At 38.9% G+C, this 60,948-nt stretch overlaps 3 protein-coding genes and 1 pseudogene across 3 annotated transcripts in view; all 4 read left to right on the top strand.

Moving 5' to 3' along the window:
• The first annotated feature begins 6,183 nt into the window (after positions 1-6,183).
• LOC145486294 (uncharacterized) lies at positions 6,184-19,722 on the top strand (annotated as a pseudogene).
• A 16-nt stretch (positions 19,723-19,738) lies between these two features.
• Positions 19,739-32,866, top strand: LOC145486320 (pancreas transcription factor 1 subunit alpha-like). Its single transcript, XM_081464958.1, has 2 exons — positions 19,739-23,427; positions 23,749-32,866. The coding sequence occupies exons 1-2, from the start codon at positions 23,043-23,045 to the stop codon at positions 23,904-23,906; spliced, it is 543 nt and encodes a 180-aa protein (XP_081321084.1). The 5' UTR covers positions 19,739-23,042; the 3' UTR covers positions 23,907-32,866.
• A 3,077-nt stretch (positions 32,867-35,943) lies between these two features.
• LOC145486949 (dnaJ homolog subfamily C member 1-like) lies at positions 35,944-49,674 on the top strand. Its single transcript, XM_081465651.1, has 11 exons — positions 35,944-36,319; positions 37,486-37,587; positions 38,249-38,295; positions 39,802-39,973; positions 41,355-41,460; positions 42,550-42,741; positions 44,154-44,296; positions 44,721-44,840; positions 45,368-45,431; positions 45,562-45,938; positions 46,366-49,674. The coding sequence occupies exons 1-11, from the start codon at positions 36,164-36,166 to the stop codon at positions 46,435-46,437; spliced, it is 1,551 nt and encodes a 516-aa protein (XP_081321777.1). The 5' UTR covers positions 35,944-36,163; the 3' UTR covers positions 46,438-49,674.
• Positions 49,675-52,290: 2,616 nt separating this feature from the next.
• LOC145486280 (uncharacterized) overlaps positions 52,291-60,948 on the top strand; it is an 8,694-nt gene continuing 36 nt past the window's right edge. Inside the window, exons 1-5 of the mRNA XM_081464920.1 lie at positions 52,291-53,342; positions 56,267-56,443; positions 56,819-57,466; positions 57,745-57,934; positions 59,600-60,948. The exon at positions 59,600-60,948 is cut by the window's right edge and continues 36 nt beyond it. Coding sequence (XP_081321046.1) covers positions 52,970-53,342; positions 56,267-56,443; positions 56,819-57,466; positions 57,745-57,934; positions 59,600-59,978 — 1,767 coding nt within the window. The 5' untranslated portion in view covers positions 52,291-52,969 and the 3' untranslated portion in view covers positions 59,979-60,948. The remainder of the gene's footprint in view (positions 53,343-56,266; positions 56,444-56,818; positions 57,467-57,744; positions 57,935-59,599) is intronic.

Here is a 60,948-nt window from a genome sequence, read left to right as displayed (position 1 = left end):
AAAGGGTGTTAAGTTAGTCAGTCAGTCAGTCAGTCAGTCAGTCAGCCAGTCAGTCAGTCAGTCAGTCAGTCAGTCAGTCAGTACGCCAGTCAGTCAGTCAGTACGCCAGTCAGTCAGTCACTCAGTACGCCAGTCAGTCAGTCAGTCAGTCAGTCGGTCAGTCAGTCAGCCAGTCAGTCGGTCAGCCAGTCAGCCAGTCAGTAAGCCAGTCAGTCAGTCATGAGGGTTTTGATCAAGTGATGCTTGCTCTCCCTTACTCGTTCACCAACGAAACCAAATGGAACGAAGCTTGTGCTCTCCAAGATCTTCCGAGATGGTGTTACGGAATTTAGAGTGCTTACTTTTGAAGTTGCTCACATTACAAAACTTTAACTCAATTACGTCATCGATAGCTTGGGCGGGGTGTTGCATAAGGTAAGTTCACTTTGCTGACCCAGTTTAAGACAAGACTGGACAGCTTTTGTCAACTCGTCTATCAACGTATACCCTAAACTTCAGATCCCGTGTTTTGGACCATGTTTTAGCTGTTCAGTTTCGATATCTTCACTTTTACACAAAGCCAATTTCTGGCAATCATAAATGCGCAATAGCCGGTTTAAAAGACGCTAAATAATGTTCTTGCTGTTCAAGACAAAAAACCTTCAATACCGCACCTTGGTCAGGGGCAGATACTCAGTGGCAGTCTCTCTAAAAGCGGTCCAATGTATTTATGGTCGGAAAAAAGTTTTCCCTCAAACTTTCCTCAGTGAATTATCTTGGGTCATGAGTAAATGCAAAGACCTAAGTTTTTGCAAATACGTCAAAATAATTTTTTTAGAGCTCAAAACAATCATAGCCGGGAAACGCCTAAATTTGAGCATTCCAAGAACGGAAAATTGCCTAAATTGACGAGCTCGCTGCTCAAAGACCACCAAACGTAACAAAAAATTGTTACTATCCCTACATTGAGTGATCCTTCAAGGGTAAGAAATGCACGTTACTTTTGATATATTTTGTTTTGGAGAATCCTGAAGATTTATCTATTACCACCCCTTTTATCACTTTCTGAAAACCTGCGAAAGTAGCTTGTCTTGGCTGGCGTTTATTTCCCAAGTCCAGACCCGGCCGCTCAAAACTCTAACTGAATTCTGCTAAACAAGGGTTAGGAAGCATAGAGATATAAAAATACCTTGCGCTTTTTATCTTCCTTTCCCACAGTTCATTATGCAAATTAGGTTGTCACGCAAGTTCGCATTCAAAACGCTTTACCATTGTTACATTTCACCTTAAGTCTAAAATAAAAACGATCACAGAAAAATAAAAATTACTAACGGCTTAAGTAACTTAAAGTGGTGACTTATTTGTTCCCTTGTACCGTGCCGTGATGAAATCGTTGGGAAAAGGAAAACAACTTTGATTCAGACGTCGTGACAGAGTCGAACTGAACCAAATTCAGGATATACTGATGCCTTGTAACAATTCTCCTCCTAACTCCCCGTGGGAACGCAACCTCGTCAAAAGACATTAATATAATTTATGAATTTTGTTTAGCGCGGCAGAAGTACGACGTTTGAATCGCTGCCGCGCCAGAGTCCTGAAGCACAGCAAGGCTTGTCGAACTCAGTTGCTTGCCGAACTTAATTCAAAAGTTTGATTCAGACGCTGTGCTCCTGCCGTGCCTTTGTCGAACTTAATTCCTGAATTTAGCTCGGCACGGCAAAAGCACGACGTCTGAACTGGGCCTGAGGGTTCTAATACTTAAACATGTAAAATTCAGTTTTCAATACGTGTGAAAGGCTTCTACAATAAACTCTGAAATGGACAATTTGTGAACAATGCATTCAATTCAATGAGCTTCTATTCTGTTTATTATCTTCTATTCGGCAACTGACAGTTGAAAGGCGACATGGCTTAGCTTTGCAGGTTTTCGTGGATTAATATAACCGTATCATTTATGAGCGAATTTAAATATTTAGTAACTTGAAATAGTTTGCGCGGCAAGAATTAATATCAAAAAAAATCAATTTGGTTCTTTTTTATTACCCGTTGAAGCGACCGCCCAACAACAGGAATAGGCAATTTTATAACTAACTTTGGTGGCCTCGTTTAGCATCAGTTTTGTAAATTGATTTTAGGGGCTTTTTTGGCAAGAAATTTCAGTGCTAGTTGTGTAGTGTTAGTCTTGGCTAAAGCCTAGCTTACATGATTAAATTTTATCACCGTGTTTGACAAATCAGATTAAACGGATACCTATCTCGAAACAAAATGTCGTGCTTTTTACCACGCACGTGTACAGGCCTTTGTGAGGTTCAATAGGAACATCGGGTATCATTAGCTTACTTCAATGCAGTGACCCTATAGAAAGTCACCTTGCTTCCATCCATTTGTCACGAGAGACCATAACAGAGGGACAGCCTATCTTGGCGAGGGCTGGCCTTCTTGAGTTAGACGAGTCGCTTGTCGCGCAATTGTCCGTATGCGCCAAGCACAGGCACGCGTGTGGGAAGTTCTGGCGACCCAGAACAGCCTGTCAGTATCCAGCACATCGAGGGCGTCCTGGTAGGAGCCAGAAAAGGGCAAAGAGCCGATATTCAGTGAATCTTGAAATGGCTAAAGCCATCAAATGTATGGTGTACTTGTTCAAGTCGGTTCAGGTGCATACAACAAATTGTAACTTTCTTACATACCGTTTGTTACATAACACAGGCGTTAAAACATTCCATCGTTTTTCTTTGCAAAATAGTTTACCTCAGCTTTAGATTCTTATATGGGATAGTTTTTCTTCCAGACCTTGACTTCGCAAAGTGAAAGTTCAAGCGGAACAACAACGGCGGAGGCAGAATCCCTGAAAAGTACTTCGCCATTGCAAATGGGATGGGCACTTCAAAAGAAACAAGCAAGTGTGAGATTTTCTCAAAAGGTTAGGCAATATCTGATACAGAAGTTTAACATCGGGCAAGACACTGGTCAGACAGAAGATCCAGCCCAGGTTGCGAAGGATACACAGACTGCTTCCACAATGGATGGAGAGAGATTGTTTGATAGAATGGAGTGGTTCTCGAAGTGTTAAATTCAAGGTTTCTTTTCGAGATTGTCTGCAACCATAAAACAGGGAAGTCTGAAGCGAGTAGAGTTGATGAGTGGAGGTGAGCTAGATACAGACACAGAGGAGGACGACGATTTAGCAGAGGAGTACGCTTGCAAGTTATTTTAGACGGGGAGCATTTGAGAGAAACAAGGGAAGCTGTCCTGGTGAAAGTAGGCTTGACCCACCCAACCTTGTACGATATTTACGATCTGTGCACGTTTGCAAGAGAGGCGAAGCTTCCAACTTTCAAGGTGAAGATGCTTAGAGAGATCTGTACACATTTCGACCTCCCATTTCAATCTAGAGATACCAAGGCAGATCTTGTTACAAAAGTGAAGGAAATGGTTTCAGAATGTAGTTGTAACACCCAACAGTAATGACAGTGAAAGACACTGTTATTTAAAAGTGGTATGCAGCTGATCTGGGGACGCGACTAGGTATTAGTGGTACCTGTAAGCGTTTGGACCATATTCCCTGCCAGCAACGGCCCAGGAGCCTGTTTCTCGAAAGCACCGGAAACTTTTGGGGTCCGGAAAGCCATTTTTAGTTAATCAGTATTTAAAGACAGAGAGGTGTATACGCCTGAAACTTCTTGTATGAAGGGAACTTCTCCTCATATTAGGAATATGTGAAAAAAAAAAAAACAGCTCTGTAGTCGTAAGGTTTGAGATTTTGCTACGGCTTTTCGGGTGCGAAAACTTTTCGGGACCTTCGAGAAACGGGCCCCAGCCCCGGGGGCATCGGCCTGTCGGATCCAAATTTAAGGAGCTTGCGCAGCGATTTTGGTTACCTTGCCTATGTATAAAATTGTAACATGACAGAAAATTGTCCTGGTCACGCGCATGCTCCAAACTTGTGACTTCATATAAAATGTGCTATATGTTATATGTTGTGTTATATGTATATCATCAAAACGACATTTAACGTCATTTCTCAAGAAAGCGATTGAAATGGATTTTACGACAGCTAAGACCTTTTAGGGTCATTTGGTGTTTTATCCGGCTGTAATGTGTTGAAAGCAGTTTCAGAGGTAATAGGGGCACTGCTCCATAGAGAAAAGGTCAAATTAGCTACCCCTGAGAGGCATCTGAGTTCATATAGCTGTCAGGTCAGGACACCCTCACCACAACACAACCCATCCTCATCCTTGTGTTGACTTTTTGATCATCCTGATTCTCGCTCTTCTGGAGTATAGTAAAACATATGAGAGTCGTCTGAGTAATTTGGTTACGAAAACGTTATTAAATAAAGAAGTACTTACTTAGTGAGGAGAACAATAATTGTCAACAAGAAGATCTGTTAGATCTTATAACCGCGCTTTTAAAATTTAACTGTTTTCTTAGTACTACAGTCGCAACGCAGTGCATATTCCAAAGCAATCTTTGATCATTCATTGATTACTGTAGACATCACAGCACTTGATCAACATAAACTCTATTATCGCACCATCAGTCGTAGCCGTTGTGACATTTCCGATGACGTAATAGTCTTAATCTGGAACTTTCTTCGGGATATGTATGGGCATGAAGATACGAACAATATTACAAACCGCTTTCTTTCTTTAAAGTCACGATTAAATTTAATTGTTTTTTTCCCTTGAGTTAAGGGTTAGCAAAGAAGTCACACGAGTCACATAATTCAAGAATTGCGTTATCTACGGCTATCTTTAGTACGGTGGTTATTTCCCTATCAATGACGTAATCTTTGCACGTTCTGACACGTTCTTTGCTTGGCTTGCAAATATTTAATTTTCTTTCCGATCTATGAACTCGCTGCGATGAAACAGCCAAAGGATTTACTTCATTTGCCTAAAACCGCAAGAAATACTCGCAACATTACAAATAAATTAATGACCGTCGCTTCTGCCGAAATAAACTTGCAAAGTAAACACGATCTTATTTGTCGCGTAGCGAAAGTGAAAGCTGCAACGTCAGCGCATTCCATGGCTGACGTAATACCTTTTTTCAGCGTATTTATTATTCCCTTTAAATCCAACGCTTTGATAAAGCGAAAAGAAAATATATTTTACCCACAAAAAAGAAAACAATATCCGTAAAATTGTCCGTGTGTTTATGTTTTAACAGCTTCTGGCGGAAAAACATCACACGTTGCGTGACTCAAAGTTTGGCCGAGCGGAGGTCTGCGTCTGGTCACCGACAAAAAAAATATAAAAAAAAACAAGAAGATCTGTTAGATCTTATAACCGCGCTTTTAAAATTTAACTGTTTTCTTAGTACTACAGTCGCAACGCAGTGCATATTCCAAAGCAATCTTTGATCATTCATTGATTACTGTAGACATCACAGCACTTGATCAACACAAACTCTATTATCGCACCATCAGTCGTAGCCGTTGTGACATTTCCGATGACGTAATAGTCTTAATCTGGAACTTTCCTCGGGATATGTATGGGCATGAAGATACGAACACTATTACAAACCGCTTTCTTTCTTTAAAGTCACGATTAAATTTAATTGTTTTTTCCCTTGAGTTAAGGGTTAGCAAAGAAGTCACACGAGTCACATAATTCAAGAATTGCGTTATCTACGGCTATCTTTAGTACGGTGGTTATTTCCCTACCAATGACGTAATCTTTGCACGCTCTGACACGTTGCTTGGCTTGCAAATATTTAATTTTCTTTCCGATCTATGAACTGACTGTGATGAAACAGTCAAAGGATTTACTTCATTTGCGTAAAACCACAAGAAATACTCACAAAATTACAAACAAATTAATGACCGTCGCTTCTGCCGAAATAAACTTGCAAAGTAAACACGATCGTATTTGTCGCGTAGCGAAAGTGAAAGCTGCAACGTCAGCGCATTCCATGGCTGACGTAATACCTTTTTTCAGCGTATTTATTATTCCCTTTAAATCCAACGCTTTGATAAAACGAAAAGAAAATATATTTTACCCACAAAAAAGAAAACAATATCGGTAAAATTGTCCGTGTATTTATGTTTTAACAGCTTCTGGCGGAAAAAAATCACACGTTGCGTGACTCAAAGTTTGGCCGAGGGGAGGTCTGCGTCTGGTCACCGACAAAAAAAAAATTTTAAAAAATAAACCACGGGTAAACCTAGAACCGCGCTCGGCCCATGGCCGCGCGGTTAACAAGTCGATGCTCATTTTGAAGTGTTTTCCAAATGCATCGCAATTCCATTATAACCAAAGAGCAAGGAAGGTTTCAGTGTAAGATAATGAGTATTGCTAAAGCGAATACACACTGTACGAACCTGTACACATTGGTTGACTTTGCAGTGTTTGGAGCAGATTATAAAGAGGTAAAATCTTTGTGGCCTGTGCAACGCAGCTGAGATCACGAAGGTCACGATGTTGTCGATTTCAATTACAGTGTTCTGTAAAGATTTGATATCAATTTTCAAGTTTTAACATCGGCTAAATAGTACGTTTCACTTTAGAAACATCAGTGGAAAATGGAAAGAAAGATAAAAAACACTAGAAAAGTTTTGCAAACTGACCGGTCTATAAACAGGACTAGTAGAAGTAATGGACCGTGACTAAATTTGCAAATATTCCGGCCACGTTTTCTTGACTTTTCCACAAAGCGTCTGGGGATCACCGCTAATAATTCAGTAATGCTACCTATTTAAACCGTTTCTGAGTTTTAGTTTTTGTCGGATCCCTGTATCTTAAACGTGGCATGATTAATTAAAACAACATAAGAACGTTTTGAATGAAAGCAGTCTGAATTGGCGTGACAATAATTTGCATAGTGAAGTGTGCGATTCGCAGAAAGCACAGAAAGTTCGAAGTCGCTGTGGGAAAGGAAGATAAAAAGCGCGAGGTATTTTTATATTTATATGCTTCCTAACCCTTGTTTAGCAGAATTCAGTTAGAGTTTTGAGCGGCCGGGTCTAGACTTGGGGAAATACGCGCCAGCGAAGACAAGCTACTTTCGCAGGTTTTCAGAAAGTGATATAACGGGCGGTAAAAGATAAATTTTCAGGATCCCCTAAAACAAAATATATCAAAAGTAACGTGCATTTCTTACCCTTGAAGGATGACTTAATGTAGGGATAGTAACAATTTTTTGTTACGTTTGGTGGTCTTTGAGCAGCGAGCTCGTCAATTTAGGCAATTTTCCGTCCTTGGAACGCTCAAATTTAGGCGTTTCCCGGCTATGATTGTTTTGAGCCCTAAAAAAATATATATTTTGACGTATTTGCAAAAACTTAAGTCTGCATTTACTTATGACGCAAGATAGTTCACTGAGAAAAGTTTGAGGGAAAACTTTTTTTCCGACCAGAAATGGAGTGGACCGCTTTTAGAGAGACTGCCACCTAATTATTAATTAGGGAATTGGCTCAAACAGGTCAGATCATTATCCAGTTTCTAGATTCGTTCCAGGCCCCTAAATGCTTGTTCCTTTACATTGAGAGAGAGCTCTGGGAGTGAGAATGGAAATCGTTTCCTGTTTTCTGGTCTCTTCTTCCACGAATCGATCATGACTTTAAGACAAGCAAGGATGAATCAAAAACCATCAGATAGTTTTTGAAATGTCGTCGACAGTTTCCGAGCGATTTCCCGCTTTGCAACCACTTTTGGGTTCAACATTCAGTGAGTATGGTTCAGTTGAACTTCCTTTGTTAAATCGTGACACTCATGACAGCAGTGGAAACGAAACCGAAAGAGAACCTTCGAACGCTGATCTCTTGGAGAAAAGAACAACTGAAGTCTTCAAAGTGCTGCAGTTGATGGGTCTTGTTACTGGAGACAGATCTAGAAGGCTCGGCAACTTGTTGATGCTGTTAATTGCCGTGATAACCTGGATACCGCCGATGTATCGTTCAATTTGCGTGGCAAAAGACCCGATCATGTCTTCATCAAGCGGTTTACCTACAATATTGCTTTTCTCGGGTCGTGCTCTTTCGCATCATTTCGGGGCTCTTTACGGATACAGACATCGTGGACGCCTTCGAAAAAACGTTTACCTGGTGATCGAACGTGTCAACTTTTGCCGAACGTGTGTAATCGTGTTAACCTTGTTTGGCACTTTGACCATCATCGTATCTTGCTCTTCTTGTCTACTTGTATGTCACGCAGTCTATTCTTCCCGTGCCATGGCTTCAGATTTGCGTTATTTATTTCCTGGGTTACATTTACTGTGCTTCGGCAAGTGTAGCAATGAATTTGATTTTCAGTTCGGTTTGCTCGGTCATCAACTCCAGAATCGATGACTTCAAGAGCAAATTCAAATCCTGGTCAGAGGGGCTGCGTGAAGCCATCAACGAATACCAGGATCTCTGCGATTTCATGTACCGCGAAGTTGAGGCAATCAAATGGTGGCTTCTGGTTAATGTCATTAGCTTTATCGTCATATGGCTCGTCGATTTCCATTTATGGCAGATCCTGGCATCGGACGCGGGTGAAACGGACGTGGTGAGGTTGGTGTTCTATAACTGTTCGTGGACGGAGCCTCTTCCAGCGCCCAGACTGTCGCTTCCTGATGGATTCATCACCGGCTGTGAAATGCTCTTCTCCAGCCTGGTCTTCTTCTTCTTTATGTCCCCCCTTTATTGGGCTGCCATGGTAACGGTGCAATGTAACAGGTTCCGTGAATGGGTCAACTGCACACGGCTGCGGTCGGATGACAGGCCCCTGGGACAGTTCAGCATTACCTCCTTGGACTTCTTCATTAACCGGGTTCAGATGGCCAATTACTTTGCGTTCAGACTGTTCGGTGTTAATGTGACCAAAGTGTTGATTTCCGTGACAGGATTTATGACAACGGTGCAGTTTGTCCTGGGCATCGTGACCAAAAAGCTACTTCCTTCGTAGCATCCACGCACTATTAGACTGTTAAGCCCCAGCCAAACGGTATCACAATTAGACACAAGTTGGAAGCTTTTGCACGCATGCAAGGAAGTGCAAGTAAGACCTGGCCAAAAGACCTGGCTAATTGCGACTACATTTAGCTAGGTCTTAAGTGAACTTTCGTTGACTTGCGGTGAGTTACGCTTACTTTGGTCGAGATCAAACTTGCACGCAAGTCGACGCAAGTTTCTCATCGTTTGCCGTGGCCACCCATGGCCAACTCAAATTAATGTAAGTTGAGTGACGTCTTCATGCAAGGTCAACTTGCGGCTTCTTGCGACTACTTGCCAGTCCGTTTGGCCAGGGCTTTAGGTGTGTTATAAGCGCGCAAATCGAGACGATAAGGTTAGAGAAAACGACATTGACTCTGACTTTCTCAAAACTTAAGCTGCACATACTCGCTTAGTCGGCTATTTTACCTTTGTTCGCTTCAATTTGGCAAATAACTAGGCTTTCAACACAGACAGAGAAACTTGAAAAGTGGGACAAGGTGTCCTAGACCTTGAAAGACTGAAAAAGAAAAAATATTATTGAAAATATTCAACAACGAAAGACACGTTGAAGGTTTTTCTTGCTTAAATTTATTCATTTCGTAGTTTATTCTAACAACTTGTTTCAATAAAGCGCATTTAATTTAAAACAGGAGCAGGGAAACGCTGGCAAGTCCCTTTTAATTGAACGCCTGAAATAGCAAAGCATCTTATTTGAGTTAACAAAACCATAAGAAAAGTGTAGTTGGGTTTCCAGCTCATAATTACTGCATACAAAACTGTCTACACATAAAAGACTTCTTCCACATCATTTGCCATATAATAATAATAATAATAATAATAATAATAATAATAATAATAACAACAACAACAATAACAACAATAACAATGACAATGACAATGATAATGACGATGATGATGATGATAATGATAATAATAACAACAATATTTACAGAGGATATCACTGTAGTAGCTTCGCAAGAGAAGAAAACACAATATTGTAGGAAAACAACGATTCTATTGACAAGATGGCGGACTCGCTTTAGCACATGGTTTCCAATGTCACGTGACGTAAACGTCACTGTCACTACACTACAATCACCGCCTGGCGAGCTATCACCAAACGGATTCAACTAATTCAACACTATGATGTAAATCGGTTGTTATGCCTCTATATTGAGTCTTTGTCAAGAGTTTTCACACATAAAGACTACTAATCCCGTCTTATTTCTTGTATCGCTGAGCGTAAGAGAGGTAATGCCAAACACAAGAAGAAAAATAACCGCGCGAAATCTGGGGCAAAAAGTGTGTGACAAGGCGCGTTTCGCCCCCAGATCTCGCGCGGCCATTTTTCTTCTCCTGCCGGCTTCTTGCTATTATTTATGTTTTATTTTAATTCATTTTATCATTTTCCTCTCCCTGGAAAGACTAAGAAATAAAGATACGCTGGTGTATCACACTTTTAACTTTTAGTTACCTTCTTACTACCTCAAAATTTCGGTATACCTCGCAAAGTTGTCTTCTTCTCCAAAACTCCAAGGATTTTTTATCGAATGGAAGGCGCCCATTACGTGGAATTACACACCGAAATTTTCGGAAATTTCTAATAGAGAATTTCCGTTCCAGTTGACTTTCGTCGCGGAATTTTTCCGAATTTTTTCAGTTAAATGGTTCGCTTTGCGGAAATTCAACAATTTCCGGCTTTCTGAAAACCTTCCCAGGAAATTTCGATACCATTCATGGCCGTAGTCAGTGTGGGGCAAACCGAGGCTCTATTTTATTTTTATTTTTTTAGTTTTAGTTGTTAATTTTTTGAAGAGGAAAAGTAAATACTGCAAAATACCTTGCAAGAGAATTCAACCATGTGCATTGTCTTAGTCATATTTTCTTTTTGACTTGCTCCGTTTCGAAATTATTGGCTCAATGGAAAGCTCCGAAAGACTTAATTTGAAAGCTGTTTAACGGCATGGACAAGAAAGCCGACTGTCCGGCACCAAACTCGCAGCAAAATGTGAATTGAAGCCGCGCCGAAACGCTGCCGATATGATACTGTTCAGTAATATTCATTCAGTATGGGATGAAAACTAAACAACATCTGTACATTCGTGAGAGAAATTTCTTTGAGACATATCTATGTACTCAAATTAATCCTTGAAATTGAATAGTTGCTGAGTCTTAACACTGGAACCGACCAAACAGCACATGACATGATACATACACTGAAATGGCCGAATGAATAAATAGCCTAATTTAAGCATTAAAATTCTAAGTCGAACGTTTAACATGTTTCGATGACGTTTAATTAAACAAAACAACAATTTTGGGGAAACACATGGTTAAATGAAAACGAACATGTTAACAAAAACCAGTATTGGTACACAAAATCTGTAGCGACTAAAATAAGGATGTTTATCGCAAAGATAAATGGCGGCCTGCATAAAACTCGTTCTTGTATCACGATTCGTTTTAAGCGGGTTGCTGAGCTTATATCTCGAACATTTACTTAACTTATTTCACCTCTCTTTTTGATACCGATTATTAACTATTCGTCTTAACATGTAGTTAAGAAAGAGTTCCGACATTTTTCTTAATTAAAATGGTACGTGTAAGCTAACAAGACCGTAAGGTACAACACAATTGCTTTTATAACTATCATGTAGCGATGTGTATAAAAACTACACAAAACATTCTCTGAAAGCCATGCAAAAAACAGCGAAAGCAGTAAGTTTAATTTCTTTGCCGCCATTTTGTTTTTACCCTGCAAGTAACGAAGTAAGCGATCAACGCGGTTTGCGTATAATTCCCGCCAAAATGTGACGTCATCAGACTCAGGACAAATTTCGGTTGCAATCCTTTTCATGTTAACGTATTAGAAAATGTATTGCTCTCGAATGGGTTTCTGTTTACTCAAAGTAATCCTGTTGGCAAACTTAAACCTCTTGAAAGGCCACGTGAAAGGCAATTCTCACTCAAGTGTGACCAGAAATGTTTTACAACAAATACCAACGTTTTGTGAAGTGTTTGTGTATTGTTGTTGAAAGATTCTTCAGTTCGCAGTTAAACTGTGCACAAATTCTAGTATCTGAATAATGAAACTCTTCAATAGCAGACTTTCTTCTCGCCGAAATTGGACTGTGATTTCCAAACCTAATTCACATAATGGCGAGGAAAGTAAACAAATCAGGTGGCAGTTTTTGTAGTTGGAGATTGTTGTACTTACAAAACTGGTGAACATAATGTAGAAGAACGTTTACACTTATCTAATTTTCCCTTCACTAAAACTTTCTACATTCGCACTAGCATTTTTATTTCAGGTACAGCGTTTTAAGGAAATCACCGCTGTCTTTGAATAAATATCCAACTGGTTTAATTTTCTTGCTTGCTATTACTTGAATGCTTTAGCACCTGTGTGAGAATTTCATTTAAGCAGCAATTAATTTAAGAAAATTACACCTTAAGCTTACTCACACTTATTTATACAATCTACTCTCAAATAGGCAGTAAGAGGGAAGCTTTCCTCAGATCAAAAAATTAAAATTGCCACTAAATTATAAGTTCTAGAAATTATTGTCAAGTTTTTGCCGTTGGTTGAGCAGTTCACAGTTCCTATGAATATTTCTGTTCCCATTGCAGAAAATACGAAAGGTTAATTAATTAAGGTTAATCGCCGCTTTCTTTGGATACATATCCAACTGGTTTAATTTTCTTGCTTGCTATTACTTGACTGCCTTAGCACCTCTGTGAGAATTTCAATTCATTGAAGAAAATTACACCTTAAGTTTACTCACATTTATTTATACAATCTACTCTCAAATAGGCAGTAAGAGGGAAGCTTTCCTCAAATCAAAAAATTAAAATTGCCACTAAATTATACGTTCTAGAAATTATTGTCATGGTTTTGCCGTTAGTTGATCAGTTCACAGTTTCTATGAATATTTCTGTTCCCCATTGTAGAAAATACGAAAGGTTAATTAAGAGCCATTTTTTTTTATTTTCAAACTTCACTTTCCTTGTATTAGCTACCTTAATGACTGTTTTACAGCAATCTCAATAAGTCATTTGCTTTTGACATTAGTTTACAGCGAATTAGGTTTAAGCAGTAAGATCTGATTTGTTTCGCCGATTTTTGTATCTCGTGGATCTTTCTTGGTAACAGTAACTGTTCCTGTAAGACTCTCTAGAGTTTCAGTTTTTAATTTCAGGTTTTCTCCATGGTTTGAGAAAGTCTTAAACATCCATTCCCGTTAAAATCTTGTTTACCCTAAATATAAATTACTTAAGGAGCTTAGCACTAGAGTGGTAATCACATCGCCTTGAAGGCGTCGGGGCGTCTACATTGAGCCGAAAGATACAAAAAAAAAGTTTGTAGAGCATTTTGAACATTTTGCTATCAAACAAAAGAAATCAGTGTGGTCAAATCGAGTTTTAAGAATAAAAATAAATGTTCATGGTTTCAATTTGACACAGTCAAAGCATACATGCTTTTAAGGCCCCATCCAATTTATGCCGGAGAAATTTGAGGATGGCCTTTTCAATCTGAAAACGTATCAAATGTTTCCCGTCCACAATACACCGAAGAAATTTGAAAACGCAACAATCACCGGTCATTTTGGATTCGTGTTTGAGGAAACTTCGGTCAGGAAAATCACAAATCGTGACGTCATCGTTTTCGAAAAGCTCCGTTTTCAAATGTTTTCCGTCCACACTAAAACACAAAGCCGGCGGTTACAAATTCTTCCGGTTTGAAAAGCGTTTTCGAAAAGATCCGTTTTCGTGACGGATTAGTGTTGACGGTAGGCCTAACCGTAGAAATAAATCTGCGTTTTCTTTCCTTTTATAACTTTACATTTTTTACAGTTAAAATACACGGATGGTGACATGTGTTGTTACTAGAAACGTTTACTGTTTTTCCCCCTTCAGAACAATTTCTCTCCATGCAATTTTCATGCCAGGTCTTCTGGTCTCCAAAACCTGTAATAAATATTGCTTCAATGCCTAGATCGTTTCTACAATGTAAAATTATTCGAACAGAGAAGGGATACAGTCTTGATCAGGAATTAGCCTGTGGATACGCCGAGGCCATCTGTGCATAACTGTCCTAAATGCTAAAACTAATTGGGGAACAGAGATTGCGCGGTGGTGAGAGCGCTCCAGGTTCAATTCTTTGTGCAGCGCGCTATAACCACAAGCCACCACCAGGCCTGCAAAACTGGTCGGAAATAAAATCACGGGAAAAAAAGAAGATACTCAATCAGAATCTGCCAAACAACTCATTTACATCACTGGGGACACGTGGAAAGAAGGAAAAATCTTAATTTTCCGTCAAAGAAGAGAAGGGCTGCAAGAGCTAATCCCAGATAATTTGGAATTTTGTTCAGGCTGTGCATCTGCTTCAGCGCTGGGTTCCATATAAGTGCTCCCTTGATCGCTATGATCCTTAATTGCAACCGCTACCGCAAAAAATGAGCGATCTTTGAGAATGACCTTGAGTTTACATATGGTGGCCACAATAGCTATAGAATTTTAAAAAGTTCCCGAAATGATCTGGATCAAACAACGACCGTGCCGTATTGTGGGATATGCGATCGTTTTCTTTACGATCTATCGACCACGATCGCTGATGATTTGTTTCAATTAATGTGATCAGAACGCTCATGGAGCTTTTTCATCGATTATAGCGACCAATTTCGTTGAAAACGAGCTTTTAAGTCTTCGAAATAAAAACAAAGGAGTGGAATTCTACTGTAAATATATTTGCAATACACCTAGTAATTAGTGTAGAATTGTTCCCAAAATTAAATTGATTCTGCTTTTAGAATAGCTTTGTCTACATTGCTTAAGGTATTCTTATCGTAAAAATGTTGCGATCATTGTGTTAAGTTTAATTTCTTTAGATTTTCTTGACCATTTGGCAATTATAAAAAGCCGAATACCCAATACTTAAATTTAAAAGACAAAAGCTAAGCAAACTCTCAAAGAAGTCAATTGAAAAGAATGTTTAAAAGGGTTTTCTTATGTTTTAGAGTAAATTGTGCGATCATTATTTCTTTTGAAAAAAAGGATTGGATTTGAAACTTTTACAGACACCAAGTTTTTTTGTAGACACCACAAGTTTCAGATTTTTTTTCCTTCTTTTTGCACACACATTTCTATGCAAAATGCGAATCTTGTTGCTCTTTGTTTTGTTTCTTTTTAATTAACATTCTTGGGGAAAAGTGAAAATGTTGAGTCTTAAATATACTGTGGACAATGAACTCTTCACAGCCAAACACTCACTTGAAAATGACTTGCACTATGTGAAATCTATTATGATAAAGATCCAGAAGTTCTTATTCAATGTTAGATCATAGCAGTTGTAGGCCTAAATGTAAAATTTCTTCCCCAAAGTTGAATAAGGCTATCTAAATCGGTAGTTCTCTAGCATTCATTGTTTGAAACGAATCGCGGTTTCTATTGTTTTGTCCACGAAACTCGAACGTTTTGTAGATCCAAAAAAAGAAAATCTACGGCGATATTCTAAACTCCACGGCAACTGAAATCTTTAATGTGACGTCTTGTCTTACTAAATATAAAAATGCTGAAAATTCATTTTCCAGACTGTTTGAAACAATATTGCAGCGATTTGACGCTTCCCGCTTTCTTCACAAAGGACACAAGTCCTTTTAATTCGTGGGACACAGGGTTCATTATTTACAACCTTGTTTTTGTTTTGTAAGCGCTATTATCCTCTTACACTTTGCCCCAGTGTTAGCAGTGAGTGAGCTTTTATGCTTTCAATTACAAACACAAGCCACGCGGAAGGACTTGTCTCGCTTTTCACGTCTTTTGTCATGTAGATGCAAGTTTGAATTGTTTTGGAGCATTTTTTTGTGTAATTTCTGAATTTGAATGCTTCGTGCACGAAAAACTTTTCATTGCGGAACTATTTTGAGGATTTTTCGACCGAAGAAACTCTTCAACCTCGAGGAAAAACGACGGTTTCTCTGACACACATTGAAATAAACAATTAAGGTCAAAATCGGTCGAATGACGCACCATTAGGTTATTAAAAAGATTAACGAGTTTTGAGAGCTTTTAAATTGTCGCTAAAGTAAAACACGTTTCTTAATTATAAAAGCCTCGTCAACTGCAATTGAATGAATAAGAGGGAGTTTACAGGAACGAAACTAAGCTCTTATAAGCATGAATCCTGTTTAATTTCCGTGGGAAACGACAAAAACAAATGTGATAATGTTTGCGAACTTTTGTTCTAGCGCTTAGGAAATTAAAGCCATAGAAATGCTGCCTTGAAATGGCTTACAAGACGTGGAAAGTCACGCAGACCTCATTTAAAATTAAGAGCGTATTTAATTGACTCGATCATTCAAATGCAATGCAACCAAATACTTGAAAATTTACGAAATACCTCGAACAAACGAGTACGGCCGTACGTGTTAACCGGATCAGTAACGCCGCTACAGGTGTGATATGAGGTATTCTCTGGTATTATTTTGTAGACAATTAGCTAGCCCCGACCTATTGCATAATTTTGTGCCGAGAAATGAGCGATTTTTTACCAGCAAAACGGTCACGTTTTTAATTGAGTGAAATAGGTTAACTGTCTGTGCTTGCTCAAAAGGCTCACGAAAGCGTGAAAAAGAATTTCAACTTTTAAATTGTAAATTGGAAACAGTGCGTTGTGGAAATTCTTGTTAAACACGTGTAGTTAGCTACTCTCTTGAACGAATTAAGCCAGACAAAATAGATTTATTCCTTTATTTCTCCAATAATTATATAGGATTTCTTTGTTAGATTGATTTCCAGACCATGTTGGCAAAGTTGCCGGCGCGAATGATCCGGCTTTAGTGCTCTTTCAATGGTTGCCGTACCGCGAAGAAACTGGAGAGAGTCCTTGAACAAAAAAGGTACGCGCTTAACATTTCGGAGTGCGCCAGCCGAGATTCATTCAGTCGTCGCATATGTCGCGGCATTCCTTGCACAGAACTTAGAAACTACACATTGTGAGCCTGACAAAAGCTCAGCGCCGGCCGGACGAATTTCAACACAAAATTAACTGTTGACGCTACTTCATGGGCACATTATAATCGACTTCGATTTATATTCATGCAAATCCTTGCAAAGTGGCCATATTCTCATATAAATTAGCAGTGTAAATTTCAGCGGGCCTTATAACGATGTCTTCAAATTTGTTTAGACAGAAGTTAACACAACCGTGAGAGAAACTTTGCTAAATGTGCCACCTATAGGGCCTCAACTAATTACGGTGAATATCTACCTACTTTGAAGTCTGCTTCTAATATTTCCCACGGCCAGCTAACGTTTTTCAATCTCCCACGGTTAACTCGAAGTTCGGCTTAAGAACTAGGCTACCAGCCAAAATCACTAAATCTATAAGTCTTCCTAATTACTAAGATAAAAAAGCCACGTGGGATGGTGTCTCTTTCAGAATTTTTTCAGAATGAAAACGATCGGAGCACGACCTTTTAATGTTTCGGTTGGCATTTCTTTCCAGCTCTAGTGTAGAAAAATCTTCGCTCGCCTCAGCCTTTCTGCTACACTTATATCATTTACCAGTTTAAGAATTTGAAGAGAAATAATTAATTTTAATGAAAACGGTTCCATCTTGTTACATTATAGTCTTTTCACCCGCTATTCAAAACGGCAGTTGCATAATTACGTCGTTTTCTCGCAATATTTTTTTTCAGCCACCTAACACGAACTAACAGTATTTTAAATAAAAATTTAATTGCTCTCGACATTCTACAAGCTCTTATTACTTTTCTTTTGAATAAACCCGCCGTCTCATACAGGTGTCCTTTTCAAGAAAAACATTCATCTTTTCCTCTTGCAAAGGCAAGTAAATATTTTGGGTCAAGGTCAAAACAGTACCATTCTCTGCTTTCGCGTTCCTCATCCAAGAGTATTCCGAAACGCAACATGGCATCAAGAAATCGTTTGGTTTTGTGTCAATAATCCGAACAACGTTTATTAACAAGCCGTACGCAAATAAATAGAGCAAAAGGAATCGAGCGTTTCTCAAAAGTCAAATGATTCCGTTCTTAATTAATAATGGCAGGTACTATGCGTTATTAGTAGCACTTGATTGTGTCTATTCTTTAACTGTAGTCTGTTTATGCATTAGGTAACTTATGCCGCAACTGTTTCGTTTAATGAGGTTTTTATCAGCCTCCCGACTGTTTACTGGTGCAATAAATAATTTCTTTCAACTTGCCCACCTTCGCAAAACTTTCCTTTTATTTTTAAGAACTCATTTGGTTGCGTACGCTCGGTCATTTCGGAAAGGTTTTGAATTAGTATCTCTTCGTTTCATTCTTTTATGTGCCGACAACAACACTATAGGAGATTTGAATAGCGAATAAAGAAACGCAGGAATCGAGTGCAATTAAAACCAAAGTGATGGAGAACTTTTTAAAGTTTGTTTTCACACATCACGGATCTACGAGGCATGTGGTGTTCATGATACAGTGAAAACAACAGTGGTATAGAGGAAAGGTTGATTCATTACGTCTTAGCATTTCTGTTTACTGCGGCTAAAGCTCACAGAGTTCCTGGTGAGAAGAACATTGACAGTAGGCGAGCATAAACAGGTTGAAAATCAAAGGCTAAAAAAAAACACTCTTTAATTTAAAACATAAAAACCGCATTAGCCGTCGTTGCATTGCCCGCTACTTTCGTCAATTAATGCCCAAAGCATTTCACTCTCCGCTGAGGGAGTGGAAAATCGGTTTTTGAAACGAGAAAATTGTAAACGAGAAGTCAGATGTTTTGCGTTTTAACTATGCAATTAATGCAAAGATGAAAACATCAATTTATTTAAGTATTTGTGGTTTTACGACACTGTGCAGTTAACAATTAATTCATTTGTGCTTCATCAGTCGCAGCTCGCAACGTGTTCTCTGTATTATGTAACAATTTGAAACATTTTCTCTAAACAATGTCTCGGAGAGCGATTACGATATACATAGAGTTTAAGTCAAGAGAAAGACCTCGAAAAAGAACTGATTTAGTCAAGTGAATAAAGGGTGTGTCTTGCCACATGTTAACGACATATTTTATCAAGATTTCTGTATCTTTAACTGATGATTCTGGTTTCTCAAGTGATGACTCTAAAATGAACTAAAGAAGCGCGGTTGTTGATCTCGGCTCAGCAACTAAATGCTCTTCTTTGAGTTGTGATAAGTATGTTTTCTATTTGATGTTTTCTTTTGCAAGCTGGTAATTTAAAAGTACGGTATTGTTGGAAACTTCGCTGTAAGAAAGCCATTTTAGAATTCGGTCTATTTCCTTTATATTACAAGAGTCAATTCTTTCAATCCATTAGGTTTCGTTTTTTAGTCCTACATCAAACTATGAGCGGCAAAGACTGAATTTCTCGATGTCTTTTCGTTTTGCTTAGTTTGAACTCATTTAGAATGATCTCGGCTCAGTTCATTTACACTTTTAGTAAAGAAACATGCTATTTAAGAATGGACTGATAAAAGGTGTTACCACGTTCTAACATTGCTGTTTTATTAGAGTTGTATTTAAGCCAAAACTCGAAAAAAAAATATCGCCTGGGAAAGGAAAAGTTAGATTTGAATTGTTTACTATCGATATTTTTCTAGTTACCAAATAAAAGGAGCTGAATTCCACGGATATATAATCTGAACAACGTATAACAGATTAGTTTCTCGACGCCAAACAAGTAAAATTTCAAAAAGCATAGCAAGTATCAGAAAGAGGAAATTATTTTATTCGCCTGATTCCACATTTGTTTTAGTTGACTTCTACGTTAATCAAATAATGTCACGTAGGAAATTTTAATTTTCTTTTTTTTTTTTTTTTTTTTTTTTTTTACATTTCATTCCAGGTTTTCTTGCGATTCTGGTGGCTTAAAGACAACGTGACCTACGAAAGACTGATTGGTCAATATCTGAGCTTTCCGCTTGAAAACGGCTTTCGCAAGACCTTGGTTACTCATGGCGAATGTGTTTAAAACAAGACTGGACACCGTACTGTTATGAAGTTTATTTACCATGGCATCGCTTTCAGTTTCTTTAGTAAATCAAGACATATGGTTTGCTATTAGCGTCTGATCTGTGGAATGTAATCCAGTTTTCTCTTTTTAGCCTTCGCCGACTTGCTTCGTACGAAAATCTACATATTAAGATCAAAGTATTTCAAGCAATGACTATGTTAATTAGGTAGTAATCTTTTTTGTCATAGCATTAACAGAAAATAACCGCTATCATAATTGCAAATTAAAACAGTATATGAACACATCTAAGGATGTAAGATTTAAATTATGTTTCTTTTGATTACGGAATGACTTAAACTAAAAATTGGTAATTCTTAAAATAATATTTAAACACGGCGGGTATATCTAGTAGCATTTTAGGATTGTTTACGCGTGTAAGAATTCTTCTTAGCGGTGGTTAGGTTGCTTTCTCTGAACTTACTCTATCTAAACAACACGTACAGAATATTTCTCAACCGTATGAAAGGGCAGGCAAAATTTTCCGTTGCCTCTTCTGCCTAATTATCTCCGCCGAATTAAAATGACTTGGAGGAAAAAGAAACATTTGCTACCGTTTATCACTCTTTGTTTTGACAATAAAGAAATGTAACGACTGACTCTCCTTCACTGGCGAGTGAATCACAAACGCAGCGCTCATCGTACCATATTGATTGTCACTGCGTATCTCTTATTGTATCATTTAGGTTTTTGTCCGCAAAACCTCTAGCTTCTCGAGTGAAGTCCTGTGTGCCATACATAAATTCTACGTCTCAATTTTTGCGGATTTTAACCAGCGTTAGTTTTCCGGCTATTTTTCAATGTCTCCACTCGATGGCGCCGATCCAAAATGTGAAATTCGCGGGATTTGCAATATAACAACAGTATATCACTAGCGGCAATTAACCAACTCACAACAATTCCATATATACTTTTAATATGCCAAGCCATCTGCTAGCCGCTTACAAACGATGAACAAAATGCCCGATTATTTTAGTGCTTCAAAGACAAGACGCGTAACAAAGGCGATGGAGATGAAAGGCACTCGAAGTGGGAAAACGTTATAGAGACTTCGACACAAAACACGTGCAGCCCGAGCGTGTTGTTTTTTTATGCACTTGAATTGAAAAACAAAATATCGTTGACTCCGCCATTTTTCTCTTCGTTAGAAGGACCAATTTCTTTTTTGTTGCTCTCTGTTGCCCACGTGACAAAGCTAAGTGGCTTAATTCCGACTTTTACAAGAACACTTTGTTACCATCAAGTGATTAACTGATCAACAGCGGACTGAAATGGAAACATTTCAAAATATTCGATTTCGTTAAGTCCTCGCGGCAAATTATCACATCGACTGATTTTGACCGAAGTCCCTTAATTGAAAGTTAACATAACCGAAACCAGAGAGGCGTATGCTAATGAAGAAAATATATATTCTTTTCCTTGTTGTACTTTACACAACTTCGTGCATACATCCACTGCTGATAAGGCAGGCTACAGGAAACATCTGTCTACATTTTGATATTTTAAGGCAAATTATAACCTTACGATCGCAAACTATACTGCACTACGAATTCTAATTGTCTGTAAAAGCGATCTCCTGTCCAATTTGTCCTACATGGAACTGATAGAGACAAATTTTTCTGCGAATAAAGAGAATTAATTAACTGGTCCTAAACTACAGTGTTATCACATCATTTTACCCGCGAAGTATCTTTTTGACAGTTCACCCCCTAATCAGGACCTATTGAAAATTTGGCTTGAGGCTACAATAAGTTTGGAACACGACATTAAATAGCAGTGAAGGTTCGTAACAATAGTTTCCTCCACTGTTTCGATACAATACCGCAATCTCGTTCAGTTTATTATCTTTTATACATTATTTACTCGCCTGGCGCTGTCCTTTTGTTCACCTTAGAAATCTCAAAAACATCTTCCTCAACACCAGTTGCGCATCGGCCATACTTAATAAAGCCCTTTACGTGTAATTCACATAACATGGTACAAAAAATATCCCGTCACATTTGCAGCAACTCGCCGTTTAACAGAACAACGTTGTCCGGAAATAACAGATTGGATGCTTTGCCATTACACGGTCGACAAATAATACGAAATTCATTTTTGACAACTCTGCATCCAAATTAACTTAATTCAGAGAAATGTGCATTCGTTGGTCGGAGAAGGATCCTTCGCAACGCTCAAAAAATCGACTTTTGATACAAAGAAGGTCATTCGAGGCTTGAGAAGAGGGATCGAGGCGAGAAAAACGTGGTTAATAAAAAAAGTTTGTTCTAGACTCCGAATCAACATTTGTTTTGTTTTTTTTGTGTGTGTGTGTTTTTTTTTTGTTTTTTTTTCATTTTCTCTCATTCTGCCTTTGTTTGTCGCATAACAGATGACGTCAGAACAATTTGATGGGAATTTTTGCCCGACCACTTGCCAATTGAAATGCTTGGTTTTTCGTTTGACGTCCTCGGCTGAACTCTTTGCTCTGCGATTGCTTTGTTTTAACAAGGAGACGTCTCGCGTTTTTATTCATGTTTACCTTGTCATTCAACGCGAAAGAACTTTGTTTACGGTTTCGAAGTCACAAGAGGTTACTCCGGGCTGTAGCGTTTTAGTTACCATATTTTAAGTAAGATATTCATTGTTTGACCTGACTTCGTGATCGATGCTAAAATCTGGAAGAGAAGCGAAAAAAGAGGCAATAGATCTTGCTTCCAATAAAATCTTAATTCGATTCAAGAAAATTAGGCTTTTCCTAAGCTCTGAACAATACGCGACGGCAGCAGGTTGCATCCTCTCGACATCATGTATGTCTCATTTGCTGCTTTTTAAACGCAAATCAAGCGTTATGAAATTTCGTCGTGTATTGTAAGTTTTTACATAGTTTTATTAAACGCTTAACTCTCACTAAGTTGTAGTCGGCAGGATGCCTCGCACAATAGGAAGTGTCACAAACCTTGTATCGAGTGATTGTTTTTTCATGCTCGCTCGTGATTGGTTCGTTGGCTGCCTAAAAATGGCTATAAGCCGGGCGACTTGTAAGAAACGTGTGCCCACGAAACCATTAGTTAGATTTAAAGCCTTTCACGAGCCTCAAGTCTCCCGAAGGAAAATCTTAATCGTTAACAGATGGAGAGCCCGATCTCATTCCGTGAAAGCCAGACACAAATCACAAGCCAGTTTCATTACGCCTCGGCGGAGCATCATGACAAGAACTTGAAACGAAAGCGAAGGAGGAAATCCCCAACGCAGCAAATCGCGCAACGACATGCTGCAAACCTGCGCGAGCGGAAACGCATGCAGAGCATAAACGAAGCGTTCGAGGGACTTCGGCATCACATACCGACTCTACCTTACGAGAAGAGACTTTCTAAAGTCGACACATTGCGGCTTGCTATCGGTTATATTGGTTTTCTCACGGAAATGATCAGTTCGGACATGAGCCACAGCCAAGCACTACAGCCAACATCTTCAGAACAACCGCGAAAAGTCATGATCTGCCATAGGGGCTTCGGTAAGTGTGAGCGATTTTCATCTGAATACGTCGCTTTAGTATGTAGTTTGCGCGCATCTGGGAAGTTCTCACATACATGTAGGGCTGATAGCTAATAAATAAAGTGACGTTTTGGTAATCTTTTTGCATTTTATAAGCTGCAAATTGAGGGAAATCTTGTAATTTTCTTGCGCCAAATTCCCATAAAGCAAACATATGTTTCCCCTAAAGCCGTGCAGTGCGAACGAGGAAAAATCCACACACATTTTTTCAAGATCATTTCTTTTATTTATGTTTTCATGTTTGCTCATTTTTTCTTCTTGTTGTTTTACCTTCTGGCAGGTACTCAAGAATACGGTCTTCCTCCATTAACAGGGCATTCCTTATCATGGACAGACTCGAAGAAGCCAAAATTACCCTCCAGTATAATGAAGGCAAAAATCTGGACCCCCGAAGACCCTAGAATTCATAACAATTCAATGTATCCCTCGCCATTGTAAGTTTAAGGAAATGTTGTTCAATTAAACTGTACGTCAAAGCAGGGAAAAATTGGACTTTAATTGTATTTTAGCAGAGGTAGAATTATTTTTTAATTATAACTAGTGGACGAGAAAAACATGAATGTAACATATTTGAATGCTCGAACGAAGTTTTAACTTTCTTCTAAAAAATGCTATTCTACAGACCAATGCTGTCAAGTCGCCTCGATCTTCTGTCGAGAAAGAATGCGAATGAAACCTGTTTCAACGGCGTTCGGTTTCTGTAAAAACATATTTTGTAAATTTTTGCTCCAAGCTAAGCACATTGAGAGTTTGTATATTAAAAGACATTGAATTGGTCACTGCCTGTTGGTTTTAATTGTTGGGAATTCTAAGTGGTATAATCTCTTTGATAAGTAAATTTATGAAAAAATATAATTCGTTGTGGGGATAAACGCTCAGTCTTTTATTACATTGGGGTTTAACAAAAGAGTGAATGTGCTAGTTCTGCGCGGGAGACTTCATTTGCATAAACTGCTTGACTTTTCGTAGTTTCAGGATTCTTTGGAAATTAAAAATTAATGAGGTGCATAAAACGTGATCCGCTCGAAAACGGGTCGCGTTCTCTTCCGTTGATCTCAATTAAGACTCAATCTACAAAACGCTTGTGTAATCTCGTTGAAGGGTTCACCTAACGGGAGTTCAACTTTGTCTTGTGTGCCCCTCGTGTGTTGAACAACGTTATCAGATTTCTAAAGACTCCTGTAGAATCGATCTGTAATCTTGTTTCCCAGGAGGTCTATTGGGTACTGCAGACCTCACGGCACCAACAGACGAAACACTCAGGTTAACTTGTCGGGTTTCCTAAGAGAAAACGTGGGTCTGTACCAATGAACACTTGATCTTATCGATTAGTCATGTCTACCCACACGTGCAGACGTGTTTGCTCTTCTATGGGTTAGAACGAAAACATTTGTGCAGTGAGGTATTTAAGGGGTGTCACACCCTCTGAGCTGCGGGAAATCGCAACCTAAGCGGCTTTGTTCTGCAGAGGTGCCTCACATAAGCATTCCTAAGTGGGATGGGCTCAGTAAATGATCTTGGGGTGTTTGGTGTAAGGTACAATTCAAGTAACAGGTTGATAAATGTCATATACACTGCCCAAGATCCCCAGGTATGGCATTTATTACACTAACTGCGCGAGACAAACGAGTTTTTAATCCATTGGTGTGAATATCAACCACGAGTCTTGATACTTGTATTTGCACGAGGCCTCAACGTGTTATTCGCTTTATCAGGGAGATATAGTTAAATGATATTGGTACACACATCTACTGTGGAGGATTAAAGCTATAATGGACGAAGTAATTGCTTGTGTCGGTTCTGGCCTATCAATACAAAATGCTGTCCCCGTTGCTGAGACTAAGAGCCATATTTCTATCACAGCTGCGGGGAAAGTATTGTTTAGAGGACAACAGGCAGCTGCGAGGAGCCATTTCCAAGAGCTGCCCCATTTAAAAGAAAGAAGACAGGTATTATGTGTGGACACGTTCGAAGATTTACACAATTGGTTGCAACCTGCGTGCTGGTGAATAGCTCTTTTTTTTCATTAAGACACTGGTCGATATCTACCCTGTGGAGACGAGAGCTGATTGGCGGAAAACACGACACATGAGTTTTGTATAGCCCGCCCTGAATTAAGCAGACCCTGAACCAAGATCAATTATTTGACTCTTTCAGATCTTTGTTTCAATTGTCAACGTCTCCTTGCGTATTCAACCGCTGCATGCAATCGCTTACTTGCTAGATTTCCATGTCAGTAGAGTCTAGGAAGTGAAGATACAAACTCATTTACGATGCAGTCCCCTCAGATAACCCCCATTGTCTCCAAGAACGAGCGTGAATTTCAAGAGCGGAGTCTGCTCTCAACTTGTATCTTTTATTAAAGGTGTTACCCACGCCATGCAGTGAATTAGATTTTTCTTTTGTTTGTAGAGATTTAAATAGGAGAAGCAGATGTTTCTTGGGCTTAAAAATAAATCATGAATGAATAATCAGGGAGTTATCATTCACTAGCTGCCTTTGGAGGGAGCTGGCAAATTTTCTATCCCCACAAAGGCCCCCTTTTTCGTCCTGGTATCTCCCTTCCCCTTCCGGCAACCAAACAGCAGCAAAATATTGGATATTTCGGCAAAAAATTGTTTGTGATGTGAAATATATTAATTAACGATGGATAGAGAGAGTATTGTTTTGTCGTAATGTCAACACATTTGACTGTGTCTTGTAAAAAGCTTTTAAAAGTTGCCAAAAAACACAAGATACCTAGCACGTTGAGCGTTAGTAATTATGTAAACAGGCAAATTTTATCATTACTGCGATAAAGCAAGTCATAATAAACTTTCTTTTACAAATGGCACTTTCGGAGCCGAGTGAATATTGCACGAGCGCTGAGTTACAAAAACGAAAAACGTTAAAAACTTAACAAAAAATGCGGCAAATTTATGCAAAAAAGAGGGTTTTTTTCATGTTTTATTCAAATTGATCTAATGACTGAAATTCAAGTGCCTTAAGAAACTTTTTTAAATTATAAAAGGTAGCTCCCGTTAGATGTCAAAGTTTCAGCGAAAGCAGAAAAGTGCGGATTGCAGTGAAAAACTACTTCGGTGTTAAGTTTAAAGTTCTGCGCATGCGTTATGGGGATAAAACAGATTGAAATCACACATAACCGCAAATGACAGGCATTTTAGCGTGAAATTGACCACGAATGTTCATCTTTTCCAGGTGTGCTGGGCATTTTCCGTTTTCCCAGCTAGTTTTCCTCGCTGCCAGCGCGACTAGCCTTCTCTTTCAGGGAAATCGAAGACTGCTTCGGCCTTTCTCTACCAAATATGAATATTTAATTAACTGCAGTTGTGTAGACACAATCGTATCGTAATCACACTTTGCGGTTATTTGCTGTAAAAGTTCTTGAAATTAAACCTACACGTGAAATTCTGTGGGCGTTGGAAAGTCGATAGGTGGTGTAAATCCCCGTAGAACCCTCTTGGATCATCTCTACTCATAAGCGGCTTAGAATTTCGCGATTAAAACCTCAAATTTGTCGTTTACTCACGCGAAATGTGCTTCGCCAACGGGCAATCTCGAGACTTTTTCAAGATATCTACAGCTTTCATATTTCATAGCAAATGAAACACTCTAATAAAGTACACCGCAAATGAGTTCTTAGCTAAGCCTAATTTCGCTCGTTTTCGCTTAAAAGTTAACTTAAGCTTCCTTTTGAAGTAAACACACTCGCGTGCGTTCAGGTTTTGCATTTCAGGACATGAACGTTTCAAAGATTGTTAAAACCAACGTCAAAACAAAGTCGACAGTACAGTTAGAAGAGTTTAGTTATGGCAATTCGCAAAACGTAATCACTTTAACTGCTTGGATCGTGCCAGAATTGAACAACACGTGCTGGAAATCTTAGCTTTTAAAAAGCTGTTGTTTTCAATGTTAAAATGCATACAAATTATTCCATTATTTTCCCATTCGGGGCCAAAGGTGACTGCTTTTCTATAAGCTCTTATTTTGATCAATAGGATCTGTCTGGAAAAAATCGTCCTCCTTTCGGAAAATAACCGGAATGGTTGCCACAGTCGTTTAAAATCTATTGAATAGTTGCGAAAAACATGTACATGTAATTTTTATTTAGCTCATCACCGTTCATTTATCACGCAAGTAATTTCTTCATGGTCCGAAAGCGCTGTCAAAATTCACTTAAACAGTTGTATAACTGCTCTTCTATATTGCCTCAATACACAAGTGTTACTTAACATCTTCGTTCAAAACAATGCCATATTAAAGAAATGAAGTTTCCTGCGGCGGCAGTATACAGGTTATTTTCTCCACCGGACGTACTTCACACCAAACAATAATTAAAACTCTCAGGAAAATAGTTAAATAATTTACCGACTTTACAATGAGCGTATCAAACTTTCCGATAAGAACCGCAAAAAGATGACTTCATTAAACGGAACAATAGAAAACACTACGGTGATAATATTTCGAGCTCTATTAGAAAGAAAAATCTTTAGAATGCTTGTTTTATTTTTGCGGACAATTTCACGGAGAGAAAAATATACTGCAATCAGATATTGGTGGCGTGGAGGGCCGAAAAACTTGTTTACTCGCTCCGGAAGGCAATATTAATGATTTGTGTTTCGCTTTTCTAAGAGTAAAAATAAAAGCCTATATTCCGTGAAAATAAAACTATAATTCGGGAAATTTGAAAAAAAGTAATACTTGTAATAACGTGACGATAATAAGCTTCTTAAATTGCCGAAAAAAAATTTCCGTAATAGATGTGCCTCTATATAATTGGGTTTCAGCTAAATGGAAAATAGTATTGATCTAAATTGATAACTTGTTTCTGGTATCTAAATATAACTGACATGGAAGAAGAAGGAGTCCGGCCTGTTAAAGTCGAACACAGCACCTCTTGGCTAAAGAAATTGATAGAAAAGAAGTCAACACATTTGCAAAATTTGTTTTAAAATCCGAGCCACTAAAATCAAACACAAAAGCTATTCACAGACAACTTAAATCATTATGTATCGCTTGTGTCCGGTTAACCTGCTTAGTCTTTCATTTAAATGGCTTCCACCTTTTTCGTTTTTCGTTTCTTTTTAAGATAAAATCTTGGCTGTTTCAAGGTGTTTAGGGCAGCCTTGTCTCGCTTACGCTTCCGAGCGAGAAAGCATACAATATATTAACATGGTGTCGTGCTTTTCTTTTGTCTAATCTTTCTGTACAGAGTATGATACAAATGCACAAGATATGCTAATGAGGTTTTAACTGCTACATACATAATAATGACACGATCCCTTCCATTATTAAGCTCAATTAATGCATTCTTCGTTAATAATTGTTTGTTTAGTTTTGACTACAGCTGCCTGAAAACAGCTCTTACCGTGGGAAAGGAACATATGGACAAGTCATTTCTTCGCCCACAACAGAATAGAGAAAATTTCAATTTATTTTGGTGTGATACTTGAGCGCAAAACAAGCAGAAACAGCTTCCTAATGTTGTGCATTTCTCGAGGAATAAATTCACCAATCTAAGACTCACCTGAATAAACGATTTACCATTTAATGAATTTCGCGTAAATTGTTTTACAAAATAGAGGAACATGCTATACTTTTGGAAGCGAAGCGAACTAAATCTCTTTGCAAGGGCGAAACATGCAATTATTATCATAAGTACATATCACTCTGAGCCACAGCATGTGCTGTAAAATGGCAAACCGTGCGATTGAAACTGAGAAAAAAATACGGTTTTTTCTTTCAGCTTCGCTGGAGAGAGTATTCATTTTGAAAAAAATGACAAATGAGTTGCCCTGTGTGATTTTCAAAAAGTCTGTTTTTTTGATTTTTAATTTCATATTACACAAGTGTCAAACACACTATTGTTTCATTACCCGATCGAGGGAAAGTCTAAAAGTTGTCCCTTTTTTGTTAGCGGACATAGTTTGGTTTCGGGCCAACACAAATTTCATTTTCGCTAAATTTAAAGGAGAAACAATTCAGAGCTTTAGCGGTTGATTTATTAGAGTTGAGCGATATTGTTTAAAAATATTTACTTTCAGTGTCGGGCGTTTCGCGAGGCTCGCTGCAAATTTGCTTTTCAATTAACCTTCCTGTAAACTTTCTACAGCGAATACTTACCGATTAGCATTTCAATCTATTTGCATTTTAGTGATTAAAACTTGGTCCGAAGTCAAAAGGATCTTTAGATCTTTTAGATAGCTGACAATACGATTACTTAGTTCACTTCCTATCTCGCCGAAAGGCTTGGCTAATGGCGAAGAAATTAAAAATTAATGAGAACTTCAAGAGCCGACGGAAACGGCGATGAAGATGTATCAAAGAAACGACGAACTCGGTTAATTGTGCTTTCTTTTTTCTTTAAAAGATCTCGAACGAATTTTGTTTTTCGGTGGAAAGTGGTTTATGGCGTCAACTGTTTTAAAATTTTTAAAAAGGCAGAAAAAAGTATCCCTTCTTCTTCTTTTCTTGTAAATTTTCAAACACGCAAATTTGACTTTGTCTGGATCTGTTTACCATTCGATTTGTTAACTGCAAATAACTTTAAAAGTGTGAAATCTGTGAAATTTTAAATCAAACCTGACTAACTTCAAGCTCTATTTGAAGCTTTCACGAACTAGGTCACCTCCCCTATATGAAGTCAGTTGGTTTTTCAATAACATTTGCCTTGCCAAAATCTTGTCTAGCTTCCGAAATAAAATACGATTGAAACCCTTCGTCCTAAGATCTGTCGTTTGCTAAAAATCGTCGTACTCTTTTACCCTTTACACTTTGACGTTGCTGGAATATTTGATCTAGTGTTAGGACGCCGTTTTTTTCCTTATAAATATATATAGCGACGTTTCGACGGAATTCTTCGCTAACATTACTGAAACGAAGATGGCTTGTCAAATATACATGAAATCGAGCTTTCTAGCCGTCGTCAAGCGTTTGTGAATCTCTAGCTATCAACAAAAAAAACTAAGTTACAGGATAAACTTGCCTGTTCATAAAGCTAACACGTTTTCGTCGCTTTTACTTGAGGAGACACCAGTTAAATTGTTAAAGTTCGCTTTCGGTCCTTAACCAAAGCCGGCCTAGGAAACTCGATTTTAAAAGTGGAATTTTTCATGCCCGAAGCTACACTAATATCAATTATATTTCAATTTTTCTCAGGTAATTTTTCTTTTTACCGTAGTGTTCAATATAGCAGAATTTTCTTCTAGGAGATAGTGTCAGCGATTTGGAATTTTAATTGCGGCTTCATCTCCAGTTTTTGGCTTTTCCCGGCTTTAAGCACGAAACTCAACTAGTTTCACACTGCTGAATTTGCTTAAAGTAGTCATAAAAATATCGTCCTATGAAATCTTACAAGCGACTTCAAATGAGATCAGTATTCTTTGCTATAGAAGGTACATGAAATTTGTCCATCTCGCGAGAGCTGACGTGCGTATGTGAAGTGTTAACGATATGCTATTCAGCTTAGAAAAAGCTCGATTCCCTGAAACACAGGCTGGTTTTCGGAAATCACTTTTGAGAGCTCAATACAGACAAGTAAATCACCAATAACCTGGGGTGAGTCTTAAAAGTCTAATTTGCGCTCATGGAAACCGCACAGAAAGGAGGTACGATCTAGAACTGCTTTTCGAAGATTTTCTGTTAATTAAAATCGCGAGGGTCTACCTTTACCATAGAAATCAAATTCGTGGCCACGTAATTGCGTTTCCGCGTTCATCGATACGTTATTTACTTTCGCTTCTTGCAGACTGTTTTTTCAGCTTTCAATTTGAGGTTCCCTAAATTTGGAGTACGTGCGACTCGAACAATAATCCGGCTGCTTCATGAAAACCAAATTAACTTATGATGAATTTCTTTCTAGGAAACGTATCTTTCGACAAGGAATTTATGTGTGGCCGTTGTTAGTGCATTCGAGCTGTTCTTCGACTTAACAGCTGTAACTTTTAGAAAAGTTCGCAAATTGGAAAATTATAGACCGTAAACTAAATCGCGTTCCTGTATGATGAAATAGACCCGTTTCGAATGGAGTCCTCGCTGCGAAGAACAGTGGCTAATTTAAACTTAACATTTAATTTCACGTGGTTGGATCACTTTAATTGTGTCTTTCCGTTTCGCTTGTGGTAGCGATGTTGAAGTAAAAACAATACTAAAATAAAAACAGTAATACGTCATTCTGTGATACGAAGTGATCTCTCTGAGAAATGACTAAGTGCACGAAGGCTTTGATTCAAACGCCACAAATAAATGATACAGTGACGATGTACTAGCGAGCTGCGTGAACTAAAATAAAGATGAAAAATATGAAAAATAGTACGCAAGAGGATATCTAATAAGTGAAAAATTGCAATCACTGCTGATAAAGATTGAGTTAAGTCTTCGTATCTAATCAACTGACTTCTGTAATAATTTTACCACTGTTTGACACGGTGGATAAACTTGCCTTCTCAAATGAGCTTCGACGTAGTGAATGAATACGACATTGAAGAGCTTGCCTTCTCCGAGACGGAATCTAATCTGAAAACTGACTTGGGTAAATTGAAGCAGTATACCGTTAATAGCGCTGAGGACGAATCTTCGAAAAAGTAAATGTAGACATTAAACTTTGGAAGGATCGAAGGAAAGAAACAATAATAATAAAACAGGCGTTGAAAACGTATACAAACCTTGGAGGCACAAAGTATAAAGTGGCTGACAAGAACACGTCAAACTGCTAGTGAGCGCGTCCAACGAACATTTGATCGCAAATGAGACTCTGTTGATTTCATGCGCTTTTTATCTACGCCTTGAATCAGGCAGGCCGTGAGAATTTTCAGGGACAAACTTAGAGCGAACATAGTGTCTTTTTCTCACGGACTGTTAGAAATTATTATGGAAAATCATTAAAATCCTTTTAAACAAACAACCCATGGGTTCCATCTGTCCAGATCTTTAAGCTTCGGTTTGACTTGGAACATCCGTCAAAAGCAAATTTCTCTCCTCTATAACTGATTATTTCTCTTAAAACTTTTTGGTAACCGCAGTTTGGACAACCCGGCTAAAGGGGATTTATTTCTTGTAGCAAATACTTTCCAGTCAGTCATGACGGCATCGGGTTGCGCCTTCAAAGAGAAATTAAAATTCAAACTTTGTAAATCTCAAAAACTTTCTCGCGGCCGGATTTTCAGGGATAACCGACATTAGCCTATTCATCAAGATAAATTGCTTTTTAATTGATTTTTGTCCCCAAGCGATCGCCTGCGTATGGAAAACTAAAGAAAAACAACATATGTACATTTAGGAACGATATTTCAGCCTTCGGAGATTTTAAATAAAACATTGCAATCAAAACAAGACTTTGTTGACTCGGTCGACAAATCAAAATATCAAAATTCACCTGTGCAAACTGCATAATTATTTTATCAGTGTTTCACTGCTGTTGAACAAAACTACACATGCACTGCCGGTATACCAGAAAACCAACCGAAGAAACTTTAAAAAATAACGATTTCGAATTTTGAGATGTGTTGGTTTCCGCCGCTTAGAGACTTGCTTCATTTAATTGGCTTTAAAGTTTCTACCAATCATTATAGCTCATTTGTAATGTGTCAAGTTTTACCAAGCACGTTAAATAAAGCTGTGTGTGTTTTTCTTAATTAAGGCACGTTACTAGATATAGTTGATTATTTATATTTCTATCGTTTTGCACTTTTTGAAGTCTTGGACCAAATTATCAACCTCGTCGGGTTTTTTTTTATTGTTATTATCCGTCCATTTGCCGAAATCGCAAATCTAATTCTTGGAAAACCGGAAAGTATTCAAGAACATTAGGGACTTCTCATGTAAAGATTCGTAATCTCAGGAAGAGAAAAGTTTAAAATCAAAATAAAGATCAGCTAAAATCGATTTTTTTCACGTGGTCACTCAAGAGATCTGTATTTCGCTTCGTTCCTACTTTCTTTAGCTAACCAGAGGAACACAACACTTCCCCTTGAAGCAATAACGACCAGTCGTCCCCATAATTGTTCTGGGTCCGTTCAGCTGTTTCGTATCAAGTTACCATCACAAATCGTTGCACTTGGCTTTGAGATGATAAAAATGCAACAAAAGAGTTCATTGAAAACCTTGAAATTGCGTGGCATGATGTTTTCTTAGCTGACCTCCTTCTTTTCCAGAATTTTTAATTTCTCTTTCGACCCGTGCCTTCATACTAAAAGGAAAAAAAATTGTGTTAACTGTAAATGTGTAAATCGCGTCGCAAAATTCCCGTCAACTGATTTCAGGTAATGAATTAAAAGACCTTGAAAACAAGCTTAAGAAATCTTACTCTGGGGGTAATCATGATCTTTTTCAGGCAAACAAAATTCCAAAATTTTTGTTCTTGCGTGTTTTGTTTCGGTTGTCACAACCAAGTTGTGATTGTGCCATTAATAAAGCAGTTACTTGGATCCCTTGATCCTGAGAAGCGAAGAGTTTTGGTTAACTGGTAATCTTAACGGATGGCGTTAGCATGTGCTCTTGATAGTATTTATAGAGAGGTTCAAGACCATAGTTCTCTGAGCCTGGAAGTTTTGAAATTTCAATCCTCGCGCAAGGTAGACACTTTTAAGTGTTTGCTGGCCTGTGTGCATGCTTCACCCGTTTTCCTTTAATCGTCTTAAATAGTGGAGCGTATTGTGGACGGAAAACATTGATACGTTTTCAGAGTGAGACCTCTATTTTCAAATTCCTCCGCGTGGCGTTCGCCGACTGTTACGGGCGTTCCCGCGCATCAACACAATACGATCACGTTGATTCCTTAAATGTGTGCCTTGTGCGCGACGCTTTATAGAATTTTCGCTATCTGTAATACTGACGCATGGACAACAAAAAGGTTGTTCAAGATAACATTAAGCTTTACTACTAGGGACGCTAACTTAGCAAAAAGCGATTTACGAAAGGGTCCGCTTAAAGAAAAGTTCTACTGACTATGTAATCTAAAAATTAGGAACTAAAAATTTCCAATAGTATCGTACAAGTCTACTCGGGAGTGAGTGATGTATCCAACAATTATTTATACTCCACTTTGAATTGATCACATTTAAAAATGGATTCATGATTCAGTTTTCCTTTCAGTACCAAATTCCACTCGGCATTAATTCGGCAACAAAGTTAATTATGGTCGAGTGGTCCCTCTTTCATTACCCTCAGCTTTCCGAGGGTTGGTTAACCCAAATTGCTGTTACATTAAGGTGTGGTATCTACTACTGCGCCAAATGATATTTCTCAGTTTTAAAGTTACGTACAAAATTGTAAAGACATTTGTGGTTCTATAAAGCGGGAGTAAGAAATCAATTAAATTACTTTACTATAGGACAATAACACGAATAGTGTCTGACGACTAACGGGGCTACTGTACATGTGAGACTATGTTCATACTTGGCGCCCAAGCACGCTGCCATAGTACTATCCTCTTTGGGCATTAATCTGAACACACCTTTGTTCCAAGTATTCACACCAGAATTCGGGCAGTGTTCTTGCTGGGCACAAGGTCTCGACCTTGTACTCGAGCACTAAATCCGGTACTTGGGCACTTAAGCCGTCCAGCGTCTGAAGGCAATGCTCGGGCACCAAGTCCTGAAACAGTCTAAGTTATTAAACAGCCATTAAAACAAGAGAGAGTGGTTTCATCAAGAGACATTGCAGAATTCAAGATGGTTGGAATCTCTGACCACCGCACCTCTGCTTTGAGAATTGAAACTAAATCTCAACCCGCGTGAAGCTCGCAAACTTTGGTGAAATATCCAAAACGTGTTATTTTACTTCTACCACTTGTTAATTGACCAAAACAATTTATGTGGTGGAGGTGCGTAAATTTGCCCTCGTCAACCAGCCTACCCTCGTCTCGCCCTCTACGCAACTTCTTGTGATCACGTGATCAGTGCCTGGCTTTAACTAATCGGCGCAAAGTTATCCATGAAATTTCCTTCGTTCGTCATTTCTCAATCCCAGTACTCATCGCTTGACTACCAGCGCTCGTCTTGATAAACTGCGAACTGCATAACAATTCTGCATACAGTCATACACTTTATACAAAACCATAGAATGTAAATTACTTTTGACTCTGAGGTTTAAAACAGAGCACCCCCTTAGCTTCCCTCTGACGCAAATAACGCTGTAGGTTAATCTGATTTTCTTTATCTGGAAATCTCAAAGCTCTAACGAATTCCAAGCGCGGAATACCACCCGAAAGCTAGGTAACAATTTTCAAACAATGTGCTATACTGTTTGTTTATAATTTTCTGGCAATTTTCGTTTGAAATTACATGTATGTTCACACAGTGAAAATAGAATCAAAAAATTCTTGTTGAATCCTCCTTGCAAAAATCAGACGAAATTTTTTGAGAGATAATTTTTTCTAACACTGCCGATCTGAAATACCTGCATAGAAAATGAACGCCCCAGTGCTTTTATTACTATCTAAGCTAAAAGCCGCGTCTATTTTGCTCTGTACACTTTAGGCATCGGAAGTGGTTTCTAGCTGCTTCGACTGAAATCTGGTAAACGGGTACGCGACCAACCAAGTCTATACAAAATTTCCCTTCAGATAAGAATTCAATTTCGCCAAACAAGAAAGAGGGAAAAAAACCAAAGAGAGAAAGAGTGGAAAACTGTTTCCCAGGTTCCTGTGAAGATTAGTCTTAGGAGTCTGGGCGCTAACATGCCAGAAATTTTCCAAGATGGCGGCTCCTTCGACAGGACACAGAGTTTTTCTCTTGTTGTTTATTTTGCCAAGGTGTACAGAAGTTCACGGTTGGGATTCTATTGATCTAGAGCTGTTTGACCTTGTAGAAGAAATCAAGGATAATTTTTATGATGTTCTTGGGTTGAAACAGGTAAGATCAATCGATATCAAAGACTTCTTTCGTGCCAGAGAAATCTGAACAATGAATGTCTTTTATCGAAGAATGATCGATTGAGCTTGAGTTCATATCATTTTTACTTCCAGCTGTCTTGAATTAAAGGCAAAATTTAGATCTACAGAAAACCAGAGAAATCAAATTGTTGAAGTAAATGTTTAGGAAATTTTGTCTGAAAAGGATTTTAGATATTGGGTTAGTACTGGCATACTTTCCGACGTCACAATGTGGTTTTAGGATCGCGTTCCATTGAATTCCCTCCTCCTGTATATTTTTTTTATTTTTTTTATTTTATTTATTATTTATTATATATTTATTTTTTTCCCACTATGACAACATTTTAAGTGTTTTCTTGCGGTTTAATAGTTCCGCGGGAATCATCATAATGAGTATCTTTATTTCTAATAGTTCTATAAACAGATTGTAGGGCTATGAATAAACCTGCTACCAGCCCTGGAATCCAACAGTAGTGATTCAGTCACAAATTGCACAGGGATTAAGAACAGGGCATGTATTCTAAATTAGAAAACTTAGGGTGCGTTTCGTTAAGAAAATCCAAGATTGGATTCTTACATCCGAAAGAATCTGAAAACGGATTTTGCGTTTCTTTACTGAACAGATCAATCCAAAATCTCTTGGATTATGGTGCGTCAAAGGAACCGAAGAATCCACTATAGGAGTGGATTCTTCTACGCACCATGATCCAAGACGTCTTGGATTGATCTGTTCAGTAAAGAAACTCAAAATCCATTTTCGGATTCTTTCAGATTTTAAGAATCCAATCTTGGATTTTCTTAAAGAAATGCACCCTTAGAAAAAATATACAGTTCAACCCCTATTAAGCGACCACCCTCAGGAAAATGGATAGTGGCCACTTAAAGGGGCTGAATAGCCCTCATCGCGATTTTGATTACTGGGCGCCTAATAGGGGTGGTCATTTAATAGGTGGCCACTTAATAGGGGTTCAACTGTATTATATTTCGAAGGAAAATGAGCAATAAAAGGGAGCAAACTGACATCATAATTGGAGACACCAAATAACAGTTCTTTACCATGCCCAATACACACACAGGTACACTCTCCCCTTTAAAATATGAGCTTAATAAAAACTGATCAATTTGAATGTTGCTATTCTGCTTCAGGATGCAAGCCAGGCAGATATCAGAAGAGCGTATCGTAAACTTTCCCTTCAACTTCACCCTGATAAGAACAAAGCACCAGATGCCGAAGAAAAGTTCAGACAGGTGAATGTAAAATTGCAATGAATTAATCACTGATCATGTCAAAATTTTTATGATTAAAAATGAAGCATCACATGGCTACATGTAATTTACAACCTCCTCTTCCTCCCTTGGAAGACAACTTGGCCTAATGGTTAGTGCACTGGACACTGGATCAATCAGTCTGTGTTTGATTTTTGGTCAGGATCACTGCATTGCGTTCTTGGACAAGATGCCTTACGCTCACTGTCTCTCCATCCAGGCATAAAAATGGGTACCTGCGAATTTCATGCTGGAGGTAACCCTGTAATGGCTTAGCATCCCATCCAAGAGGGAGAAAAAATATTCCTAGTTGCTAAATGCTATGGAAACCAGGATGAGCTCCAGCATGGACCACTTGACTTGACCTTAATCCTTAATCCTGCTATGAAAAGTACTTACTTTGACTGTGACTTTCACTTAAAATGGTTTTTTTTCCCATTTCTCCCCCTCCCCCCCCCCCCCTTCCCCACAGATCAAAGTATCACAACAGTCATGTATGTTGAAGCTTCAGTTCTTCCTTAACTTTCTTTCTTTCTTTTTTGCACAGGGCTTTTTAAACAATAATCTTCACAATTCTGTATATTACTTTTATTTTTAATACACAACTATGTTCATTGAATTATTGAAATTGTTATTTTCACAGCTTGTTGCAGTGTCAGAAGTTCTGAAGGATGAAGACAAGAGGAAAAGGTACAAAACAAGGCATTTAGATATTGTATGCTGGTCTTTACAATCAGCCTCAAATTTTGAAGGAGATAGATGAAAACCTGGTTCAAACTTTGCATAACTATTTTAATTTAGTTATAGACTGTCCACAGATCCTCTACTTTGTCTTGAGTTCCTAACGATCACAAACATAGCAAAATATTAAGCTGGGCATTAGTATGTCAAGGATCCATCACCTGTGCATTGTACGATTTGAAGCAGTTTTTGTCACTTCATTTAGAGTCGCTTGCTGCCAAATTCACTTAATGGGACCATAATGTCACACAGCTGATCTTCTCATATGGAAACAAGCTCGCCTCTTCATTGAGATCTTTTGATTTCAAGCAGAAATACCCATACATAGTCTTGTTATTTAGTCATGGAATGTTTTCCAAACTCTACTTGTTTACCACAAGCAGTATATATAAAATGTAAGATCGCAGGGAGGTCTGTTGTGTTTTGTATCTTTCATGACAAGTTTGTGGCTTCTATCTTGCAAATAAATATAAGGTGCTTTCCCAAAAACACCATAGACAGAAAATAACAGCTTCATAGGCTACAGAAGTCAAATGGTTCCGATTTCCCCTCTTGTTTGCCTTTTTTCCAAGAACTTTAAAATAATTTTGACTCTACATATTCCAATACATGGGTGACACCATACATGTACAGTTGTTATTTTGTATTTTCATTGATCCCTTCAGATGTTGCTCGATTTAATTTAGGGAGCGAGGGCAGAGGTGATTTGCTCCATAGCCACTCTCTCACTCCATGCTCGCATCTCTTGTGTGCTCAAAGAAAAGTAACTCGTAGCAAAAAAATAAATGTCTGTGGACAGACTACTAAAATAACTTCCGTTAGTTACAAGCTTTTTATGTATGTGTAGAACTTTACCTTTGCCACACTGTGATTGAGTGATATCAGTCAAATGTCTGAGTGTAGAATTAAGAAACTATCTCCTGAAAGAGTAAACATTCTCCCTTTTTTTTAATTTCCCACATTTACTAAAGACACAGTTGCTGGCACTACAGCACTATATCCGTTGATTAATTTTGTTTCACCTCACCAACTAAAGGTGAAGCTCAATAACTGAGCAGACAAGGTACACAAATTATTTGTGTACCTTGTCTGTGGTCCAGATATCATCTGATGACAAGAGCCACAAAACTATTTGTTAAATACAGCCTGTATCATACATGTATGAATACTGGTGAATATGCAACAGCTTTTGTGTAATCTTAATGGAAGTGCAGGGCTGTCTTTAAGTTTTGAGTCACCCTGTAGCCTTGGTCTCCACACCCATAGTAAACTTCTTACTTTGTGAGTGAATTCTACCAACAAAAGGCAATTTCACCCATAGCATCAAGGGAAAATTAACCGTACTCAGCCATAACAGGTGTTACGGGTTATGGCCAGTGATAGTCTTAAAGTGGGAAATTGTATTTAATTATTAGAATGCAGTTTTGTAATATTACTTTAATTATTTTTTTTCAGATATGATGGCATTTTGCGGGATGGATTGCCGGACTGGCGACAACCAGTATTTTACTACAGGAGAGTCCGTAAGATGGGACTTATAGAATTTGCACTCCTTATTTTCCTCATATTAACAGTAGGACACTACATCGTGGCCTGGTCAATATACCTGGAGAAAAAATTTGAACTGGTATGTTGCTGATCATTCCTAGGAAATTAAATATTAATAATAATGTTAGCATTATAAAGATAATAGTGAATACCAATTGAAGAATTTGAATAATAAGCCCCTCTCCCTGAATAAAATCCCCAAAATAAGCCCTCCAAATCTTGTGTGTTAATATCAGTTCCTATTGAACAATAATTAGATTATGAGCTCAAGATTTCTATGAGGTGATAGTTGATGAGGCCGAAGGAATAATCTAATTGTTGTAATAGAAATCTAACTGAAATTTCCTTCAAATATCAATTTCAGTTATTTCTGGTCTCAGTATTAAACTTCACACTTAAGAGAATTCACGTAGACTGAATTGTCAATTTGACATTTGCAGCTGAGTATGCATAGATATCAGTTTCTTTCAAAAATTTCAAGCTTTTTTAATTAAAGAAAGTGTAATGCCATCCTTTTAGTCTTCTCAGGAATTTGATTGTCCATTTGTTTCTATTAGTAAATGTTATTTCAAAACTTCGGACTAACAAGGAAACATTGCAATTTTGTCGATCACACCAAGCCACTGCACACTAATTAAACAATAGAGTGTTTCTGTCGAGGAACTATCGGCTGATAGTTGCCCCGCGGAAATTTGATGTTCTTAAAACAAATATTTGCCTGACAAGCGAAGCTTCAAGGGCAAATATGCTAGTTTTACGAACATCAAATTTCCAAGGGGCAACTATCAGACCGATAGTTCTGAGACATAAACACTCTATTGTCTTTGTTGTTCACCACTAAATTTTCTTCTGCGCACCAGTTCAAAAATCATATTGAATTATTTTCAACTTTTTTAGATGAAAGCTGTGAGAGCCAAATGTAAAATTTAAAAAGGAAAATAAACAAAACCCACTTAATACAATTTCAATTGTTTATTTTTTTATATGTTTGCTTGTTTACAGAAAATTTTTCACGGATGAGTACTATCCATCCAGGTATTTTCCTCAGATGGGCACTATGGGCTGATAGTGTCTGTCCGTGCATGAACACTATTGCATCATGTGATCAATTCAAACCAGTAAGAATCAGGGAAAATTTAGTGGTGAACTATAATGGATGATAGTGTGCAATGGCTCAGCCAATCAGATTGAAGCATTTGCATTAGTATACTAGTAGAATTCTACTAAACAATTTTAGAAAATAGCTTAACAGATCATAGAACTCAAAAAAAGAAAACAGAACTCGAGGAAGTTGTGGAAACACTTGCCTGTCGGCTTGTGTACCTACAGAAAAAAACTGTGTCCTTTGTTAGCCCGCACAACTCAATTTCCTAGCTAATAATAAGCTTTACTGACTCTAGATACTCTCAAGCAAGGCTAACAATGTTGGTAATTCGTTTTTTGACTTTTCAACTCCCTAGGAAGAACTCTTATTTTCCAAGAGGAAACGAGAAGACAAGAAGAGAAACAAGAAAATGAAATCCAAACTGACTGATGAAGACATTCCTGATCTAGCAGATTTAATGGGTGAGAAACGTTTTCCTGTTTATTCTGACAATTTATTGTTACAAGGAAATGCTACATGTATTGCAACACTGACAGAGTGGCCTTCAATTGAATATGGTAAAACCAAAACCATAGTTGTCACTCCTACTAAATCGTAAAGGGCGCAGACAATTCACTGAAATAGTTAAAACTCGAAGCAAATGCATGTAGCTGAAGCATTAAGCTAGTGGGTTTGCATTGCCACACTATATGATTGGCCTTAAAAAGCTCGCGCTACCTTGTTATTCAATCAGATGTAAAACCAAAACCAATCGTGGTTCACTCACTAAGACTCGTTTTCCCACGCTTTTTGTCAACTACAAGTATTTGCTTCGAGTTTTGATTGGTTCTTTTGATTGCCAGTGTGAAACTTTTGATTGGCTAGAGTGCTTACTTTGGTTATGCGTCACACAACTGAAAACCAATCCACTATAAGAGTGCACCAACTACAGTGTAGTGTGCGTGATTATCACGTGCTACTGGAATATCAGTCCCAGACCCTCTGCTTCTACCAGGCAGCATTATTAAGCAACGATGATTGTAAAGTAAAATTAATTTGAAAAAAAAAGAGTTGTCTTCATACTGTCCCTAATTGATATCGTATAATATCATGACATTGATGTCTTCTCCTCCACTAATGAGAGGGTTTCAGTGGGGTTGTGGCTTTTGCAGCTAACCGTTTTATAAAGTTATTTTCCGTACGGTTAACAGAAATTAGAAATTAATCGCCATTGTTTTCAAAAGTTAAAAATCATCTGTCATCGTTTAATAAAGTGAAAAATTTATTTTGACTTCTGTAAAACATATTTAAGGCCTTAGGATCATTCCGGGATGGAAAAAGGTATTATTATAAAAATTGTAGACTAAAATAGCTTTCAAGCCACAAGACAAGACACAAAAAAAGTCTTGCTTTGAGATCTTGAGACTTTCACTTTCGTGGCTAAAATTGTTGTACGGTTAATATTTTTTACGGTTAACGGTTAAAATCGTCCAATTTTGACGCTTAACGGTTACATTTGTGTCCCGTTTTACCGCTGACGTTTAACCTCTTGTGTGTTTGTCCCCTTTCAGTTCAAGAGGTGGGGGTGTCCAAACCCACATTCATGGACCTGCTGCCATTTAAAATGACTCACGTGCTCATTGGATTCTTTAAATCACTGCCTGAACGATATCAAGCTCTCTTGGAATACTGGAGAGAAAGACGGAAAGAAAAGATCGAGGAAGACGAAGAAGATGGTGATGATGACGAAAAAGAAGAAGACGGTAGGTAACTGTGGTTATTGTATTAAATCTGCGACAGGCTAAAGTTCGAGGCGTCAGGTTTTCAGATTTGTCACAGCGGTAATTAGATCATTTCCGAGTTACCTTGTGCCTCTGTTTCGTGTTCTCGTGCAAAACCTTTCTTATGAAAATGAGTTTGATTTACATAATTATGAACTTGTTGGGGGGGGGGGGGAAGACTCATCTTCATATGATTGGAATGGTTTCACACGGACTCGTTTTGACACATAGGTAAAAGACAAAATTTGCCTTGATCACGTTTACGATGGTAGTTGACTTAGGTCCGGTTCATACGGCGCATTTCTGTCGTGTCGAGTTCAATTCAACGAATTAAATTCGATAGAAATTCGACGTCTGAACCGGCTGCCGCACTTCTGCCGCACGTTCGACTGGTCGCATTATCCGGCACAGAAATACGACACCGATTCAAACGTCGAATTTCTGCCCTGTCGAATCTAATGCATACATTATGTCAGTGTATTGAGCGTGCGTAAATTTGGTACCGCTAAAGAAAAAGAAGAAACATTGCCAATCTGCCAATCTCATCCCAATGCAACCTGAACATATTGCAACACATACTGCTGCATTGTCAGCCTTCTCCTCGTTCCATTGGTGGACAATTTTTCGCAAAATTAAAGTCCTTCGTCGCTCGGTATCTTCGTCGGCCATATTGAATACTCTACGTTTAAAAATTTTCTGCTGACCAACACGCCCAACAGTATTATTTCAGAATTAAGTCCTACGTATGAAGCGACATTTTCTACAGTGAGAGGAGAGGGAGATGTATATTTGCTCGTGTACTCACTATGAAGGCCCTCTCTCTCTGGTTTGCACTGAAGGATGTTGTGTTCGCGTCTGTCCTCTTATTTAAAGGTGATCACCAAAGCCTTTAACAAAGTAGCCAAAGGATACACTCTGCGAATGACCTTGTGAAATGCTTCGCACTGAATTTCATTTCGAAACAAAGACGTCAAGGTGAATATTGCGAGGGCAGACTCATTGCAAAACTGATAAAATCATAATAAAACTTCATTCAGTAAAAACACAATTACTGGTGACCCAGAAGTTCACACTGTGGCCCTCACTAAGTTAAAAATTACAAAGCTGAAAATTGGACTAAGAATAAGTGAATTTTACGTACAGATTAGATTAGGCTTATAAACTCCCCCGGATATAAACCCCTCCGTTTATGAGCCCATCCAAAGTTGTATTAGCCCAGGGCTTATAAGCGGCGGTTTACGGTATTTCCCAATTGTCTTTTATACATACATAGTCTATTAACTGTGATTTCTTAAAGATCGCAAGACAGCAGCGGGCAATTACGACTACACCAACTTTGTATTTAATTAGCTTATGAGCCTAGGTTTATTTTGCGAATATTTAAAATCCCTTAGAGCAACCATCCAGACCAAGGAGACGACAAAGAGTGAACATTCCTCAAGAAGACACAGATGACGCCAGCTGGGAAGGGGCACCCGTCACAAATGCGATGAACATAGCAACAGAGAGCGTGCAGGAAACCACTGCAGTAGAGAAGGTATGGATCGCACTTTAAAGGAGCTACGTCGCGGTTTGTACATCTTGAAAAGTTCAGCCTAAATTTTTCAAGTTCGTACTTTGTAATCTGTGTTAATCTTCTCCATCCTTGGTCCGTTATCGTTTATTATTATCTCTGTGGTGTTTTACTATCTTAGTAAACTACTATTTTCGCATTTCCTTCAAGCGCGAAAAATGGAGCGAGTTTTTTGGCTCTCGCTCCATTTTCCGCGCAGACAAAACACCGAAAATCCCGTTCCTCGGTCTTTCTTTGCTTCCAAACCCCACGGAAACGCTTGCTACGCAGGCTAGGGAATTTCGAAAAGTGATGTCCGTGGCAGCCATGACAGTTGCAGATGTAGTTTCTGTTTTCTTATAATATGGGGAGTGTAAGTTTTTCTTTGTTTTTTTTTTTTTTTCCTCAGACGGGCGAGTGGACAGATCACGAACAGTCTCTGCTGACCCGTGCTATGATAAAATTTCCCGGGGGGACCCCGAACCGCTGGGAGAAAATTGCTGTGGAGATTGGACGATCAGTAGAGGAGGTTAGTCATCTGGCAAAGTGTTTGTGCTTTGTTTTAAGCCGTTCAATATCAACATTAACGGCTGCTATATCAGACTTCTCATACTGGACGCACATCATCATACCCACTGAATCGGACTTTGATTAACTGAAAAATATTAGATCAACCGATATGAGCCTCGCTGTGTTTCATATCACAGCCTAAACTACCACATCGAACTCTCCCTGTTTATTGTTACTATGGGATAATTCGAAAAGGCTATAGGAACATCAGCTGCAGGCAAATGTTTCCACGGCAATCTCGTTCAATGAATGTTTGTTAAGGAGATTTAATGTTTTACTTTTGGCATTGTTATAACGACGACATGACATCAATGACTGTGACCGGATTGGACACTTAGTGTCTCTTTTATATCAGGTAAAGAAAAGACCTGGTCCATGGCACCAAATCGTAGGGCTGACTCTATGTACTTTACGTCATGTAAAAGTAACCAAGTGTTTCAGCTGGTTTGGTTCCTTGGTTTTCTGAGGTCTTCACTACTATTGCAGGTTACAAAACAAATGAAGAAGCTGAAGCAGTCCTATGGAGCAAATATTCACTCAGCGAACACAGGTAGAAAAAAAAGTTTAAATACTGTTCCACACTACGTCATTTAGTTTACAGACCCTTTCACTTCAACTCGTAGTCTTTTGGGCGGAAAAGTTTGTCTTACTGAAACGTTCTGTTTTCTCGTCGTTTTAAGGTACAGGAGACCTGGGGTCGTTAGTGATGAACAAGAAGAAGGCGATTGTGAGCGATGAATGCCTTTCGCAAGCGGATGAATGCTACAACTTTGGGACTAGTACAATTCAAAATCACAACAGATCAACGAAGAGCAAACAGACAGCGTCAAAGAAGGCAGCGGATCGGCCCGTTAACACAGCAGCAGTGGTGCGTGACGGAAGTAACAAGACGTCGGAACAGATGGATGGCGTTACAAATGAAAACGTGATTGGTAACGACAGCTCTGTTTGGAGTCAGAATCAACAGAAACAGCTGGAGCTTGCTCTTCAACAGTTTCCGAAGACAGTGACAGATCGGTGGACTTGCATAGCACAGGCGGTGCCTGGGAAAACAAAGGTAGTACGGACCTGGTTCGGTGGTAGTTAATACCAGAGCGGTTTTCATTGGTCTAAAATCCAAAAATGCTTTGGTACAGATTTTGCTATACTGCCGGTTTTAAAATGCCCGCCATCTGCTTAACCAATCAGGTGCAAAGCCCATGCCAGTCACGACTTGGTCACGTGCGTTTTCCCGCGCTTGGAACCGGTTAAGTAAATTTGCGTCCAGTTTTCGTTGGTTGACTGTGTTGTTTAGAGAGGTATTCATTCCATTGTCGCAGATTGTCGGTAGCCTCCTTTCTTTCGCATAAACGCGCCACTCTCTGTGAGATCTGATGTAGGACTTAATCAAGGACGTTTTTCGTTAACTGTTTCTGCGCACGCTTACTGAGCACGTAATTCATAAAGCTTCATCTTGACCAATATACTTTTTCGTTCGCTTGCAGGAGGAGTGTATATTGCGGTACAAATTTCTTGTGGAATGTGTGCGGAAGAAGAAGCTGGCTGGACAGCAATAACAGATATTAATGAATTGAAAAGAGTATTTAAATTATTTTTATTTTCTCCAGTAACTTATCAAAAATGTCAGAATGGCTGTAAAGGCAATGTATTTCGCGACTCTACTGTCGTGTTTTTGGACAAAATAGAAATATTTTTCTATGTAAATGAAGAGAAACTGATACCTGAAAAATGTTTAAGTTGTTATAAAAGAAATACAGACTGGTTTTGCAATGTGAAATTTGGTAAACACACAAACCTTTTGGCGAGTGTTATTTGTGGTAAATCGTATCGGAAAACAACTGGAAAACAACCAACAGTGAGGAATTACGCAATAGTCTGCTTGTCCTCAGTAATAGTCGCCTTCACCACTATCCTAGCTGCTAATTATTTACAGTGTAGCGAGACAATTTTTTTTTTTTTTTTAAAGTATGTTTGACATCGACCACCACAAACAAATCTGACAAATTTTATTTGGTAGAGAAAGGTATTTAAATCTGAAAAAGCATTGGGGATTAACTGATATAGCATTAATTCAGCTGACAGAATACAGCCAGAACATTAGTAAATTGAATCAGCAATTACACAACTCTGACTAGTCTCTTGTCAACCCTGTGCACAACGTAACATTAGAAATGTGCAGACTTGGAAAGGACACGGACATTGTTTTCCCGAGTGCCTTGCTGGAGTATTTCCTTAAGTACATCACACGGTGCATGGAGGAACATACTTCTGTATAGGCCGGTTCATTTATTTATTTTCTTTTTTGAATCGTCGTCCTTCTGCGTCCAGTTTTCTAATGGTCCACCGCTTAATATTTAGATTCTTTTTTTTTGCAACCTTATGGCTGGCAATTGGCAAGTCACTAGGTATTATCACGATTAAAAATGACGATTTTCAGATTATTTTTAATCCGCATTTAAATGAATCTGAAGTTGAGGTGGGTGTACGCTTTGTTTGTTGGCGAGAGGTTGTCATGTCATATGATTAGAAAAAAAAATAAACGAAAAAGTAATTATCTGTTCGATCTGTACGGTAGAAAAGACGGCTATGGAACGAGTCTGCTGGCGAAGTTTTTGTTAAACATCTAATCGAAACAGACAAACCATCATAACGTTTTCATCCTTAAAGTCAAAGATTGACTCATGTGGTACTGTTTATTGTATTGTACAAGGCGGTTCTAACTTGCAAGGCCGTGGATAAAACTCTAGTGTGTGGCCATTCAAATCAAAACTATTGAGCAGTATTTTCATGTGGTGCTGTTTATTATGCTGCACAAGGTGGTGGTAACCTTTAAGGCCGTTGATAAACTTTCAGTGTGTGACTATTCAAATGAAAGCTATTTAGCAGTACTTTCATGTGGTGTTTCTTACGCTGTACAAGGTGGTTCTAACCTTTAAGGCCGTGGATAAACTCTAGTCTGACCATTCAAATGAAAGTTATTTAGCAGCACTTTCATTTGGTGCCGTTTATTATGCTGTACAAGGTGGTTCTAACTTTTAAGGCCGTGGATAAAACCCTAACGTGTGACCATTCAAATGAAAGCTTTTGAGCGGTACTTTCACGTGGAACTGCTTTTTTTTTTTTTTTTTACTACATTGGTTGTTCTTACCTTTGCTAAATCCTGAGTGCTCATTTCAAGTGAAAGCATTTGAATTGTGCACCCATAATACATTGACATAATACAAATATATTGACACATTAATGAAACTTTTATTTACCTACTTACACCCAAGCGCGCGGTGCTTTTAGTCAACCTCGTTAAGGAATACGCATTAAGGATGTGGAAATTATAAAAAATCTAGTCTTTCTGGGTTAAAACGAGCTGTACCTGCAAAAATTAGAGGTGTCTGTATTATTTGGATATTGATAGGAAGAGGTCTGTTTTACTGAATGGACCGTTTATTAAACAACAGAACCCGCTTAACGAAGTTAGTTCAAGAGGATTTAAAAAAGAAATACAGTCATTTAAGGAACGTCCGGGGATTTTGAAATAGTGGGATTCTTGGTAGGGATATATCAAAATCCAATTACAGTTCGTACGTATGTTCGAGTAATTTTTTACGTCAAAGAGAGTTTGTTATTTGCAGTAACAATTATTCAGGGTCTTTGAGGTTTTTGTACCAAGTGACTGCATTTGGTGGTAAAAACACATGAAATAACTCTGAACTAACTAAAAATGATGAGGGTATATGAGAATAAATTTTCCTTAGCAACGGCTTGAAAAGATCGGTTAATGGGCTCTTAACTGGAATCACTCAAGAAACCAAATATCAGGTGAGCCGAGAGCACAATTGAAGACTATTCTATGCGGGAAGTAAAATATCAAACACGAAAGACCGTTACCACATTCCAAACACCGAGAAGAGAGTTGAAAATACGAAGCGTAGCGGAGTATTTTTGACGAATTTCGAGGTGTTTGGAAATGTGGTCAAACACTGTCTTGAGTGTTTGATATATCTTCCCAATCGAAACCAAAACTAAGAAGAAAACGGAGAAACAAAACCGTAAAATTGCGAGTTGCCTTTTGCCTTTGTGTCAAAACGAGTCTTCGTGCCAAACTATTATATGAAAATGATTCCGCCTTCATGTCCATTTTCACCGGTCAATCAAACTCATTTTCATATGAAAGGTTTTCCACGAAGATTCATTTTGAAACAGAGACTTAAGGTAACTCGGAAATGTTGCTATTAAGATCAGATATCCAAACGCAGTCACGGTCATGATTTCCATTGTTTAAACTTGATGAATGAGTTTTAGAAGACTACCGATCAAAACTACTGATCGAGAAGTTCTGGTTCAAGTCGAAGTCGGAGTCGCCTCAATCTCGTTCCCAGAGTCTTCGTTCCCCTTGACCAGCGGTCGGAAAACGAGAGCTCTGGGCGCAACCATTTTGAAATAACCGAATTCTGGTGATTCTGCCTATCCGGTTTCACTGCGCAGTCTGCATTATGTCGCATGTCTGAAATGGCTGCTCCCAGAGCTCTCGTTTTCCAACCGCTGGTTAAGGGGAACGAAGACTTTGGGAACGAGATTGGAGTCGCCTCCCTACAAATAATGGTCTGCTGATGCGTAATACCGTCTAAGTGTGTTTTGCTCATGCGTAATTCTAACCACGATCTTGTGTTGTAAGGTTATTCCCCTGAAATAAAACTGCACATAGTTTTTGTTCAAACTTTGTCCAATGAGTATTTATCATATGAGAACTCAAATTATAAAATAAAAAAGGGGTGCCCATGCTCGTCAAGGAGCAGTGAGGCATTGAAAATGTCCAATTTTAGCGTTATTTAATGCTATTACAGGAACGCATTCCAAGTTATTGTAAACTCTTTGTAACCCCAGACTCATGAAAACACGCCTCAAACTACAGTCAATATTTGTGTCGGACACAAATAAACCTTTTAAGTTTGATTTTAGCGGACAGCTGGATCTTCGTTGAAATATTGGAACCAAATTGCTTGCCACAGCTATCAAACTGCAAAATAAAAGACTTCAGTGCAGGTGCTATTTTTCTTATTTATTAAATTTTCAAACATAGAAATCAGATCAGTCTTTTCTCACGCAAAGCTAATGGTTAGTTGATTAGAATGACTGGAAAAAAAATGTGGGTTGCCCGAGCTTGTTAGTGAGCTATAGCCATTTTTCAACTGACAGAACTCAATATCAAGGTAAATCCGCCATGTTTTAATTTCAATGTGCGTGCACAAACGCGAGCTAATGACGCCATAAATTATGTGCAGTAAGGATGCGCAATGCAATACTGGGGAATGACCTTAAATGGCGGATCGCTTCCCCGAGCTGTCAGAGAGAGATTGAAATATGAAAACAAACCTGGTGATCGAATGATAAAATGATTATCAAACTCGGTTATCGCAAAATATTGTGATTTGGCAGTGTCACATCAAATTATTTGCCTCAGCCTTCGGCTTCGGAAAATGATAGATCGGTTGGCATCAGCAGATTACTGACATTTCTTATCACAAAACGGCCATGCAAAAACATTGAGTCGCAAAGCAGTAAATTAAGCCGGATGGGTTTAGAGCTTGTGGTGCACTGATTTGATCTCCTGATTGGAACGTTTCATCAGGTGATGCTCTCACCCGATCTTCGCTCCGAGGGTGAAACTAAATAAACGTTGATGTAACCATAAAGGAACGTTTTAGTCCCAGAGCACACACAACTGAATGTCAAGGTTTTAGCTTCCCGCTGTTCTCATGCGGTGCTCGATGTTTACGCTGGCGTTGATGATCATGATTACCACTTCTAGCCTTAATAAGATCTAAACTATTTTTCTCCTAAACTGACAGTCATATGATTCGTTTAACGCGATTCTAGAGAGTTCCAGAGAGAGGTTGCTGGCATGTGAGGAGAAAACATGTCACACATCATTCCCCTTGTTCTAATAACATGACTGTTGCAGTCGGTTTTGATACACGTGACATGCACGCGGCGGGTCGGAAAATTGTTGATGCGGTCGAGTTGTTGTAGTAAAAAAAATTGGAGTATCCAAAAATTTTTAGGAAAGAGTTATTTCTCTAATTAAATCAATGAACAATTGGATACGGGGGGGTGCTTCCAAAAATGGGTGGGGGTTGCAATGCACTTCTTAAAAACCTCACCCTAACTTAATCAGACCAAAATAAGCTATTTTTCTGTCTCTCTTTCATAGTAGACTCTCTGCAGAAACTGCCCCTCCCCCCACCTCCCCCCACCTAACTTCACACGGAGGTTTAGATCGGTCAAATAGGAACGTTGTTCGTGCAGGATCCTATCAAAAGATTACAATCTAGAATTGTGTATTTACACGGCAAAGAAGATTAGACAAAAGTCAGTGTGGCGTCACAAATCTGAACAACCTCTGCCCTTGGTGATCTCAAAATATACCCTGAAGCTTCAGGACAAATCCATGACAAACTTCCGAGAGAAAAATCTGGAGCAGTTTAAGATGACTTCCGCAGGACATTCAAGCAATAATGGCACAAATAAAGTCACCAAAAAAAAAACCTTATAGCATGGTAATATTTTGAATAAAGGTAAGAAGATCTTATCGAGACTTAAGCTCTCAAGCTGACCCCGCGAGAGAAATTGAACTTGAAGTTATCCATATTTCAATAAAAACGGACGTTTCGCGTTAGTTGAAAACACTATAATACACGCATTAAGAATTCTTACGAGGTTTGACATTAAATTTCTCGAGAATGCTTAGGGATTTAATCGCGGGGCCACCTAGAGAAATGAATGACAGTAAGATGTTTTAAATTGTATTCAAAAAGTTACCGTGCTGTGAGCCCGTAGATTTTTAGTAAATAATTTTTGCACTTATTATTCGAATTTTGAGCGGAATCCGTCGTAATAAATTTCTGTTTTTTTTTTTTGTTTTTGCCTGATAGCGAAAAGCCGATCAAAATAAAAGCCCCAAGTCTTGTTGCGCAAAAACGTTCCAATTCTATCGTGTTCGTTCAAGCCGTAGACGTCAGCATTCAAATTCTCTTTACCATTCCCCATACAATTCCTATAATCTGGTTGGGAGAATTTGTAAAGTCATCACGACAATTTAACTTTGGGGTATTTCATCCGTGACCTGTCTCCTTGGAAACGCATTGGCGCGCGCATATATAATAATAGCAGGACGAAATTAAAGCAAGGAGGTCTCTGCGATCATGCGAATACAGCCGCTTTTCACCGTCCTCTACTGCTTTGGGCGTTCAAGTCTCTGGCGCGTAGAGCGGTCAGATGCCATCAGATATAGCTGTGTTCACTGGCTGAATAAAGATGCATGCATGCATGCATTAATTTTACGATTTTTAGCGATCTTGTGCCCAATATGACCTTGTTGACAACGGTGAAAATTTGCGCAAAAGTGAAAGAGACCTCCTAAAACACAGGCATTTAATTAACGCTAATTCACTGGGAAGCATGCAAATGGTTCTTCTCACATCTGGTTGCATTCATTCGTTTAAGTGATAGTTTGGCACGCTTTCAAGGAAATCGTATGTAAAATTTCGGAGTTTTGCCATGGCCTCGTTCGTCTATGGGAGTAAAAGAGATCTATTCGAATTCAGTGTCCTTTACAGAGTTTGGGAGGTCAAATTTAGCTGCATGACTTTCTCAATCTTCTTCGCTTCCTATTTTCTCCGCAAAATAGATTAAAACAACTTAAATACGTGTGAAATTTTCGGAAAGTTACAGTTCCTCTTTCCATGTGACCGAAATATCTGTAAATGCGCGCACAAAAACAAACCTCCTGCACACCTATTTGAACAAGGAAAACGCCTTTCTTAACCCGTCGGCATCCTGTTTCCATTGACCTTGACGCCAATCGAAATTGAAGAACCAGGAAAGAGATAAAAATGATGTTTTAGTTTCTCATATAATCAATCCCCCATCAAAAAACCACGCAAAGAATAGAAAGTAAATAATATGGGAGATATTGATTTCACCGACCCCTCACGACCCGCCTCGCTGACAGCTTTATGTACATTATATATACACACTTTCGATAGAGATTCACGCATTTGTGTTTTCCGATTGTACTTGTAGCCGGTTCGCACTATGACGAAGGACAAGAGTGTAATTCAAGGCTCCTACAAAACGTGGCTGTGTAACGCTGCGCTTTTTGCTCTGATCTGCACGGCTTTTGCAGCGGGGATACTTTTGGGACCCATCGTTTCCACGCGGGGAAAGGACGATTTGAAAGAAATGTGCAACAGTCCGGGTGAAGCTCGAGTAAAGTTCGCAGCAGAAAGAGGCGCGAAGTCGGAATGCATCTCTCAAGGGCAGCTTAAGGTGTTTATGGAGCAATGGCGCAGCTCCATGGACGATTTGATTGAGGAAAAAATGTTCAACGTCACTAAGAGAAAAATAAATCCTGCAATAAGGAAACTGTGGAGGGTTAAGGATGCTACTACGAAGAAAACAATTCAAGGTAAAGTTACAATTTCAAGAGTTGTTGTTGCATTTCAAATGTCAATAATGTACAAAGTTATACCTTAATCTACTTTAGTTTTCCGCACTCTGCTGGCTTACGAATTAAAACGGAGACTGAATCGTGTTTAGGGAATTGAGTGATCGCTAGAGATTGCGAACATTTCTAAGGGCCGGAGAGCTGGAAGAAGGCCACGATCGTTTTTTCAATTAAAATACTAAACATTTCAAACAATGACGTGCAGTTCCGAAAGGGAAAGCATTTTTTCACACTGATTTTATGTCATCGAGAATCAATGGAAAACAAACGACTTGTGATTGTTCCAAAAGCAACGTTGGCACGCACGTACCGAATCAATATATATCTCAAAAAGGAATTAAAATTTAATACGCTTTCTCAGTGTAAAATATAAATCCTTCCTAAAAGACTTCATAGACTTTATTTCAAAAACTAAGACAACAAATTGTTGTGAATAAAGTCAATTTCAATAACAGATTTTTGCAATTTGCACGCGGTAATCTTAAGCGATATCTCTCATCTGTTAGACGAAAATAATAATTAATTGCAGAGATTTGTCATGAATTTATGGAAGGTCCTAAACTTGTTCGTGAATTTTCACTAAGGCATGAAAAAGCAAAAAAAAGCTTATATTAGTTGGAGCAAAGGCCAGTAAAGGCCACCCAGAGGTTTAATATGACATTTTTTTAACAAATTCCAACTAAAGTTAGTTTAAAACAGACACAAAACAGTGAAAATTAATTAGAGAGCATCGTAGTTAAACGAGGTCGCAACATGGCTGCAATTCGATAATTGACTCTGCATGGTGCAAGAAATCAATGCCACCTAAAAATAAGTTTCTTTCGCCCCTGGGCCATGGAAGTGAAACTGATCTTCACTTTCAGGGGAATTGTTTATCTAATTCCATCCTTATCACAGAAACCTTAGGTAGAATGTTTGTTATCGTGCGATTAAGAAGGCACGTACGCCAGCCAGTACAAGTGGCCGTGTTAATCGGACGGAGTTTGGTAGTAATCTTGTTATTCAAGAGGTACGCTTTTGGATAATTCGACGTACTTAATGCTAACACTGTCAAAGGGTCGTGATGATAAAACCAACTTAAATTTTAGCCTGTCTCAAACAGGACAGAGTTATTTCGGTCTCCGACGCAAAGAAACAAAGAAAAGTTTCCCTTAAATAATACAAATGTGTCTGCCTTGTGCAAACTTTACACTGAGCCATTACTTGTTTTTCATAGCTTCTGGAATTCTTGTTTTCGCAACATACTTTCCTTTCCTCTCGTCAGGAAGTATAATCATTAAATACTTCCCATTCTCAAAGACACAACTTAATTTAAGTCACCTAATAGAAGTAGAGAAAAGATAACTTATACGTACTAAACTAAATTTATGTTCCTCGCACGAATGACGCACGCGACAAAACGAGGCCTGCAAAATTAATTTCTCGACTACATAAAATTGATGCAATTACCTTACCTTATCCTGGATCTGACCGAACGGAAACGACTTTTGCCGAACTCTGTCATTGAACAAACCCACCTTGTTATCAGCGTTGCGTGGCCATTTATCGCGTGAGTGGTGAGGAAGTTCAATGAGCTATCGGTTACCGCTGTTGATTGCGTGTCGTAAATAAACGTGCGTTGAAAACCGAGCACTCACGCAAGGCGCAATCAAACCCTGCAATACCCCACCGGGTGGGGGACAAGGTTAATCCCTCCGAATTCATTCGATGACGACCCGCTGCGCCGGTCCGGGGTGAAAATTCTCTTGAGACGCCCGACAATCTCCAGCTTTGATTTTGGACAGGGATTTTTGTGCGGAACAATTTTAACCACGTATCGATTGGTTGCAGTTCAAAATTAACACTGTATGGTGTTTGAAGGGGAAACCTAGACGGTTTGAGGGTTCGAGAGCAAGACAAAGCCGGACCCCGACCGTTCTCCGCACTTCCTTCAATTTATACGCGGGTTGCAGGGAAAGCAGATTCGTTTTACATAACATGATCATAAAGAGTTTCCGATTGGTAATCTCTGCGGAAATAGGTGTATCCAGAATTAAACGAAACGCAAAAAGGAAGGAAAAAGCTTAAAACTACTTAGTTGTAACTGATACCAACTTGGAAAAAAGAGATAAATTAACTGTCTTGTTGTTCAAAAAATTAACGAGAGAGAGAGAGAGAAAAAAAAAACCCTCTTAAAAGGGACACCGAAGGAGAAAAGAAGATACGAGGTCACTAGTCTATCCACAGACATTTTATGTCCCTTCAGACGGGCGCGAGCCGCCGTTGAGCACGCGCAGAAAGGGGCGTCCCCCTTGCTTTTGAGCTTTTTCAAATTCCCTGTGGTTAATACTTTTGCTTGCCATCTCGATGAGCTGAAGTCAAAATAGAGGATCTGTGGACAGACCTTGTCATTTCAAAACGCTCGAGTGACTTAGAAAAACTTGATTGTTACTGCCGATCCAGTGTTTACTGAAGTACACGTGCACGCATTTTTTGTTTTTAAAATTGAAAAGAACTGATCCTTTTTTTACTAACTTCCACGAAAAAAAACGCTGAGTCGGCTCTCAGTAATTAAAAATTGTACTTTGGACGTTTACTGCCTCTTTCCAGACCGTGAAGGTTTTTTTCTTCTAATCATTTTCAGTCGTGTAATAAATCTATTCATATTGGCTGGCTTTGGTGTTTTTTGTTGGGACATCGCTGTGCTCGGACAATCCTGTCAAGACCTCGGGTCATTCTCTCAGTATTGCCCAGCCGCTCGGTCAATCATCGCGTTATCCCTAGTGGTCTATTGAGACTGGAACAAAATATATCTATCAAATGACAGAAGTTTACATTGTACATGGTTGTAATTATGCTGACAACGTGCTCACTGATTTTATTCGCTTTCTAATCCCTTTTATTAGCGATGTTAAATGCGATTCTGACGAATTGGACCGCTCAGTTGTCACTGATTACGAACAACTTGCCTTCAGAAAAACCGAAGACGATTCACGAAACAGTCACAGAGAACACAGTAAAACCCACAACAAAAACACAGCTGGAAGTGATCGAGGTGGACTCAGTTGAGCCTGCAACACGAGGTAATTTTTCAGATTTTGATAAGCGTTTTACCGCGTCTTGGTGTGCTCATGCGCAGGCTCCATTTCATCTTTCAGTTTTTGTCAATCTCTTAAAATTGAGCTTTTGCTCGTGATCCTACAGATGTGCTCATAGATCCTTTGACTGAGAAAAATCGGAAGAACAAATAGAGATGACCGGATTTTGAACCTCTCATCTGTAATTCATTTAAGAGACCGGCAACTCCAATCCTTTTGCCGTTGGCTGAGGAAATTAAAAGCCTAAAACCTGAAGATGTTCGGGTCATATCCCTTATCTCCTTCCTTAAAATCTGACTACATAATTTGGTGAAGTGTTGTGACCCCCTACTAACCGTACAAATGATGTTTGCCCCTCAGAAACACATGTAAATATGCCAGTCCCGATTGCCTTATATCCTCTTAACGGAAAGTACACAACTTGGGACATAAGCGGACGGAGCAATCCCAACGGCCTTGCGCGCGGAGTTCGACTCGCCCCTGGACCAGACGGACACCCACAAGGCTCGTACCAGTTCTCTGGGAAGAGTAGCAGCTTCATCGAGTTTCCAAATACCGGAGCGCTGAAAGCAAAAGAATCTATAACTTTACTGGCTTGGGTTTACGTCAAGTCAAGAAGTGGACCTATTTTCAACTACAACCCGCTGGGCTGGGGAGTTAGCCTCTGGGTGAATTCAAAACATTATCTGTCCGCCAAATTCGTCGAAGATGATGGGGGCTGCAAGACCTGTTTCATCAGCGCTCTACCGCTGAAAACAAACGCGTGGAATTACGTTGGAATGTCTTATGACCACAACAGTGGCGTTGCAAAGCTGTGGGTGGATGGCCAGGTGAGCAGTCAGCGTAATATTGGCACCAAGATAAGACTCTCAACATCAAAGAGTGTGAGAATGGGTGCGCGGGCTACGAATGATGGGAACTATTTCAATGGTAGGATATCCCGAATGCAAGTTTACGACAGGGCCCTGACTCAGCGTGAAGTCGAGGCTGTGGCCGGTCCAATTGAAGGTGAACTTACTTTTCTTTTTATTTTTTTCTCTTCTTTCCTCAATCTCTTTATTTCTTCACTTCTTCCTTGTAAGATAAACCACACCACATGTGGTTTATCTACCCGGCCTTGGTACTACAGGTTTTCACTCATGTATGCGTACTCTGGGATTTCATAGGTTCACGAAACATGAGCGGTAAAGTGTGTTCCACACTGATTTTCCATATTTGTTTAAATAAAAAATAAATTATGAATGAGTTTGAAAAGGTTCACTCTAGGTTCATTTTGTTTTCCGCAGCTGGCGGGTGCCCGCAAGGTTGGACGGGATATCACTCGTCATGTTACTTGGTGTTCAACCGGTTAACAGATCAGTGGAATCAGGCTAGACAGGTTTGCCAGGAACACGGAGGAGACCTGGTCGACATTGAGTCTCCAGAGGAGAACCACTTTGTGTACACGCTAGCGCGCTCTAAAGCTGCCAATGAAAGGTAAAAGAACTTGAACAAATCAGTAAAGACTGCCTGAACGGTCGTGGACAGCAGGCGCGTGAATAATAATAAGGGCGAACTGGCGTGACGTACAAGAGAGAAAAGAAACGCGAGCGCGGAGACTGGCCAGGAAGGAATCCTTCCTTCTCCGCCTCGCGCGTGGCACCGCTCCAACTTGCACATACGACTGCTACTCAAGTTATAGAGACAAACAATTTTAAGAAAATGTTTGTTTTTGCATCAAAACGTCTCCGACCCTTAAGATCTATCCAAGAAAAAAAAAGGACTTTGCATTCGCCAGTACGAAAAAGCAATCGGAGTTCATCGTAAAACTGAACTTTTGTTTGTAACACAAATATTATTTGTCGCTGGAAGTCTCAACCTGGCGCGGCTGGCGCTCCCGTTAAACCCATCGAGAAAATCCAACTGTGATTAGTTGGGAGACGTGACTGAACCACATTTCTATTTAACCCTACGTCACCTCCCAAACCCCACTTTCTATCAACCAACTTAATTATTTTCAACCGTGCTCATTCGATCTGAAGGAAGCCTGAAAATAAAACACCAAAGAGATAATAATAAACCATACAGGATTACAAAGGACGAAATTTAGGCTAAACTTTTTAAGATTCGCAAACAGTGACGTACAATAAAAACCTACATGTAAGAACCTACATTTTTTCAAGTCTGTCAAAATAGGTGCTTTTTTCTATTGTTATTATTATTATTACAGTCGAACCTCCCGTAAGCGACCACCCAAAATGTCAAGCTTAGGTGGTCGCTTACGGGAGGTGGTCGCTTATGAGAGCTTAATCCATATTGGGTCAAAATTTTGCCTCATCAGCATATGGTAATTTTAAGACATTTTAAGGTCGTTTCTTTTGAGACTGATAGCGTACTGTCTATGTGTATATTTTGTTTCAATTTTTAAATGTTTTATTCATGTCAAGAGTCCGAGATTTCCAGGAAAAATCGGGTACTTCCCATTGAGAAATTTCCGTCTCTTCCACTATTCAGGAATGTGATGTTACAACACCTTATTATTCAATGTTTGCTCTATTATCTGTCAAGTGGTCGTTTACGGGAGGTCAAAAACAAAAGAAAATTTCAAACTTTTAGCTCTAAAAGCGGTCGCGGTCGCTTACGAGAGGTGGTCGCTTACAAGAGGTTCCAAATATAGTGATTTGACTTGGAAACTTTTGGTATTTTGGAAAACTGGTCGCTGAGGAGAGATGGTCGCTTACGAGAGGTGGTCGCAACCGGAGGTTCCACTGTATTATTATCATCATCATCATTATTATTATTATTATTATTATTATTATTATTATCATTATTATCATCATCATCATCATTATTATTATTATTATCATTATTATTATTATATACAGTATTTATTCACAAAAGTGCTATGTATTTTCTTGCAATGTAAATTCGCAATCTCAAAGTTACAGTCCTAGGTTAAATAAAATGTTTATCGTAATTTAACTGTAACCCACGTACATATACATAAGAACCTGCTTGATCTTGCTTGGCTAAACAGGTTGTTATATTGTTGGGTATTAAAAAGGCAAATGTCTGCCAGCAGGTTCTTAAATTGTCGTTTATTGACAATTTAGTCTTGAGTTTGGATCTCTTTTCTTATTGTATTTTACTTTTCTTGTCAAGGTTCATGTGGATCGGATTACTGCGCGGCTCACCTGATGAACAATTTTCATGGGTGGATGATCCGCTGCCCACTTTGTACTCCAACTGGGCTCTCAGTGAACCAAATAACTTTGACGGTCGAGGCGAGAACTGCGGGCACATGTACCTCTGGACAGGCGAGAGGGCCATGCAATGGAACGACGAGCTGTGTGTTAACCCAACTATTGGATCAATGATTTTCATGTGCGAGATGAAACCGGTTGACTTCGGCCCCAAACCGGCCAAAACCGGTAATTCAGTCGACGAAGAAGGATCGGGCAAAGCGGGATCTGGGTCGGGAGAGGTTTCGAGCGGGTCCGAGAGTGGAGACGACTCCTTATTAACGTTGAATGGAATGTAAATTCGATGCATGTCAATAGAAAGGAGTGTTTGACTTTGAAACTGAATACACGTAGCTGTATGCCGATTCTAGGGCATCACGGAGAAGACCAAAAATGACCGGCGCGTAGCTCTGTCGATATTCTATAGATATCGTTTCAATAATTTCATTTCTTTTTTTCTTTTTTCTTTTAACATTTATACATAAATAAACTGATATACTTCCAACCCTTTTTTTACCCCTAACTTAAAATCTTAATTCGCCTGACATTCCACACTTTCCCATTATCTCATTGTATAAGAATTTAGCGTGTCATTAGTCATTGCTACGTGCTGCATAACGACGCTAAATGGCCTGTAACATGACTGGTTATTACGCATAATCGTTTGAATAATCAGGATTTTTGACACTTAGTGATTACTGAGAACCCTGGGTGCTTTTAGAAAAAAAAATATCCTTGATTTTATCAAAATGAGTCAGCCCTGCTCAAAGGAAAATTGTCTCTGCTTGTTTAATGAGTCATCAGTCTTCACAACCTCGTTTCCAGGGTCTCTCTTCTTCCGCCTCCCGGGTGGGAAGAAGAGAGACCCTGGGAACGAGGTTGCAGTCTTCATAATGCAGTTCGAAATTCTGCGCGCCTTCAGATTGACTTGAAAAGCTGTTTTATCAGAGCATAGAAAAGTAACCCCGCCAATGATTAATTTTACGCACAAACCGACCTAAAACTCAGTCAATAACTATTTATCACATCACCCATATCGACGTTGATGTAAAAATGCCTTGATAAATGTTCTTCAATTGAACTGTTGACTCTGTGCCCGGTGACCGGACGTCTTAACATTTTCCTGAGCAGCTGCCATCAACCCTCCCAGCCTCGCATTTTGTTAAATTGTTGTTACCTTTTTGCCATTCATTCACTTTTCTTAAAGTGAATGGTTAAATGGAGGTATAATTTCATTTGGCTATATTGCTTATTATCATGAACGGAATA

This window comes from Orbicella franksi, chromosome 5 (assembly GCF_964199315.1).
Source record: "Orbicella franksi chromosome 5, jaOrbFran1.1, whole genome shotgun sequence".
NCBI lineage: Eukaryota > Metazoa > Cnidaria > Anthozoa > Scleractinia > Merulinidae > Orbicella > Orbicella franksi.
This window is presented reverse-complemented; position numbering and strand designations above follow the sequence as displayed.

Bases quoted from the DNA above. Each gene is read 5' to 3' on its own strand.
- LOC145486320 (XM_081464958.1), top strand. From the start codon at position 23,043: ATGGAGAGCCCGATCTCATTCCGTGAAAGCCAGACACAAATCACAAGC. The intron at 23,428-23,748 runs GTAAGTGTGAGC...ACCTTCTGGCAG, and splicing joins GATCTGCCATAGGGGCTTCG to GTACTCAAGAATACGGTCTT.
- LOC145486949 (XM_081465651.1), top strand. From the start codon at position 36,164: ATGGCGGCTCCTTCGACAGGACACAGAGTTTTTCTCTTGTTGTTTATT. The intron at 41,461-42,549 runs GTGAGAAACGTT...GTCCCCTTTCAG, and splicing joins TGATCTAGCAGATTTAATGG to TTCAAGAGGTGGGGGTGTCC. The intron at 45,939-46,365 runs GTAGTACGGACC...GTTCGCTTGCAG, and splicing joins CGGTGCCTGGGAAAACAAAG to GAGGAGTGTATATTGCGGTA.